Raw genomic sequence first — 72,089 nt, forward strand, 5'->3', positions numbered from 1 at the left:
TCCAGAATTGTGAGTTCATGGCCAATGGGTCAGGGGTTCTGGTGTAAGGATGGTGCTTTATTTATTTAATAATATAGTGAAAATGCATTTCTTTGAAAATCTATGCGTCTTGGTATATTCGAGGCAAACAGAGTAAAAGTTTTAATATGCAAGGGTATTTTTACCACAATTTTGAGCACCTGGACCATTTAGTCAAGTGTTCTGGTCCTGGCCAGGGCTCTATTAACTTGTATTCTGCTGAGCAAAGTTATTCCACTTTGCCATTCACCTTTGATAATTAATCACTGTAAATAATGTATTTGAAAGGTTAATCATCTTCGCTAGCCAAGGGTTTTTGGTCCACTCCGCTCCCCATAAACCCTTGGGAGATTTCATTAAGAAAATACGGTGGCGCTATCTAGCGACTAAGTAGAGTTGCGCCCCTTGCAACTTCATTTTCTTATCCAATGAAATAATGGGTTACATACACGCTACGGCAAAACAACGAAAGTGGAAACATGTTGACTGACGAATCACGGAAAAGAGTTTACGACACTTTTAAAGTAAAATTACGAGAAAACCAAGAGAAAGCAATTAATGCTGTGTTATTAAATCGCGATGTGTTTGTTGGGACCCGCACCGGGAGTGGAAAATCGCTGGTATATGAAAGCATTCCTGTCATAAAACCAGGTATTGTCGTCATTGTAGCACCTCTCTTGTCAATAATGAGGGAACAAGTTGAGAAATTGAACAACTTTGGACTTGCTGCCACTTACATTAGGAAGAACGTTGAGGAAAATGAAAGAATAGAGGCGGGGCAGTACGATTTCGTATTTGGTAGCCCCGAAAGACTGGTTGGTGAGAGGCGGTGGAGTTATGTTCAAGTCGGAGGAGTATAGGAGGCGGCTACAGTTGTTAGTCGTGGATGAGGCCCATACAGTATGTATAATGTGTAGTTTAGTGTACAAATGATATCAATGCATGTATAATGAAGGAACTGTAACTAGTATATCATGTATATAAAGGCAAGTACAGTCTTAGTAGCATGTACCTCAGTCCTCATGTAGCCATTTTTCAGAATCAAACAGTTGGGACACTAACTCTATTTAGCTCAATAGCTTCATTGTTATGATTAAAAGGTCAGTTGCTTTAATAATAGTTTTCAAACATGCATGCATGCATCAACATGCTTATCTAACAGTACTGGTTGATTTTAGCATATACATTAGCAATTTAAACTAAAATTAGTTCACAAAAGTATTAAGTGTTTGCCTTCCTAATTACATACATCTTGTATCACATTGATTAAGGTCCTGTGTAATCGAAAGGCCCAGCTATACTTTTTATTATGATGTTGATGATCTCACCTTGGATTATCGTAAATTTCTTGTGACAGAGCAAACAAGTATTTACAAATTAATAGCATATAATACATTTGAAATTATCAAACACCATATACATGTATTATAAGAATCTTGCATGTTATTGAGTTTATATATATACTTCTTAATTCTAATTAGCATAATAATTTTTTCAGGGGAGAGGGAAGGACAGATGAAGATCCTTCCAGGAAGTGGTTTTCAAAGATTCAGGAGCTGCGATCTTTGTGCCCAAATGTTCGTGTCCTTGCTCTTATTGCAACTGCTGGACCAACTCAGAGGAGGAAAATTTTTAAATGTCTATGCTTTCGACCAGGTTATGAACTTGTTCTTGATTCGCCTGATAGGAGAAACATTAAGATTACTGTGAAACCCATTAAAAATAATGATACTATAGACAAAGTTTTTGATTGGCTTATTAAAGACTTGAGACACCACAGAGAACAGTTACCAAGACTTTTGTAATAGTATAAGTGACGTTACAAAGATTTATTTTGCATTCATTAAAAACTGCAGACAAAATAGATCAAACTTTGAAATGTTTCATAGCAAAATTGATGAAGAAATCAAAAACAAAATTAGAGAAGATATGGCTACTGAAGGTCACATTAGAATACTTATTTGTACTAATGCAGCCGGAATGGGTGTCAACTTCCACCAAGTACATAATGTTGTGCACTATGGGATACCCAGGGAGTTGGAGACTTTCGTGCAACAAATGGGTAGAGGTGGGAGGGATGGAAAACCTTCACATGAACTTGTATTGTTTAAGGCACATAAAGGTTACTTAAAACATGTTGAACCAGAACTTGTTCGAATTGTCAAAGATAACAGTGTACGTCGAAGAAATATATTATGCAATGCTTTTCAGACGAAACATTGTGAACTAACACCTTTACATGCATGTTGTGATGTGTGTGAGAAAAAGTGTAAATGCCAACTGGATACCTGCCCAGAATCGCATGTTGCCATGAAAGATGATGACGAAGGAGAATCTTCCGAAGGTGAGATGGAGCGAAATGTTTCAGTTGAAGAAAGACGTCTTCTGACACAAAAGTTGGAATCCTTGCAGTTTACATTGTCTGACAGATCAAGCGGTGGGCTTCTTAATTCAGAATTAGTCCATGGATTTACAAAAGATCTAGTGAAAAATATTGTTTCTAAATGTCATGTTTTGTTTACTGCAGAAGACAAAAATTCCCTATTTGGTCTTTCTGTATAGCTCAGGAGATTTGTAAATTATAATACTTGATGTATTTGGAGACGAAACAATGTACAATTTCGTAGACAGTGATAGTTCCACATCACAAGATTGACTGTTGGAAAAAAAAATACTAGTATTGCAGAACAGTGCAGTATAAAGTCATGTATGAACATCTTTTCATTTTTCAGTTGCATTACATTTCATAAACTGTTTTTCCACATTGTGACTCCTTTTATTATTATTACTTTTTTTTTTGCTTTGTCAATAAAGTTGTGCCTCAAATTAAAGTTTTCAAACTAAACAAAATATTCTAGGTATTGAAAAAGTGTTTTAGATATTTAAAGTTTTGCACATTTATATTGGATGTTTGAAAACAATTAAAGAAAATGGAGAGCTAACAATAATAGAAAGTTTAAAATGAAGGTGGAAAACAGACCGAATGAAGAATGGAGTGATAAACAGGCCTATTGGGCCCCAGGATCATAAAACAGACTTAGACATAAGTCAAATTTCTAATCGCCCGTAAAATGTTTATTGATTAATAATTATTGAATTTAATAAGAAAAAAAATTGCAAATTACAATAATTTTGTGAATCAGTATTGAAACATATTTTAATTTTGAGTTTCTTGACTTCCACAACATTTAAGTATAATAAAAAAAATTGGACTTGTGGTTAAGATGTTTCATGATCCCTGGGGGCAGATTTGTAGAAACCAAAATATCTTCAGATCAACTTTATAATATTTATTGGTAACAAAGAGAGAGAGCGAAAAAAAAACAAGAGGCCCAAGGGCTTTAACTGTCACCTGAGTATGATACAACAATTTAAAGGATGCATAGAGTATAAAATGAACTGAAAGGTGAAGCTTTGTTGCCCAAAAGCAAGAAAAAAAGGGTGATCATGATCAACAAAATAATTGGTCTTAATATTCATTAACAGTTCATAAATTAGGTTCTAGTCTGTTCCCCATTTATCACTATCACCATACAGTATATTAACAAATTGTCAGTGCTTCTGTACTATTTTAATCCTTTGTTGAAATCTCTTACATTGGCCTCTCTTGGTCTTTGATGAATATTTAATAAGACAAGTTATTTTTGTCTCATTTTTATTTATCTACTACTTACAAGTCTATCTGATCATTACAAATATGAAAGTATTTTTTGTATTATACAATAAAAGTTTTTGCATAATTCTCTTATTCTATTTACCTTTCAAGTACATTATTTACAGTATTAAATTATCAAAAGTAAAAGGCAAAGGGAAATTACTCCTCTCAGTAGAATACAAACTAATAGAGCCCTGGCCAGGACCAGAACACTTGACCAAATGGTCCAGATGTTAAAAAATCTGGTAAAAATTCCCTTCTTTATAAAAACTTTTACTCTGTTTGCCTCAGATATGCCCAGGTGCGGAGAAGATTTTTAAATAAATAATGCATTTTTACTACAGATTCACTATATTATCAATAGAGCCCCCAACCCCAACCCCACCCCTGAAACACCAGAGCTTCTGACCCTGGGACCATATGTTTGCTCATCATAACTAATCACTTTGTTTATCTGTTTAACACTAAGGAGCAAACAGGATTATTTAATAGAATTAATGCATTTTCACTAAATTATCAAGAGCCCGACCCTCACACCAGCACATCTGACCCAGGGGTCATGAAATTCACTACTCTGGAAGAAGCACACTTGCTCATCATAACTATACACTTAGCTTCTTTGCTTTTTTAACCAGAAGAAGAAAAGAATATTTTCAAAGAAATTTTGCTTTTTCACTTTATAATCAATAAAAGCCCCCCCCCCCCCCCCCCTCACCAGAGCCCTTGAACCTGGGGTCATAAAATTCACAATTTTGGAAGAGGCATCCTTGCGTATCATAACAATGTATTTTTAAATTAGTCTGTCTAAACCCAGGGGCAGAGAAGAAGATTTTCAAAGAAATAATTCACCTTCACTATAGGATCTATATAGCCCCGCTCTAACACCAGAACTCCTGTCCCCGGGGCCATGAATTTCAAAATTTTGGAAGAGACATCCTTGCTTATCATAACAATGTACTTAGTTTGTTTAAATAATACCCAGGTGCAGAGAAAAAGATTTTTAAAGAATTAATACATTTTCACTTTATAATCAATAGAGCCCCGCCCTTACACCAGAACCCCTGATCCAGGAGCCACGAATTTCACAATTTTGAATGAGGCATCCTTGATTATCATAACTATGTATTTAATGCATTTCAATAATACCCAGGAGTAGAGAAGAAGATTTTCAAAGAATTAATGCATTTTCACTATATAATCAATAGAGCCCCACCCTAACACCAGAACCCGTGACCCAGGGGCCATGAAATTCACAATTTTGAAAGAGGCACTCTTGCTCATCATAACTATGTACTTAGTTACTGAATTTAATACCCAGGAGCAGAGAAGAAGATTTTCAAAAAATTAATGCATTTTCACTATATAATCAGTAGAGTCCCGCCCTAACACCAGAACCCCTGACACAGGGGCCATGAAATTCACAATTTTGGAAGAGGCACTCTTGCTCATCCTAACTATGTGCTTAGTTAGTTTACGTAATACCCAGGAGCAGAGAGGAGAAGATTTTCAATGAATTAATGCATTTTTCACTATATAATCAATAGAGCCCCGCCCTAACACCAGAACCCCTGCCCCTGGGGCCATGAATTTCACAATTTTGGAAGAGGCACTCTTACTCATCATAACTATATACTTAGTTGGTTTATTTAATACCCAGGAGCAGAGAAGAAGATTTTCAAAGAATTAATGCATTTTCACTATATAATCAATAGAGCCCCGCCCTAACACCAGAACCCCTGCCCCTGAGCTATGAATTTCACAATTTTGGAAGAGGCACTCTTACTCATCATAACTATATACTTAGTTTATTTGATACCCAGGAGCACAGAAGATTTCCAAAGAACTAATGTATTTTAACTATATAATCAACAGAGCCCCGCCTTAACACCAGAACCCCTGCCCCTGGGGCCATGAATTTCACAATTTTCGAAGAGTCACTCTTACTCATCATAACTATATCCTTAGTTAGTTTATTTTAATACCCAGGAGCAGAGAAGAAGATTTTCAAAGAAATAATGCACTTTCACTATATGATCTATATAGCCCCGCCCTAGCACCAGAACCCCTGACCCTGGGGCCATGAATTTCACAATTTTGGTAGAGGACTCAATGCTTATTACAATGATGCCAACAGTTTGACTGCTTGATGTCCAGGAGTAAAGAAGAAGATTTTTAAAGATTGCATTAATTTTGGTGGTTTTAGCCCCACCGCTCAGGCCCCAGGGGGGCAGGGACCATGAAATTCACAATTTTTGTTCCCCTTCACCCATAGATGCTATATGCCAAATTTAGTTGAAATTGGTTGAGCGGTTTCATAGAAGAAGCTTAAAATGTTCAAATGTTAACGCACATCGCACGACGACGGACAAAAACGGATAGCAATAGGTCACCTGAGTGACTCAGGTGACCTAAAAAATCATTGATGACCTTATGCAATGATAGACATTAAAATTTATTCACTTTGACCTTGTGACACCAAATCTCCCAATTGTTTTTATTCTTTGACCAGTTTTAAGGTTTGACCTTTGATAAGAGAGACAACTTTCATTGGGATGATAACTATTTTTTCCTATATAAACTTTAAAAGGCCATTTCAGTCTTTTGCAGTGTTAGGTTTGTTAAAGTTGTGTGTTTTTAATGAAAGATAAGATATCTTTTGGAAAATCATTAGCTCAAAGCTTAAATTATATGAACTATTAAAGTTAATCATATGACCAACTTCCTCAATTAAAAAAAATGTTCATAATATTTTAAATAAAGGTTTAGACTTCAAATACATGGTAATAGCTTTCAAACAAGCATATACATATATTCACTCCCTCTAATGTAGAAATGACACTGTAATAGATATCGAACAGCTTCTTTAAAATGCTAGCAATAAAATAACAGTAACAATGCTCAGGTCAACAAATAATCTTGATTACATTTCTAACTGAGCACTTCGTAAGACAGTCTCTCTCTATTTTCTGTAATCCAGACATGCAAATCTACAACTTTAATGCGAGAGAAAAAGTCAATAAAACATGGGAAATTAACAAATTCTCTACCAGGAATGTAGTCGAACATTTTGGCATTGTTCAGTTCAGTCACCATTTCCAAAATGTCTGAGATTTTATTTGCTTCAAGTCTTCTTGATCCTGATTTTTTTCTTATTGCACTGTATTTGCAAATTCTCCTTCATTTCTTCTTGAATTTGAGTTGTGAGTGCAGCTTTCTGAACACTGGCATATGCTGCATTGGCTCCTTGAGAGTAATTTTTTTTCTTCACAGTTTGGACCATAATTTCTAGTAAATTATCATTTGAAATGTTCTTTCCCATACCCCCTTGCAAATTTGCAGAGCAATTTCACTGATACTTATAGGCCATTTTTGGTGATAAGATACAATTGATGTAGGCCAAATACCTACACAGCCATAACTGATACTTGTGTTTTCCAACACGGGAGAGAAGCATCTGAAATTTCGCATTGGTTGTAACTCTGTTCCCATCTCCCATTTTATATGCGTCATTTGTGTCTCGAAGAAGCAATGCACATTTCATAAATGATGCTCTGTATATCGCAATGTGGTCCCTTCCAGAAGTAGGTGGTTGATCTTCATAATCAAAAGAGAATTCATGGACATTTTTCAAATGTCTCTTTATTCCACCACTTGTTTTGTACTGCTTCTCACAATTTGGGCACACATACTTCATCTCATCATTATCAAAGAGGTCCTTCGTTTGATTTGCTTCTGCATCAAGTGCGCATGTTTTCTCTCTGATGTCATTGATATCTATTGTGTTTAAAAAGAAAGAAGAGGAAAATTCTAAACAAGAAATCAAGTTAGATGATGTTTTGTTGAAATGTTGAATCATAACATTAAAGTGCCAAACACACTACAGCAAATGCAGCAGTGCTCTTTAAAAAGCAACCATTGTATTTCTTTTCTCCAAATCTTAAACTCAATTTTATTTTACCCAATTATTTTTTAGGAAAAAATATCATTTTGTTGTATGCAACTGCAGAAAGACCAGCAAACAATTAAGTAAATGAAAGATATTCAATTATTTGTACCATCAGCAATCTTCACATATTTGTCAAGAACATCCTTTGCTATTCCATGGATAAATGTGTACTTCTCCTGATCAGAAAGAAGACGGAACAATGGCTGTTGGCCTACAGGTTCATCTTGCAGATCCTTGATCCCCGTCAAATGCATGTAAGCACCCACAATAAAGGAATCCAAGCAGTCATCCATCCAAGCATAATGAGATCTACAATACAAGTACATGTAGGCAAACATTAATTTAATTCTCCACATCAAGAAGAGAGTACTAAAAGAAATGTTTAAATTATTTTACAACCTGTACTTTTGGATAACTTCTTCAGGACCATGGACATCAACTCTCCCCACTGTTTTTCTCAGGTGACTCAATGTACCTGGCTCTCCTGCAGATGACACTTGGTAGAACTGTTGATAAATGAACTGTAAAATACAAAATAATAATAATTAATTTTTAAAATATGCTAATAAAATATCCACTGTCATTTAATTCAGCAATTGTGTGACAAATATATTGTAAATGCTGAAGGAAAAAATTTGAATAAAACTTGAAAAGACCAGAATTTTACTTCAACAAAGTTTAAAACAATGCATTATTTCTGCATTACCAATAATTTTTCAACATATTTTTCGGAAAAATGTTTGACTTTGAATGATTGAAGTAGTATAATGTATATGTAGTAAATGTATTAGTAATGTCTACAAATCAAGAATGAGTTAATGGTAATTAGTAATAAACAAAAATCATTGAACTGTTATAAGCACTATCTCTTTACATGGCTGAAAGAAATGTAAGGCAAATAAAAATAAACTCATATATCCTCTTAAGCTAAAAGGATAAGAGCTGTATCTCAGCTGAATGAATAAAGAAGTCATGCCTTTTATAAATTCATTAACTGCAACTAAACCAACACACTGATACCAGTAGCAGATTCATCATCCTATGTAACCCTTCAGGTCGGTGAATGACACACTGAAGTTTACTGAATTCTGTCATACCATTGTGAAGTGCTAATTGAGCAGCATATGCTCTCTCATTGGTTAATACATCGCCTCCAAATACCCTCTTCTTTAGGTTTGAAGGGGGTATTATTTATCTAAATCTGACCTTGCAATACATTTTTCATGAATATATTGTAGTATATCAATCATTTCTTCTGACTTATTCTCGCTTTTGTCTAAGAGGTCAATAATGGCATAATCAGATTTTCTGCAACTAGCGTTAAGGTGGGGATGATTTATGTATTGTGGAATGCATGATTTATACCTATTAAGATTGTCCACATACTTGACAAGGACCTGCATTAAATGGTTTTCAAGGAAAGCAGACTCTTGCAAGTTTGGAATAAACAAACTGTTTTCCACTTGACTGATGTCAGCAATAGGATGTGTGTCATCCAGTGTAGGATCTACATCTCTTTTTTTCTAATGCCACAAGCAGAAACCAGTGCCAGCTTTGTCGTCTTCGATCAACACTCATTTGAGATGGACTATGTGTTATATTAATATTGTCACCTATAATGTCACTTGACTTACTGAGTCTCTGTGTAATTTGCTCATCATCCTCTGCCGGCTCTGTAAGCAATCTTTTGATATGCTGCTGTTGTCTGCTGAGTAGGTGATGTTTTCTTTTTGCTGAAGAAGATGCAGACACACACATGCCCATCTTTGTCAAAGTATCTATAGTCTTTAAAAAAAGAAAAAACTTTAAAGCAAAATCTGGGCAAAAGAGATTAAATTTTGATTCTATGTCAATTATTAATTTATTAATTTCAGGTACTCAAACTTCAGAAAGTTGACATAAGTATATTTAAAATAGATCGCGTATTCAGTATTAAATTGAAGTTATTGATTTAAGTCTACATGAGCAAATAAAATTTAGTGTGACATTGTACAGGACTGATAATTCAAACTAAATAGAACCTTGTTAAAGGAGTTTATATCAGATAAAAACTGTTGTGAGTAGGGTTAATAAATGTTAACCACTAGATTTTTTTCCTTACATCATCAGTAGCTCCACCATGGTCAAGAATCTGGCCTATGACATGTTGGAAAGCAGACATATGTGTGTTGCTGGATTTCAGCAGTACACATGAAGCTACAATGGCTCCCATGGCATTTTTATTTGTTAATGTTGTCATGCAATGGTGAAATAAAGGTGCCCACAACTTTATTTCCCCATGCACTTTGTCAAAACTAAATGTAGCGAGACTTTTGTATCTATTTGTCTAAGCAAAGAATAGTTAATACTTGATGTCAGTTTCCCAATTTCTTCCTTTAGTTCTTTCATAATTTGGTTGTTGATTACTTCTTTTAGAGGTGAATTGTAGATAGCCCGAGCTGTTCTCTTTGGTGCATTGTGGATGGTTAAACCTCTGACAATTTCACTTAATTGACAATCTTTTACCAATTTTGTTCTTACTTTCTCTGTTTTCTTTGTTTTGTACACAACCTGTAAAATCATGATAGATTATATTGAGAAAAAGAACTGGATATTTTATTTGCTAGCATTATTAGCTGATACATGGAACTTTAAAATGTAGTTCTATATATATATGTATATACATACATACACACATCAATGATACACTTTAATAATCATAATGTATTCAATTTTAAATTCATTATAAGTTTATATGAAAAATGATGTTTTAATTTGTTTACATTTTAAAAAAATCAATAATAAAACAGATTTTTTTTTCTTTATATGGCCAAAATAAAGGAAAAAAAATAATTGATTCATCTCTTTGTGCAACATGTAATGACAAAAAGTTATGAAGATCTATGTCCATATCTAATTTGTGTTATATAATACCATAACGTTTACTTTAAGTTTACTAGGTGTGAAGGACTTTATGGTGATTGGATTTTGAGTGTCAATGGAAGTAGCTTTCTCTGTAGGTAAGTGAAGTCTGTGCACATCTTTCTGATCTGTTGTTTTTTGTTGTTTACCTGGTGGATTTACTTGTGGATTGTTGATTTGCATAGCCAGGCACTCCTCTGTTTGATCATTTTTTCGGGGGGTTGTAAACAAAGATTTTTTTTGTCTTTCTGGGTGTTGACGAATGCACTATGGTTCTTTTATCTTGTGCCTTTGGAGTTCTAATTATATTCATTTGTAAAGACTGTGTTTCTCCCTAAGAATTCCCAAGACCTCATTTTTTTCCCTTCTTAGAGAGTCCATTTTATGTATCAAATCCATGTCAATTTTTTACAGTTTATTAAGCTTCGTAAAGCAAAATCCACAGACGTATTTGGAAAGACCATCGTTGGGGGAGGCACTATAATCGAGGACTTGTGTCAATTGGGTAAAAACACCGAGTTTCTCCAAAAATCACGCGTCTGTGCTTCTTTGGAAGTTCGCAACAGCATACTTCCATGGGTGCAGCCATATTTGTATACAAGAGCTTGATACAAACGCTGCGATTAGATCAGTTTATCGTAGCTGTAGCCAATCATAGAACAGATTGGACCGAAAACCCTTGGCTAGCGAAGATGAAGATTAATAGAAGATAAATATAAGAAAATTATGCAAGAATATTTATTGTATAATACAAAAAGTACTTTCATAGTTTTAATGATCAGATAGACTTGGAAATAATAGATGAATAAAAATGAGACAAAAATAACTTATCTTTTTTAATGTTCTTCAAATGACAAGAGTGGCCAATGTGAGAAGTAATAATATTGGGTTAAAAAATAGACATTTTGTCTGCATGGTAATAGCGATAAATGGGGACAGATAGATACTAGACCAATTATTTTGCTGATGCTAATCATACTATAATTCTTGCTTTTGGGCAACAAAGCTTCGTTTACCAGTTGATGGATTCTCTAAATTGTTGTATTGTACTCAGGTGACCGTTAAGGCCCTTGGGCCTCTTGTTAAATTATATATAGTTTAATTCTAGTTGTAATATGTCGTTTGAATCAATAGAAAATTTACTTCATAACAAATTAACTGCGTTGCCCATTTACAACTACTTTCGTCAATAAAATACCGATCCATCTAACGTTAAATTTTGTACATTACAATTTAAAGTCATTTTTAAAGGATAATTGTGTTCTATTTTTTACTCTAATTATTGAGATCATTTCACAAGTAATGAATTAAATAGCCACCCAATTTATATAGACTAGCCAGGGTTGGAACACTTTTCTTAAGCTATTCGAAAAATGAACGGAATTAAGTCAAACGGTAATACTAAGTTACGAAACACCCGTCTATGATAGAGGTGGATCCAGCAAATTTTTGAGAAATCCAAAGCAATTTGAAACTGATTATTTCAGACTTAATGTAATTAATAACTTCGTGAACATGTAGCATCTTAAGTATATATACCTGTATGGGCTGAAATGATGTTGACGTAAGAAAAAAAAATTAAATCAAAATAAGAATTTTATTTAATGCCGCATCTCCAGACTCCAAACTGTAATGTTGTTATATGTATAATTGGAGTATCATTTCACGATGATATGACCGGTTTTACCCTTTGGTTCACTCAGCAAAGGGAAGTAATCCTTTCAAAGAGGTTTTCAAAATGGCAACTTGTGGAAACATAGAAGAAGATAAATTAGATTTCTCTTGCAAATGATATGGATCTTATCATGCTATATGAAAATGAACCTGCGCTGCGGGACGTCTCGTCTAATATATATATATATATACATTTATATAATAGTGTTATTATTTGGATGTACTATGCCGAAATAGTAGTCAGGGTTTGACACATGGTGCACGAGCCGGAGGCGAGTGCACTATGTGTCAAACCCTGACTACTATTTCGGCATAGTACATCCAAATAATAACACTATTATAATTATTATGCTGACTGTTGTTTGTATACGACAATTTAATTAAATTCTCAATCCCAAACCTGTTTGCAGACGTTAAATCTAAATGAAAATTTTCTTGAACATTCTTTAATCAAGCGTTATATCAAAAAGCGTTTTATTGACTCCGAAGAACCAGTTCATGTTACGTTGCAATTTTGGTTACTGATAAATTCGATTATTTGTTAGAGAATTTATCTTTAAGATCCTTATCAATAATATCAGTCTTTTAGAAATTATATTCATTTATTTCTTGTTTTGTGACAAATGTATAAAAACTACGTTTATATACTTGAAAATACATTCCGTAAAGTAGCGGTGTTTGTGGCGTAATCGGTAACGCGTTGGACTGACGTTCTCCAGATCGTGAGTTCGATCCCCAGCGTGGGTGCTAATTACATTTTCTCTAGAAAAGACAGCCGTGCACTATTTCGGCATAGTATGCTTACGCTATATAAATCCTTAGAACACTATGCGAAAATAGTTGGGTATTGATTATATAGAGACAAACTGACAGGAAGCATAATAAATATATATATATTTAAACTACGCTTGGTAATGTGCTGATTTTCACTAATGTCTAAAATTTATCACTTGTCAATTCAAGTCATCCTTTTGAATTGAAAGTAATTACATAGCTGTTTTAACTTCCCCTATCCAAGCGAATATAACGTTGAGCATATCAAATGCAACCGAAAGAAACGTTAAGGTATTCAATATAATTTTTCTCACATACCCAGTTCATTCATCCTAATTAACCAAAGCCATGTCCATGCTCTTTCTTTTATTAAGCTTCTTTTCAATGCCAAAGTAGCTACAATACACTTAAGTATTGCTTTCTTTTTTTCTTGCAGTCATCTTTTACATGCAGAAGTAATCACTGACCGTGCGAAAATTACGTCAGCATCAAACGTCATAATGGGGCATGACGTAATGTAAATTTAGATAAATGATTGATAATACTCTTTACTTATACATGTAAATATTTATTTATCAAAAATGTTTCAAAACTAAATAAACGCAAAACAAGCACCTGCTTCTCTCGTCAAAATCATTTGTAAATCGAATTTAAAATCGTTTCGTGTGACCACGCCACCAATCGACTTACCTGAGCAAGTCGAATGAAAAACTGCATCGTGTGACCGCACCTTTAAACCCAACACCTGCAAGACCGCAGCCACCAGGATCCCCTTCTCCACGAACAAGGATCGCAACCCACGTCCAACAGGTTGTTTCATTTAGTCGCCTCATACGACATGCAAGGGGGTGACAGGAACCTGTTCTTGTCACCCAGGGTCCCAACGGGGTGCTATTTTGAAGACCAATCATCACCCAAGCGACCCTACTGTCTTACTCTTTATTTATCTTGTCAATTTTTTTTAAGATTAAGATTTTAAGGGATGGGGGTGCTTTACATATATTTAAAAGGAATGCTTATAATATCTTCCTAAGAGGTACAAATAAGGCTAAGAATCATCAAATTACATTTATGAAAATCTTCTCATGCTGAGTATACTTAGATTTGTCCACATCATTACCTTTCGAATTTCATTGAATGTAAAATTTATTTTGCGCATTCAACTTCTACAAAGAAGACAAGAATAAAAATGATGTGGGTAAGGCTGAAAATACAGATATTTCTTGTTTTGAATACTTCATTATTTATTTCTGTAATACACAAGGACAGGATGGTTAGCAATGAAAGCTTTCTTTCAATATACTTCGTCATATCAATAAAATTGCTATTTATTTTATTTCGTATAAATCTTGCAATGTTTCCTAACAGACAGAAAAAAATATTATTGAATAAAAAATGGTAGCTCAAAAATACTTTATGGGTTCCAGAATAAATAAAATTCCTTTATATTTCTTAATTTGCCTCCCAGGAAAACCATTATTACTTCTTTGTCTAGTTTTCATCTAACAAAACCATTATTACTTCCCCCATTGCCGCTGTATGGTTCATAACTCCTACACAGTGATATTTTTTTTTCTCGTCAGAAAACCTTTAACAAACATTGTTTTATCCAAGTAATATTGTACACATACTGTTTTGGGAAAGGGAGAAAAGGGGTCTATAGTATGTGAACGATGGTTATCTTTTTGTTTTTGGGTCTCTCTCACTTGTTCCTTTCATATTTTTTTTTTTGTCAAAGGTCACATTGCCTCAAACTGTGAAGTTGTTTCCTGGCCTATGGTCCATATTTTCTGTAGCATAAGAAACCTCTTCTCTCTTCACCAACCCCCCCCCCCCCCGGAAAATAACAAGTACATAAATTATAGCTGATATTCACTTATTAACAATTAATGTTCCGCTCCCTCTCCCCTTTTTTCTGTTTTGTGTTTACTGTCTGAATAGAACCATTGTCTTTATTATGTAGTTTACTCTACTTCAGATTACGATCTCTAATGAGAGTTTTTTTTTCAATGATTACGTAGTAATACACGTTTAAAATCTGCATTTTAAAGGTTATTACTGTTGCCAATCGGATGATAATAAAATCATGTTGATTTTTTTAACACGTGTAATTAACTGATAGGAAGTTGCTATCAGTCATTTATAAAAAGGTTGTACATCATCCACGAGAAAATGTTTCCTTAAAAACTGGTGTTTTTCTTATGAATGCAGTAAAACGCACGTCGCCGAAAATCAAAAATTTCACAAACATTCATTTTTCTCTTCTCTCCGAGAGTAGGCTGTTAGATTATGCGGTTTCGATATTTTGTAAGTACAATAAAATAATACCTAGAATAAACTTTATTTGATAATTAGTAAAGTAAATACTGGGTGTTACTAAGTATATATATAAACACAACGTGGGTGCTAGCCACGGACCGACTCACCGTCTTGAGATGTCCATCTCTACGTCCTGTCGCCTCAAAATCGTGGCGGCCAAAGAGGCCCGTGCGACTGTCCCGCCATTTGACGTGGCATCATCAGTAAGTCGTACCACGGGACAGAAGCACAGATACTACACTCCCCCGTTTTCTTCGATAGGCGGGAGTCTACAGTGCGCAGGAGGGTCGGGACAATCTCCAACGATGTTAACTCCCATCTGGGCTATCTGTCTGAGAATAAGAAGAACCGGTCCTAGCCCCCAACAAAACCACACCAAGGATACATCCTGGGAAGGAGTCCGGGATTTCTCCAAGTAGTATCTTACCAATCCCCACGTCCGGTATAGTTTGTTCAGGACTCAGTAACACTGAGATTGTCGAATCAGTGTTACATGAAATCGACAAGTTTTAAAAATATTCGAAATCCAGAAAGTTCTGTGAAAACTACATGGGGAAATTCTTCAGGAATTCTCACAGGATCAACATTCATGGAAACATCATCATAAACAATGTCTCAAAGCCTGTTTCATTCATTATCAATTCAAGAAAATTATCTTTTCAAGAAAAAGAGCTTGGGCCATTTACAACGACTCAGAATATCTGATTAATTTAAAATCTCAAATTGTCTCTGTTGATGTTCATAACTTTTAACATTTATGTAAGATTTAAAAGTTTACTTAGATTTTATTGAAATAGAGATGTTATACAATTTATGAACAATTTGTTGATATAAAAAGTCTTAAAATGATCTAAAATTTGCTCAAATAAATTCTACAGAAAAGGTCATATATAAGGACTGATTTAAGTATGAATATTCTCTATATATCATACATGCAGAAGGGTAATGCACTGCTTGAGAGATCTTTAACAGCAGTCTCTCTGCTTTTGTGTGCATTGTAGGTATCTATCTACACCTGCTACATGTGCACCAAGACGGCACTCCTAGTACGGTGGCTGTGGCGGTGGATCTGGTCTGGGAAGGAATTGGTCCATGATGTCTTATACAAAACTTGCAGATCTTGGAGCAATCTGTACTAGCATTTCCCGGCACTACTCAAGATTCAGTTGTGGACATGTCTCTAATAAACATAAAAAGAAAAAAAAATCAGCAAGAGTTTTTGACTGATAATTAGTGAAATAAAATACTTCTAGGTTATCACTTTATATTTTCACAATGTCTATAACAGATAAATTAAAAAAATACTTCGCCACCTCCACTCTGTCGCATACTAACTGCACGGCCTCGAAATCAGTTTGTCCCCCTCTCCTTCTCTGTGTTGCTCGTCCATATCCTCTACCCCGCTGCCCACGCCTTCTTCCTCTCGGTCTTCATCTACCACGCCGTAAAAGGGAGTCTCCCTCATTGAAAATTATTACTATAATAATAATTTTTGTTAAATGTCCCATAATTATCATTATTATTAGAGGTACTTTTAATCTTTTTCGCGAACATATATGAAATTTCCATTAACGGCCCCTTCGTTTTTTCGCGCGTTTACACATCAAACACGTGCGCGCGTGCAATGTGTTAAATGACCGATATACTTAATTTAGTTGTAATATTTTATATCAATTTAAGATATATTAAAGAGTAGACAAGATGATATGGTCACCATGCACATGCATGCGTGCGTGCAATGTGTAAAATGACCAATTTAACTGTAATTATATTTTTTTATGAAAAGCTTTCAAACTAAGAATATAGAGACATACTAAGAGTGTAAACAAGGTGATATGGTCATCATGCACAAACATGCACGTGCGCAATGCTAAGATGACTAATATACTTGATAAAGCCGTAACTTAATTTTTTGAAGAAATGATTTGATACTCGGAATTAAGATGCATTAATAGTATAGACGAGATGACGTGGTCACCCTACACATGCATGCGCGTGAAATGCGTAAAACGACCAATATATTTGATTGCCTTATTTAATAAAGCTTACAAGATAAAGACCCCCAAAGGGAGTTGGGGGGGGGGGGGCGTTTGGGGAACATCTGAACGGTCTCCGTTACAATTATAACTAGTTATTATTTTTATGCCCCTGGATCGAAAGATCCCGGGGTATATTGTTTTTGTCTTGTCTGTCTGTTTGTTTGTCTGTCTGTCTGTTGTCAACTTTAACCTAGCCCTTAACTATTGCGCTGTCAAGGGTAAGGCTTTAATATTTGACATGTGTATTCCTTGTGACAAGACCTTTCTTTGGGTACCACCATATATGACCTTTTGACCTTGACCTTGGAGTTTGACCCAGTTTTGCAAAATTTTACCAAACTTTAACCTTGGCCATAACTTTTGAACGAATATAGCTAGGGTTTTCATACTTCACATGTGTGTATGAAAGCCCTAGCAGCAACCATTGAATAGATGTAGAAAAGGTTAAAGTTTTTCAAAAGTAAGTCAAACATCAAGGTTAAATGATAAAAAATAATGGTGCCTAAGGAAATAATTTCTCACAAGAAATATAAAGGTGAAATATGACAACTGAAGCACCAATTCAAAAGTTATGACCAAGGTTGAAGTTTTTCAAAAGTAGGTCAAACTCCAAAGTCAAGGTCAATGGATTACAATTGTTTAAATCAAAAGGAAGGTGTGTCACAAGGAAAAAACATGTTAAATATGAAAGCCCTAGCAACAACTTTTGACAAGTTGTGTCCAAGGTTAAAGTTTTTCAAAAGTAGGTCAAACGTCAAGGTCATAGGGTCAAAGTTGTTGGTTTCCAAAGAAAAGTCTTGTCACAAGGATTATATATGTGAAGTATGAAAGCCCTAGCATCAAAGATTCAAAAGTTAAGGCCAAGGTTAAAGTTTTCCAAAAGTAGGTCAAACTCCAAGGTCAAAGGGTCAAAGTTGTTGGTATCCAAAGGAAGGTTTTGTCAAAAGAATTACATATGTAAAGTATGAAAGCTTTAGCATCAGCGATTCTAAAGTTATGGCCAAGGTTAAAGTTTTTCAAAAGTAGGTCAAACTCCAAGGTCAAAGGGTCAAAGTTGTTGGTATCCAAAGAAAGGTCTTGTCACAAGGATTACATATGCTAAGTATGAAAGCATTAGCACTAACCGTTCAAAAGTTATGACCAATGTTAAAGTTTTTCAAAAGTAGGTCAAAGTCCAAGGTCAAAAGGTCAAAGTTGTTGGTATCCAAAGGAAGGTCTTGTCACAAGGATTACACATGTGAAGTATGGAAGCCCTAGCATTGATTGTTCAAAAGTTATGGCCAAGATTAAAGTTGGGAAAAATTTTGCAAAACTGGATCAAACTCCAAGGTCAAAAGGTCAAATATGGTGGTACCCAAAGAAAGGTCTTGTCACAAGGAATACACATGTGAAATATGAAAGCCATAGCTCCAACCAATCAAAAGTTATGGGCAATGTTAAAGTTTTTGCGGACAAACAGACAGACGGACGGACAGGGCAAAAACTATATACCCCCGAATCTTCGATACGGGGGCCTAAAAATCAAATCCCTAATAAGAAATGCTCAAATGCCTACCCGTAATTTTAACTTTTACAAACCCCCTTTGCAAATTGTCAAACAAGGGTTCTTACCACAACTCGCACACACGTAGCAAAACAAAAGATTCACATATTATGAACCTATATCCCAGGGGTCATCCAACTATAGAAATTCTATCATTGGATACAATTAACCCCACGAACTCGAGACTAAGTCTTTTCCAACCTCAAAGACAGGGAAACTACCCAGTGTCGAATTCGGGGGTCGGGAGTTGACAATTTCAAGGGGCAGTTCCCAACACTCACCATTAAATATGGCTCAACCTCTTCCTCTAAACCCCAAACCTAATATTGAAAATGATACAGAAGTAAAGTCTGAGAAAGGTATCCCTTGTTGCAATACATTTACCCCCACAGAAATTTTGGTGGGAGATACACAAAAGGGGGAAAGATTGAATTTATCCTATTGGGAACATTGGAAATAAACAAATATACTAGAAGATACAAGTGCTAGTATGACCATTGTCAGTACCCAATTCTTTGAAAATTTATAAACTATGGAAAAGCCCCAAATTACCCCAGTTTCATTCAAACTTAAATCTGCAAGTGGTGATGCAATCCCAGTCAAGGGAGAATGTCCCATCAAAATATTTATTAAAAATTTTCCTGTTACCTATAAAGTACTTGTGGCTAATATACAAAATCCATGCATATTGGGATTAGATTTCATGTGACCTAAATGTGAAAAAAAAATGAAACTAAAGGAGAGGGTATAGACATTTAGTAAATCTTTACCCAATCTCCTTAATAGATAATACCTTAGATGCCTTGGCGGGATCCAAATGGTTTTTCATCATTGACCTTAAAACTGGTTATTGGCAAGTTAAGATGTTCACTGAAGACAAACCCAAAACAGCATTTTCCATACCTGGTGGTGGCTATTGGTAAGTTTTAAACATGCCCTTTGGTTTGTGTAATGTAGTTGCTACTTTTGAAAGACTGATTAAAAAAGTCCTCTCCAACTTATCCTGGAATATATGCATGGTTTATTTAGACGATATAATCATACTTTCCAAAACCTTTGATGAAAATATTACAAATTTGAAACAAGTTTTCAGTATACTAAGAACAGCAAATCTCAAAATAAAAGCCCCAAATGTGCTGTCTACTTTTGCAAGTTTCATTCCTGGGACATGTTGTGAATGAAAATGGGATTTCCACAGGCCCATCAAAAATTGAGTCTGTTCAAAATTGGCCAACTCCATCATCATTTAAGATAGTAGAAGTTTTCTTAAGTTATGTTCTTATTATCGGAAATTTGTTTAGAGATTTGCTGATATTGCCAGGTCCCTCCATAAAGTGAAGGAAACAAAACAAGAGTTCCGTTGTGATGAAAACCGTCATGAAACTTTTGATAAACTGAAAAGAGCCCTAATAAGTTTCCCAATCCTGTCGTATCCTACCAACGAAAGATTATAAATCCTCGATACTGACACCTCTAATAGTGGGTTTGACGCAGTACTCTCCCAAGAACAAAATGGTGTAGCAAAGATAATCTGCTATTACAGTAAGACATTCAGTGCTTCTCAGAAACGATACTGTGCTAACCGCAGAGAACTTTCAGCTAAAGTTGAATCCAACAAACATTTTCATAATTATTTACTGATGATACTTACAGTGCAGGGAACTAATTTTGTTACAGCATCAATGCTGATTTGAATGCTTCCTTTGCTTGCTGATTTAATGCTAGTTATCTTTATCCTGATGCTACCTTTGTTGGTTCAAAACTAGGTCAATGCTAGAAATGCTACCGGAAGTAGGATTATCCTTCTAATGCTTGCGGAAGTGGATAATTTAATTTCAGCATTGCTATTTTAAGCCATAAAAAATAATTTTGTTTGTAATTTTTATTTTTATTTCGTATTAAATAGCTTTCTTTTATCTGCTTACATTTATACCGAAAGAAATTTAGCGATTTTTAACGAATTTCGCTTTGTCAAATTCCAATCGTAAAATTGAAAACAAAAATGGCGACAGAGAAAGTTGGAAGTAAATCTTGCGAAGTTATCATAACAGAGTTGTTTGACAAAGGCTAGTTGCCCACTGCAATCCAGATAATTCTTATGAGGTATCGATTGCACCAAACGATGCGATGGTTTATCCCATTTCTGAAGCGATTTCGGAAGAAGAGCCCAATGTGTTCAACGTGTGACTGTGAACAAGGAAACAATGAACATGATGAAGTTTATGACAAAACAGATGAAAATCTATCTTATATCTTGGGAATATTTCAGCAAAAATATCATGCTTTAATTGTAAAAGCCGTTTCCCAAGGAACCATCAGATCATCAGTACACTACCATGACTCCGAGGGTATGTAAATAATGTTTTTTTTTTATTATCAGATTATATAAGGATGATGTGAAACAGATTTACAAATAAATAAACACTCAAAATTCTCAGCGATTCCGGCATTTAAACCCATGTGATTTTAAAGGTCAATTTTTACAACTGAGAAAAAATTAAATGTATGATTTTTAGTGATTCAGATGCAGTCTTCTGTAGTTAATTCACAAGGTATCAAGTCAATACATTACCTGACCGACTGATAACCAAGTCCACTCAAACCTAGTATGTCAACTCGTGACCAAATCTATAGACTGGTATTGCCTGTCTCTTTCGTACGTTCATGTATATAGGCTCCGTAAGTCTCGTTTACTTTCACTTTCGTTTTGCGGCTTCCGGGCAGTTCTACACAAGATGCCATACTGTTTTGCCTTCGGTTGTACGCACATTACTGGGGGCAAACAGCACTGCAGTTTGTATAGGTTTCCCACCGACCCCAAGAAAAGAAAGAAGTGGATTGAACGATGCCGGTAGGTGCATATTTATACCTTTGAAGCGTATAATTTTAACGAACAGTTGCGATATAATACGCAGATTAGCATCTTCCTACACAGCCGTGTCTTTACCTGTTTACGTCCATCGTATTTAGTAGTATTAAAAATAAATAAACTAGATTTCATTGAGATGGTGGCCATCTCAAAGGGCCCCGCTTTCAGCAACGAACATGAAAAGGTAAAGTAGCTGAAAAGGGTTTATTTTGAAGAGGAACACTTGTGTTCTATTAAGGGATGTGTTGTTTGAGTCTAAAGGGCTTCTATGTCATCCTTGTTATAATGAAAAATGGCATGAAAATCACGAGTGCTCCAATGTACCCTCTATCAAAATGCGGCACAAAAATCACAAATGTTGCATATCCTCTATGAGAACTGTTGCATATATATCAAAATATGGAAGGAAAATCACAAATGTTCTGTACCCTAAGTCAATTGGTAAAGTTTGAGGCTGACTGGACTTAAGAGAAAGAAACCATGCACCGAACAAAGATTTTAAACAGAGAGGCTATTTTTGACCTTGACCCTTGACCTAGAAACTTCGTTCAAAATCACTGCACATCCATTGTCCAGTGGCACTCTGTGAGTGAAGTATGAGTCACATTGGACCAAGAAAGAGAAGATATGCTCCGGACAAGGATTTTTCATATAATTCTGCTATGACCTTGACCTTAGACCTAGAAACATGATTCTAGGTCACTGCACACCCTTTACCCAAAGACACTCTGTGGGTGAAGTATGAGCCAGATTGGGCCAAGGAGAGAGAAGATATGCTCCGGACAAGAGATCTCGGACGGACAGATAGACGGACGGACGGACAGACTGATCACTATAGGGCGCCCGCAGAGCGGGGTCCTAACTAGAAATATAAGGCATATGGCCTACTTGCTACTGAATAAAAAGAATTCACAGAGATATATATGAGAAAGAGAGAGAGAGAAATACAGAATAATTAGATTTTCAGACCTTTGAACTGTTAAAGAAAATGTAAACAAACCTGATCCAAGTTATTCCAGTTATTTATAGCCAAAGCCTGTTAAAACTGTTACTTACAGATATTTTATAAATATCAATTATATATCTTAAATATAAATAACAGGGGGGGGAAGATAAAAGAAAAATCACCATAGATTTATTTATCTTCAGGTGAGCAGACAGAGAATATACAGAGAATGATAGACTCTGTAGTTGTCATTTTGTGGAAGGAAAGAAAGAAAATGGGCCAACAATTTTTTCTTTCAACAAGACCTTTAACTTTCCTGAAGTACCTACTCCAAAGAGGTAATATTTTATATATTTATTTTATGTTTTGAAGCATCATTGAGAAATCAGCATTTTGTTGAATTATTTGAGTACATGTATACTGGTGTCTCATAATATCGCGGTACATATTTCTTTTGCATAAAAAAGTTTTTCCAAATTCTTACATTAACTTTTCACCAAATACTATTCATAAACCTATTAATGGCCCAACTTTTTAGTGGCTAATTATTTTCTAAGCTTTCTTCGTTTACTTTGTATTCTATTTTTACAACAGGAAGTCTTATTTACCTCCAAAAGTGGAGAGTCTCATTGTATCGCGGTATTGAAAACATGAAGGTTTGGCACGGTCACAAAAAACAATTTTTATTTTTTTTAATTTATGATGTAAATCTACATGAAATCTTAAGTATAATACAAACTTAAGGTTTTCAAAATATGAACTTTATTATGGATTTTACTTGGCTATATATTACATGGTCTAAATAAAATAAAAACGGGAATGGAAATCTGTAAAATTTCGTTTTATTTGAATAAATATTTTTCCAATGGGTGTTCCATACTTTTTAATCATCACAAAAGTCAACATTCAGACGACAGACAGATAGTCCATCAACAAAAAGGATATGAGCTATGTATCCTAATTTTTGGGAAATACCGCGATACAATGGAACCCGCGATATAATGAGAATTAAGGAATTACTCATATTTAAATGCCCCATAGAATAGTGACAGAATACATCAGACAATTATACTGATAAATGTGATAAAAATTCTATGAAATATGTGCTAAAAATGTAGTTTGGGAGATGTACTCAAAACAAGTCATAGACAGATATTCCCCTGTATTTATTGCATGGGGAATACAATGTAATATTAAATAAAATCTTAAAGAACAGTAATACATTATTAAGCTCAAAAGTCCAATCAAACAATACAAACTTATATTGTGAGCAGAACAAACAAGACTTTTTGAGAACATTGGACCTTATCATAATTTCTATCATCAAGAAGTGTTAAATTATGGGATACAGTACATGTACATGTATTTATTGTAGATATTGATAGGGCAACAAAATTTTAAAACTCACTAAATTGTTTTTCTTATATGCAAGGTCCCAAATATATGTAGATAAAGTTTCTTTCATTTGTTACAATTTATACATGAATACAATTTTTATAGATTAAAAAATCCAAAGACGATAAAGGTAATGATGGAAACTCGACACTGCCAATGACGGCAAGCCATGACCATTACATTGCTGAAAGTCATCTTTACAAACCTCTAGAAACTGACCATTCCAATTTTGTAAAACCAGTAACAACATATGATGCATTTATTCCCATCCAAAGAAAGACCAATCCAGGTAGGAAAAACAATGTCATTCATTAGAGAGGTTGAGATTTCATACGTGTATGTGTACGTCTACTAGGGGAATTCCCTAAATTTCTTGCGTATTATGTCATCGGTTTTGGTGTTGATAAGTTTTCTACACGTTCTTACAACTTGTAAAAAGGCCTCTACACATAGTGTAAACTTGTAGTTTTTTCCCAATAAAAACTAGTCAATTTATGTGTGAAACTGTTATTGTTGTTAATTATTTAGGATGTTAAATTTCATGAACACTTATTTTAACCATGTTTGTTCACTAAATAAAGTCAAACTAATGTCACAAAACTACTAAATAGTTGAAACAGAAGCACAGATTACAGTCTACACATTCATGTTACACATCATTAAATCTTAACAGACAAATTCCAAAAAAACGTGTACGTGTATGTCAAATTTTGTGCACATGTACACGTTCGCGTGCAAGTTTAAAATCACAATCTCTCTATTGTATTGATATTCTATACCTTGTCGTGTTTTATGCTCATAAAAAGAATGGTACAAAAAGGAACAATCAGAATTTGTCTCAAGTAAGGCTCGTACCCCAGTGAAGGATTTTCCTAGAAACATGAAAGAAACAGTACCTAGGGTCTACCAGATGGACCAGACCTAAATTAGAACCTGGGCCCCCTGAATCATTAGTAAGGACTGTCACTGAAGCTCAGTCTGTGGAGCACTTGCTCTGTGATCAGAGGGTCGTGGGTTCGGACATCAACCGCAACTGACCTAAATCAATAAAAAAAAAAGGTAGCAACTGTTCATTCACCAAGCGCTTGGCACTTTGAAGTGAGAGTTGTGGGTCTTTTGGATGAGACCTTAAAAACCGAGGCCCCGTGTCACGGCAGGCATTGGCACGATAGAGATCCCTCACTGCTCAATGGCCCTGAGTGCTGAGTAAAGGTCAAAATTTGAAGCTCTTCACTGATATATGGTGATATCTTTGTATGAATGAAAAATTCTCAAAATGAATGTAACACAATAATCAATCAATCACTAGTCATATGCTGTACCAAGAACAATTTGGACAGTGGCATTCGATCTGTCTGACTGCCACATTCCTGTTTTCTTAAAGTTCTTGAAGACTTAGACATCTACCCATTTGTAGCCATACAATGTTCTGGAAGATCTAGGTTTGTTGTCTTAAGGAAGATATTAGGTGGGCAGATTACTTAGTTGGCAGAGCATCTGACTAGTTATTTAAAAGAGGTCCCAGGTTAAAAATTCTGGTCTGTTCACATGTTCCCTTCACTGAACTGTTATTCACTTTTTTTCATTTGCAGTTGAAAAACTTGAGCAGGAAATTAAAGAACTGGAGGAAGAAATTAAAAAGCTAAAAACATAGACATCCAAAACGACAATTGGAGATATCCTTAACGACAATGAAAATGTAATTTTTCTTAAATCAATATTATTATTTACTACTATTATTTAATTGCGATACTTCAGTTCAGAATCAACATGAGATTACTACTGTGTACAACTGAGACAGCATTCTACAAGGTGAATAATTGGTTCATGACAAGAAATATCCGCGAATGAAAGGTTGTGAAACTCATGGATATTTCTCGCTCACGGAAAAAAGTTGATTCACAGTGTAATAAGATGTTTTTAGGTGACCTGAGTCTTAAGTGAAATTTGTTTATCACCAATTGACATAGTCCTTGAGTACTCTTTGCAATTTTAGTTCACCTTTGGCCAAAGGTTCAGGCAAGCTTATGTGATCAATACTTATCTTTCATCAGAGTTGTTGCTATAATTGTAAATTTTCATAATTCTTTCTTCTTCTCCAGAACAAATGGGTTAATTTCAACCAAACTTGGCATAAAGTATCCTTCGAAAAAGGGTTACCGTATGTGCCTTATTTTCTGACTGGACAGAGTATTTAATTTTTTTCAGCAATATAAAAATGAAAGTGAAAACCAAGTCATTTTATTTCATGAGTTCATGGGTCTTTAGTTTTACTTTTTTTCATAAACAATGGGCTAGATCATTTGTTTTTTGGTTCTTTAACATCCCTTAGAGAATTTTTTAATTACAAATGTCCTTGGTCTGTATGCTAACGATAATGATATTTGTTCTTTGCGAGATTTTTTATGGTATTGCAGGGGCTGACAAATATAAATTTTAGGCACTTGTCCAAGGGCAAGTGCATGGTCAAAATTCACTTGCCCTACATGAATTTTTGCTTGCACCACCATAAACTAACACTGTATTTATATATATTTAAAAAAAATATGAAGACAATTACCGAGTAGATCATGCAAGCCCCTAAGCCCAGCTTTAAATCTGTGACATCCATATTGAATTTTTTTTTCAGTCACGTGCCCACGGGCAAGTGGTTGGTAAAATTTCACTTGCGCATCCCTAAAATCCACTAGCCCCGGGCGTCGGGCAATGGGATTTGTCGGCCCCTGAATTGAAGAACTTTTTTTTTTCAGATGTTGCTTTACACATCACTTCCAGCAGATGTATTCAACATAATTGTACAGGTTCTCAGACGAATGGCGTCATTTAATTACTATGCTGGATGGGAGGTCACCTGTTTCAGCCTTGAGGACCAGCTGCTCATATGTTTAATGAAACTTAGATTAAACTTTAGAGATTTAGACCTTGTCGTTAGATTTGGGACAAGCCGTTCTACAGTATCAAATATTGTGAACACGTTTATTTCTGTCCTTCATGAAATCTTCTTCGATGGTGTATTAAAGGCAGTAGGCATCCCTTCTCAACTAAAATGCAAAGGATCTATGCCGAAATCGTTTGAAGAATTTACATCAGCAAGGATTGCCATGGATGCCACTGAAATTACTCTAGACATTCCATCCAATATGAACAGTCAATCTCTTACTTACAGCAACTATAAAAGCCGTCATACTGTAAAGGCCGTGACATGTGTTGCTCCAAATGGTGCCCTTGTATTCACATCCGATTTATATCCTGGATCCACCTCAGATGCTGCCATAGTTGAGCACTGCAAAGTTCTTGACCAATTACAGCCTGGAGATCTAATTCTTGCGGATAAAGGATTAAATATTTTTGACAGACTTCCTGCAGGAGTATCATTAAACATCCCACCATTTTTGTCTAGTAAATCTCATTTTACCAGAGAAAAGGCAAAACTGTGCTATAAAATTGGACGCAGTAGAATTCATGTCGAGAGAGCCAATGAAAGAATTAAAAACTATGAAATCCTCAGCCATGTTCCATCTCAGTACAGACATATGACAACAAAAATCTTTCAATTATGCTGCTATTTAGTTAATCTTCAGGCTCCTCTCCTTAAAGAGATTGCAGACAAATATGAGGTAGGACAGAAAAATGAGTCAGAGATGTGGTAATATTAATACAGTAAAATACATTATGCAATGAATTGCAATGTTTTGACATTTATATCATTGTTATCCTCAGAATATTTTCATCTTTATTTCTGTATCTTATAAGTTATACAAACAATTGCTATCAATTAATTGATTAAGTTTACGTAAAAATAACATTTACAGTTAAACCTCGTTATCTCGAATTCAAAGGGACTGAGAAAATACTTCGATATATCCGAGGATTTGAGATATCCAGGGTAAAATAATTAAGGAATAAACGGTTGGGACATCAAAATCACTTTGACATATCCATGGTATTCAAAAATGTTGGTGTTCGAGATACCGAATTCAACTGTATTTAAATGTACAGATAAAAAAATCAATATTTTATGCAATTTAAACCATTTTATGTACGTAAATTATCAGATACATGAAAAATAATGACATGCCTTTCTTTTCTTGGTAACTTGAGGATTATCAATACATGTATTTACAAACAAAGAATTTTAAAACAGCTTTTGACCTACTCTTTTGTGTTATTATAATTGCAGAAACTTTCAACATATTTTATAATGTATAAGAAAAATACATAAAGAATATAAATATTGTGATGTACAGCCAATGGTTTACTTCAGTATATTAAAAGTATGCAATTCAATTCAATTTAGACATCACCATATTGGTATACAATCAAAATAAAAAAATTGAATGACAGATAACAGGGGGAAAAAAAAAGAAAAAATAGAACATAATGGCTATAGCATGCAATACAATTTTACACAATTCTTTATGGTCCCTGGATTTGTTTTCTCTGCATAAAGCATTTATCTAAGTAGTTACATATACATTTTGTAGTATTATAATCACATGGGATAACAATTTCTCTAATGAGATCAGTGACTCTGAATAATTTGTCATAAAAAATATCACAATATTGAAATTGAAAATTGTCTTACACAGGACAGTAAAGTACAAAAAGTTTTTCATTTTCAACCAATAATTTACAAGCATAGCAGAACCCTTTTTTTCTTAGGAATTATCGAGTTTGACTTGTATTTGAGAAACTTAACCTTTGCTATATGCTGCCATACATGGACATCTGTGTTTCACATCTTTTACTGTATTACATGTACTGTACATATATGTCATCAATCATTCATTCCGACAAAGATTGCAGGAACTTGGAAAAATAAAAATCTAACATTGTTGAAATGTTTTGAGCCCATGTGTCGTCTTTCAATATCCTGACAATTTTCAAGTCCACTAGAGTCCATATGACAAGGTCACAGAAACAAGTTCCTGATAAATGAAGCTGATAAATGAAGCTGTCCTTGAATCTGATACCAGTAGTCGTGCGTCTTCGTCAGATTTAGACTCCCATCTTCTTCAGCAACTGAAACAGTAATACAGTACCACAAAATTATAATTTGATCACCTTATTTAACATGTTTAATTCAATTGATATTCTTTGAAAAAATGCAACCAATCTATGGTAAAACATTAGTAATCAAAGATTGAAGAGGAAACCTCATACATATATATATCTCATAATATATGTTTATAAACCAGCAAGAGCTCATCAGTATATATGGCAATAAATCTAACAAGTACCTAAGTAGAAATCCTTGATTCTAGTACATGCAGCTGCAACTGTCATATCCTTTGCTGAGAAAGGGCACTTGATTTCTACTATATCAGGTGAAATTCTGATGGTACACATTCAAGCTGTTTTTGCTCAAAACCATCAGGTGAAGCCCCTAAAATTCCTGTCTCATGAAGCCATATACCTAGAAAATCATATAATCTTCAATTTAAGAACTATTTTTAACTGCCTTTCAAAAAAAATTAAAATAATGTTAAATATTATCTGATTATGGTGGGAAAAATGTAATTTAGGCAAGTTTATTTTCTGAGAGTTAAGCTGATTTTTCTTGTTATTTTGGCATAATTTTGCCCTCTATACATGCACTGTATACATATATGTTAACAACTGCATAAAAACATAAACATGCAAGTCAACTAATCTTGCATATAATTTGTTTGTTTGTATGTTGTTACGTCCCTCTCAAGAATTATTCACTCATGGAGACGCCACAACTTGCCGGTGGAGAGCTGCAAATTTTGTCCTATACTCGGCACTTAGGGCCATTGAGCAGTGAGGGATCTTTTTCGTGCCAGCACCTACTGTGACACGGGACCTCTGTTTATACGGTCTCATCCAAAGGATGTCCCACAGTGGGATTCGAACTGGCGACTTAAGGATCGACTCCTTGCTTCGTGACTCTAGAGCAGACGCTCTAACCAATAAAATCCAATTGGTTTAGATGGATTTAACATTTTTGTAATTTTACAGAAAGATAGACAGGCAGACATATTGATACCATAATGAAACATTCAGTATAATAGTGCACATTTTTATGGTAACTGTTGAAACTGACCCCCTCTCTGAAAACATTGTCAGACTTCAACTTTCAAAAACAAGCACTATTTATATATTGTAAATATTATTTTGCATGTTACTTCAAGTTGACAGAGCAGTAATATCCTTCATATAGGGGGTAGTGATATGCCACCAGGTGGAATGAAAATAAAACTAACTTGTAAAAAGCATTTGCTTTGGAATCAGCGAAATACAAAACCTGTAATATCTTAATATGAAGATACCTGTTGGCAGTACTGAGACATCTCCTTCTTTGCAATACTCTGCCATTGCAACACTCTCATGTGTTACACCCCACTGGATGGGGTCCCTCTTCTCCAAGTTGTAAGCACTTAGTAGCCTTTTCTTCAGAGAAGTCGTCAACCTGAGGGACAAAGCCATAAAGTATAGTTTATTTGATTTTACATGTATGTATTTTTCTTCTTTATTTTCTTTCTTTTAAGTAAATATATTGTAATTGTGAGCTATTAATCCTGAATCTATTACTCCTAAACTACTTTACAATGACACAATACAAAAAAGTTTTCTGATGTGGTTAATGGGATCATGCAACTGTAAATAACTGATTTTTCTAAAATTCATCAAAATATTGCAATTTGCCCTGCTTTCCTCCTCTGTAAATGTGCCGTACATCTTAGTGAAATGTTCTTTTAGATATAAATGTATGTACCTATTGCGTTTTGCAGCTGAAATGATTTTTCGACAATTAGAGGCGGTAAACCTAAGTTTCCGTATTGCTCCCCAAACAGCATTTTCCCTCTGTCCAGTTGTAAGGAAGGCTGTCTGTATCACTTTTTCGGGGGATACATAAGTTGGTGCCTCAGCCATGTTAGTGGCTCCTCTGCTTGAAGATATTCCTGACACATGAGAAGGTCCTCAACCAATGGTACTGGCAGTGCCTCAACTTCAGGTCCCTTGCTTAGAATCCAGTGCAAAGCTTTTTTAAAAAAGGCTACATTCTAAGATGTATTTTATAATGTACAGATAAGAAATTATGGACCACCGGTCAATAGACTGCAATCTATTGGATCGGCAGCTTATAAATCTATTTGTTTGATTTTTCTGAGACAAATTTTCTCATTTTAATTGATAGAAGATTAAAAGATCACTGCATTGTGTTTATTTTACTATCATTCTTAAAATCTAATTTACAATGATTTGAATGCATAATGGTAGGGAAATCTTCTGTAATACATGTATATACAATTGTGAACACTAAATACTAAAAATGGAATTAGGTAATAAAACAACTATTTAATGCCTGAGCAGTCAATAGACAAGAAAATTTTCCCTTTCAGAAAATATTCTGGTGTATTGACTGCCCAGACATTAAATAATTGTATAATATTGCTCATGTAAAATAATGACTTGAAAAACTGAAAAATTCTAATGATGAACTTCTGTAAAATCACTAATTTTCATCGGGGTAGATTTTCATTGGGTTCATGGCATAAAGAATTCCACGAATTTTTGTCCACCATGAAACATACAGACCCTGAAGCGTGTTACCACCCCACACACACGCTGCACGAACGGTACACGCTCGCTACACGGTTTGCACGAAACGCTACACGGTTTACACGAAACGCTTTGCACGAAAGGCTGCATGGTTTACACGAAAGCCTGCACGAAACGCTTTGTACACGTTTCTCACACGCTTTGTACACGATTCTTGCACGTTTTGGCCTCGATCTGGATTTTCTATTCGGAATCTCTCGGACTTTATTTAAAGTATTACGGATTAATCAAAGATTAATTAATAATTGCAATCATTAAATTCAGATTAAGTGACATTTTTTGTAAGATTAGAACTCGCTACACCAGTGCTATATTAACAGATAAAAATACACAATGTTAAGTTGTTATTAATTAATAGTTGTAAATGAGTATGAGACGCGCCTGGTGAAATGCCTATCATCGTCTTTGTACAAAACTTTTTTTCACTAGACTCTAAATTACGCACTGAAAAAAAAAAATTATATTTGTAATTCATAATCCTTTACAGCATTCAATATTTTTACAATTATAGTTTGATATTAACTAGTCGTTTTATTACTGAAAAATAAACCCAGTTATTGATTTGAAGAAAAAATATATTGATTAAATTGTGTATGATTTCTGTAAACGGATTGATTTTCTTCCCTTTTTTTTTTTTTAAATTTTTAATTGACTTATTTTTTTTTTTTGATTTAGTAAATAAATACTTTCATTTGATTAAACTAGGTTCTGTTTATAATTTGCAAAGGTAATGTGTACACTAAATTAAATATGAACATTGTGCAGGAGGGGAGGGGATAGATTACCGAGATCTTACTTCTGTACATGGCTATAAATATAACTGACACTTGTTTCAGAAAGTATACCATTGGGAAAAAATTATTATAGGAACAAATGCCCGTTCTAAGAAAAAAAGGATATCCATATCTCCAGCGGGACCAGATACATGTACATGTAATTCATTAAATACACTTTAATAAGAATGGTAAATATATCGCTTCATTACAAAATCAAACTTTGACGTTTCATTAAAATTTAATATGGTAGAGAAGCCGGGAGAATAGATATTGTAATGCTTTAGTTCTCCATTTTGAGGCATTGTGTTTATCAAATAAAAACAATATACCCACCACTTTGTAAAATCCTTGATTTTAAATCCAGTCTAGACAAAAAAACAATGTAATCAATAGTCGCGGCTCCTAACAATAAATTCAAATATACATGAATACATGTCCAGTGTCCTAATAACTAAAAATGATGCTCTAAATACTAATAAAACCATTAAATTTCACGAATTAAAAATCAATCGTTATTGTCGGGTGTCATCTTAGCCATGATTGACAAGAAATAATGCATGTAGCAGAATAAGTTTTCAGTTCCCGACACGCGGGGCCCGTGATCGCTGTTGTAAATGACCTTGATCACAGTCGTAAGAAGAGTGTCGGAAGTGTAAAGAAGATTCCAATACATTTTGAAGGGGTGCATCAGGCGCACCCCGAAAAAAACCCAATAATTTTCTTTAAAAAGAAAATTATCTGTAAAAACTTGTTGACAAAAAAACTTCAAAGTTTATGTTTACATTTGAAAACTAAAAATGATGCTCTAAATACTAATAAAACCATTAAATTTCACGAATTAAAAATCAATCGTTATTGTCGGGTGTCATCTTAGCCATGATTGACAAGAAATAATGCATGTAGCAGAATAAGTTTTCAGTTCCCGACACGCGGGGCCCGTGATCGCTGTTGTAAATGACCTTGATCACAGTCGTAAGAAGAGTGTCGGAAGTGTAAAGAAGATTCCAATACATTTTGAAGGGGTGCATCAGGCGCACCCCGAAAAAAACCCAATAATTTTCTTTAAAAAGAAAATTATCTGTAAAAACTTGTTGACAAAAAAACTTCAAAGTTTATGTTTACATTTGAACACCCCCCCCCCCTCCCCCCTCCCAGAAATATTTAACCTTGTACATGTATTTGCCGATGGATGTGAATTATGATTCATTTATAAGACAATTATTAATCAACCAATTTTATGCATAAAAAGACTATAAATGACTCATCGTTTAAAAATTATTTGTATCACAATCTTGTAATATACGAGAATTATGTTCGTTTATAAAGAAAAAAAAATTATTGTGCTCCCCGGCCTAGAATTCCCATACTTCACATTTATAGCAACGCACTAAACTTTTTTTTTTCACGTATGCCTTATTTATTTATTATTTTGCATTAATCATCCATATCTTTTTATAATCTCTATATACCACAATTGTAAAATAGTGAAGAGATTCAAATAAATGAACGAAAAGAACAGGACCGAATTTTTGATGAATTTTCTTTCACACGATGTTCAGTATTGCTCCCTTTAAAAATGTATTGAATCAAGAACCTTAAAATTGATGTGCGTATAATTGATTACTTTGAACATATTTTCTTTCCTTCTTTATTTAAATAAAAAAAGAAAGAAAATCAAATATGTAATACATTACCAAGTAATTTTATTTTGTTGTTTCCGTAGTTTTTTCTCTCTTAAAAAAACACCTATTACGGTATAATATATTCGAATAATATTAGTTACTAACAACAGAGAATGACATGTTGATCCATCAATAGCCATATTTAAAATAAAATGAGTTCCGAATGAATCCTACACGTTTCTCACATGATTCATGCACGAAAGTCGCACGTTTCTTACACGGTTCTTGCACGAAAGTCGCACGTTTCTCACACGCTTCTTGCACGCTCGCTACACGGTTTGCACGAAACGCTCTGGAGCTTACACGAAACGCTGCACGGTTTACACGAAACGCTACACTGTTTGCACGAAACGAAAAGCGCACGAAAGTCACACGCTTTTTCGGGGTAGTAGCACGTTTCAGGGTCTGTATCGAACCAAAAATCGAGATAGTGAATCGAACATTGAATCGAGCAAATATATTGAACATTATCGGTATTTCGGTGAATCGTAAATTTCAGCCCTACAGCACAACATATCATCCTCTAGGTCTATGTTTCAAACACCTACACGGCCTATTCATTCCAGAATCCGCCACTGCAGACATTAAATAATTATTAAATAAAGGTTCTGAACACACAATAAGGAAATTAAAAAAAAAGTTTCGTATAAGATGAAGTACAAAATCGATATTTAATTTGACGAGGACTGCTCGATATCTTAACTTAAGGATTTTGTGATGAAATTAGTGCAAAAAAAAAATTGATATTTTCGGGGGGGGGGGGGATATTTAGCCAGCTCTGCGCTTCACTGTAGCGAGTGTCAAAAGTCGCAGTTTTGAAATAAATCTGCTAATGCTCAAAATACTTTGTACAAAATGCTTTTTTTTTTTTGGTAGATGCATTATTATAATGTATCTTGGGCATTCGTAGTATGACTACCGTTCCTACTACCATAGTGTCTTTTAACAATGTAGTTTTCCTACAGTGCACAACAGGATTTTTTTTTTTTTTTTTTTTTTTTTTTAGCTGTACCGTACACATAAAAATTTTACACAATTTTGCAAAATAAAAATATGTGAATTTTGTGCATATTTCCCCCCATTGTATCTTAAAATCATTTAGTAGAGAATGTCTTTATGGGATATTACTCACAACGGAACTCGACGTTAGGATTCTTAAATAAATAAATGCTCTAAAAGATATATTTTTGTCTTGATAGAAAATGAATACAGCCCTACACAGTCAAGCATAGCCGCTCAGGTAAAATTCTGAAACGACATTGACATCAAAAACAAGATTGTCATTAAAAAGGTATAACTGAAGCCGTCTACTGTTTACCGCACCCTGTGGTAATAACACTGATGTGACCCCATCCCGAATGTACGAATGTTTAAATAATCGTAAATCTTCGAGATCGCTGGGCTGAGGATTGACACCTTCCTTTGTGTACGTTTTAAAATGTTCTAAGGAATTTGCGATCGATCACTGGAGTAGGAAAGCTTGTATCATTTCAGAATAGGTAAGTAAATAAATTTTAGGTTTCTTCTAGTTCAAGGTAAGGGGCATTTGAGAGCAAAATTGGTCAACAATTGTCACACCGTTATTGTCCCAATGATTATATAATATACATGACATAAGCTGCAAACCTGTATTACGCAGTACATATATTTTAAATAATAAGGAGTTCACAAGCATTTAGTCACCAGTATATCAATACGTCTGAAGATTGAATATGAGAGGCGAAATATTGATGCATATGTCATTTGGAATTTGAGGGTTTTTTTTTTTTTTATTTCTGTCCTATTTCTTTTTCTTTTTTTTATTATTATTAGATCATTATATAAAATATGGTGTGTTACTTTTTGCACCAGAATTCATACCACTGCATGTTTATACATCTTCTTTCACAACATTCAACTACTGTTACGATGATAAATGCTAACTGCGTTCGTATATTTTCCCGAAAATATCAAGTTACATCCATTAAATCCCAAAATCATTGGACATGTTTTGAAACCGGTTTTTTCATATTCAAATTAAGTTAAATATACACTATGAATAAGGTATTCATGTTTTTGATTGTATATAAACAGACAACTGTTGACGATATAAAACTGATGACCTTCAAAGATTTACAATACCTTTTGAAAATATAAAATAAATTTAGAAATAGTCTTCTTAATAATTTTTCAACATCAGTGTATTAAGTACATTTATATTTATAAAAGTAAAATTTGAAATACTTATACCATTGCTTCAATGGGTAAATGGGAAATCGGTCATACTGTCAACAGTCCATCACGTGGGTATCCTTGAATTCATCATTAATGTAACCCTCCGATGAAATAGTGTGGCGTAAGACTGTGTTTTAATTGATTACTAACATGCGATGCAATTAAAAACAAGAGGTACTGTGAGTGAGCTCATAAAAGAATGCCCCCCCCCCTTTTGCAATTGTTTTCAAAGTGTCCATTTGCAATTCTGTGTATGTGACCTTGAACTTCCAAAATGACCTTGGTTTTAACAGAAGACACATCCTCTGGTCATAAGTAATCTTTCATGAAATATAGACATCCAATCAATCTCAATTAGAAAATTATAGACCTGACATGAATGTTACACTGTTCATGCTAGTGACCTTCAACTTGCCTGAATGACCTTAGTTCAAGGTCACGACATTTGTGTGAAATATGAACGTCCAATGTTATAGTCTTAAAATGTTACAGAACGGACACGCATTTAATTTGTTTTCGCCAGTGACCTTGAACTTGCCAAAATGACCTTGGGTTGGATCATTTTACATCAATAATCAATATTTTTGTCAAGTTTCAACTTCCAGTTAGCATCCATTTGAAAATTATGAACAGGACATGAAGAATTTATTGACAGTGACCTTGAATTCCATGGAATGACCTTGTAACATGGTCAATGAAACCTCTCAGATCATAACAATTCAATGTTTGTGATAGTATGAGCCTCTAATATTTTTCATTAAAAGTCATGGTTAGCTTATTCTGTGTATCGTTTTTGATTTGGAATAATGGTGTGTATAAATGACCTTGTTTGAAGATCATGACAGTTTCAGGTGATAAGCAATCTTTTTACAGAATAATGTTTCTATACAAGAAACTGTAGACGGAGAAATTATTTTATACTGTTTCTGCCACTGACCTTGAACTTGCCTGAATTTCCTTGGGAAGATCATGATACTTATGTAAAAGACAATTTTTGTATGAAGTATTAGTTACCAATGATTCTCCACTACAAAGTCAGAGCCCGGACAAAATTGCACGGAAAGACGGACAAGTTAAATTCTATATTATCCCCAACATCATACATTGGGGTAGGTGGGTGTCTTAATTAAACTATGTGACAGACATGGCCAATCATGAGAACTAGGCAATATTCTAATGAAAAGTGTTAATATTCCCATGAGTTATACAATTTTATTTCTAAAATTCTCCTGATGCCAGTTTAACATGCGTAGTAAAATTAATTCTTAAACAGGTTGGGAACAATTCCCCTGTAGAGAGATCATCTCGCTAGAGCGCGATTATCCCTCTCTAGCGGGAGAAAATACATCTCGGAAACCCGAGATTTATATTCCAATTCCATCTGTAAACGTGTTAACTACGGTAAAAGGAAAATCCGGAAGCATGTCAACCCATTGCTTAAACTTATTGCTTATTTGCTTATTGCAGATGTACGTATATCTTTCGCCTTATATTTTTAATAACCCCGTATGAAAAGCGGGGGGTATATAGTGATGAGGTTTCCATCAGTTAGTCTGTCTATAAAGCTGTCCGTCCGTCCATTACGATTTGGGGTAACCGTCTCTTATCAGCAACTCCTCTTATACCACTAAATAAAATGTAATGATACTTTTACAGATTCTTTTTTAAATTGCGGCCTCCTAATTAATTTTTTTTATCGGACGGATATTTGGACTTTCCCATAGCAACAAATGGACTTAATCATTATACACATGTGGGAACAGGAGTATCATTTCGTGAGCTCATTGTTACACTCGTCAATGTTTGCAGGAACTTCTATATATTTATTCTTTTGTATATTTTACCCGTGAATGAAAAAACACCCATCAGTGTACATTTCAGTTTCTCGTCCTACATAAATAACTCAATTTAAAGAAAAAACAACATTATATCATACTATTGTATTAATTGCTCTCAGAATATGACTGTACGTTATTTTGGAAAAATCATAAATTTTCGGCGGCGAGAGACGGTAGATGGGGAAGGGGATGACAATTGCAAGGAACAAATACAGTAGGTAGGCTATGTGACTAGATTTCTTTAGATTTATACCGAAGTTCAAAAACAGATGCATGGTAAAAGCTTTCAACATTAACCATTTTCAATTCACAACCCAATTTAATTTAACTAATCTTATGGGTGACCTTCAAGTATGACTCGACTTACAGGAAGCAATTTATAACCTGCAAATCATCGCTTATACGTGATTGCCCCCTTGTTAACTCAATAAAGATATAATTATAATTTTCATTGTAGGAATACGAAGTATCTCACATAGTGTTGGTAAATCTTCTTTCTAAATAAATGTGTACCTTTAAAAGCGTTTATTCCCTTGGGCACTTTTTATTTATTATTTTGGTCAATTTTTTGGAAGCCCCCCCCCCCCTCCTTTTTTGAAAAAAAAAATTCTAAGGACCTAGGTTTTCCTATGCAACCTCTGTATTGGATAGTATCTGATGCACTATTAAACTTTACACTTGTTATGCAGGATCCCAACATTGTTCCAGCGCAAGTGTCCTCAAACGTGGAACTTTTCATTGCCACCGAGAAAACGTAAGAATTTATGTCATTGAAATACGAACACTTAGGGCCTACCTCTTCAAACTAACACAACACGTGGTAAGCAATGACAACTCAACAATTTCGCATTTTTGTTTTCTCTGTTTGTGTTATAAAAAATAATTCATACTAAGCTGTTTTGTTCCGTTTATCAGTTAAGCTTGACTATGTTTCTATGAATATTGATGAGCCAAGACAACCAATGAAAATCTAGATCACCATTTGACAGACGGTTATTATCCATCGAGAATATCACGCCTTACTGCAAGTCCAAGGTTACCATATATATATATATATATATATATATATATATATATATATATATATATATATATATATATATATAAAGCACATTTTACAACAACTCTTAAACTAACATATATATTATATCTATCTATCTATCTATCTATCTATCTATCAACATTTTGTTCTATGTCAATATCGGTTAGACTTAAATTTTTTTAATTGATTTGTTTTCAATTATATTTGATTATTTAATGTGGTATCCAGCTTGTATATATGTCATTGATAGTTGTTTTTTTTAATCATGCATATGACTTTTAAACAAATGTTACAACCCTGTACATGTTGTGCTTCCGTACTTCTTATAGTTCACCAAAGATCAAATATTTAAGCAATGGTCATGGGTTTCTGGAGAAGGTAATTATTACCTTCTGTGAACGAAGGGAAAGCTAAAACCTTAACGAATATAATTTGGATGTCTGTTCATATTTTATATTGCTTCATAAACATATATAACTGTAAATTTCAAAACCTTTGCAAAAAAATGCACGATTTACACTTGCTTTTCGCCTCCTATTCTCACATGCAGCAGTGATTGTCTTAAATTTTTAGCCCAGGTTGTCAGTTTTATGTAGGAAATTCAAGCTTCAATGCAGTCTTCTCCCGGATTTTTAAAAAGCACGAGATTTTTGATTATTTTGTGATCAAAACAACAAAACACCTGTTTATGGTAATGTTTATTCTTCCGCTAGAGAGGGATAATCGCGCTCTAGCGAGATGATCTCTCTACAGGGGAATTGTTCCCAACCTGTTAAATACAACTAGGAATGTTTTGCTTAGGTTGTAAATCAGAGACTTGACACAAAGTACATTGGATTTTTAAAAGTGAATCATAAAATATATCACTATGAGACATGGTTTAACTTTCCTGCTCAGAGACTTGAAGAGCTAATGCGATAGTAAGGTGTCCATCTTCCGTCTAGCTGTCTGTCTGTAATTTTTCAAAACGCTACTTCTCCTACAGATTCGGTCCGAGTTCAATATAACTTGGGACACAAGTAGACTACACTAAGATACATAATTCAGTTTATGAAGGTTTTGCCAAAGGTCAACATGTCCAAAAATTTATTTTTACAATAGCTCCAAAGCTATGTGGTTTATAAAGTTAAAACTTTTACAGTTTATAAATATATTGATTAACAGATAGAAAGTATCACTTGATAACAAATACTTAAAGAAAGTATTTATCGAGAAAAATTCTTTTTAAAAAAAATGCATGTATTTTATAAAAATACACCTAATTAATTCTGTACTTTTAGCGAAAGCCATCATTTTAAGTGATACTCTGTCAATCTGTTAATCTATGATATATTTATAAACTGTAAAAGTTTTGACTTTATACCTCACATAGTTTTGGAGCTATTGTAAAAATAAATTTTTGGACATCTTTACTTTTGGCAAAACCTTAAATGATTGAACAATTTCTATTTCTCTGATTGGCTGAGACCCAACAGTGTAGAAAAATTACCACGTTATATTCACCTGCACCTGACCTTCCAGGTGAATATAAGGATTTAATTTTTTACACTGGTGTAAAAATAGATGAGGAAAAAACCAGATTGATACAAATAGTTCATTTGCTATCGACTTCCACTCAGTAAACATAACATTAAGGAATATATAATTTCGGGTGAGGATTGGTACCAGGGCATCCCACCCCCAACAATTTTTTTTCTGAACGTAAATTTTTACTTTTAAGACTAAAAGTATTCATTGAAAGACTGGTCCCCCACTAATGGACCTTAATCCCCCACCCCTAACCCCATCCCGACCCTAAAACAAAATTTGAAGTTAAAAGAATTCTCATTTCGTGGGGGCTAATCAAAGATTTTTTTCAGCTATCATTTTCCCCAAGTAATGCCCGCCCCTTTCAAAGTCTATTCTATTAAAAGAAAACGGGCATAATTCCTTCTTTTTTCATAGCAACTCAAGTACATTGTACTTCTCAGGTGGCTAATTCATCGTATTGACTGGGAAAAAACAGCAATAATTGTATAGTATCGGTTTTTAATTTTGATAAATGATCTTTCCATGGTTACTTAAAATAGAAATTTCTGTGAAATACTTTCAAAACACTACTCATCCTACAATTTTGGTATGAAATCAATATAACTAAACACACAAACAGAGTACACTAAGATACATAATTCACTGCATCGATTTTGTGATTTCGATGATCGATGTTTCCACTGTATAAATCGGGGTTCCGTGTCGCAATAGGTGCTGGAACTAGAAAGATTCCTCACTGCTCAATGGCCCTGAGTGCCGAGTATAGGTCAAAACTGGCAGCTCTCCACAAGCAAGTGGTGGCGTCTCCATATGACTGAAAAATTCTCGAGAGGGACTTTAAGCAACAAACAAAAACAAAACGCTACTTCCACAGTTTTTGTCTGATTTTAATATCACTTGGCACACAAGTAAACTTAACTGAGATACATATTCTTTTCATCACTTTTGGGTTTTTTTGTAAACTGTTGTTGCCATGGCCACTAGAATTAGAAATATTTAAATACTTTCAAACCGCTACTCTTCCTACGGTTTTAGTCTGATTTCATTAAAATTAAGACACAGGATTACAAACTCAGATAAATAATTCTGTGTATCGTTTTTGATTTGGAATAATGGTGTTGCCATTGTTACTAAAAATAGCTTTTTTGGTCGAAATACTTCCAAACTGTCCTCCTACAGTTTGCATCCCATTTCAATATAACTTTACACAGAAGTAGACTACACTAAAATACATAATCGATATAAGTTTTTTTTAAAAATTTTTGATGAACGGTCTTGCCGTGGTTTTAAAAATAGAATACTTTGTTTAACTGCCCTCACGAGAATTTACACTCATATCGAGACGCCACCATTTGCCAGTGGAGGGCTGCAAATTTTGACCTATACTCGGCACTCAGGGCCATTGAGCAATGAGGGATCTTTTTCGTGTCAGCACCTACTGCGACACAGGACCTCGGATTACACCACCTCATCCGAAAGATTGGTCTCCATGTCCTAAAATGGATTCGAACCCGCGACTTAAGGATCACTTCTTACACCGCGACTCAAAAGCAAACGCTCTAACCACTGCACCACGCGGGCGACCTTCGTGAAATTCTTTCAAAAAGTTACTCCTCCAACAGTTTTAATCTGATGCAACAAATCTTGCCACAAATCAACTAAACCAAGGATTACTGCTTCATGTGCAAGTGTTACTTTTTCTTCCTTTGTTATAAAAACAAACAAGTAGAGCTACAGCCTCAGTAGAGATTTCTGGTTGTGATTTTCACATCAATAACATGGAGTTTCACAAACTGAAAACATTCCTGATGATTAAAATTTTCGTGCTTACAACCATGCAGCAAAAGTACATTCAAAAAGTGCACTACTTGAATTTGTGTATGCCCCATATCGTAGTCATAATAAGAAATTCAGGCCCGAAGTAGCAGTAGGGGACTTTTTTCACAGAGTTGTCATTGGCTGTAAAGTGTTTTTTTTTTAATTTTCATTCATGTCCCTCCCCCTTCCACGTTTAGTCAGTTCGAACCACAGGCCTTTGGATCGCTTAAATTCGACTTTAAAAAATTGGGGTGGATAAAAAAGATTTTTTTTAACACCATATTTTTTAAAGCGATCTAAGGGCCTTTTGTTCGAACCTTCAAACTAGTTGTACTCAAAAATTTCTTTTGGCAAAAATGATAATTAGGATCTGAGTTTGGGGTTTTTTTAAATTAATTTTTTTTTATCATTTATTTACATAATCAGCACAAATACACCTGTCTTGAACAAGTTAAATAGCATGAACAGTCATGTTTTTCACATTTTGTTTTGTACGAACAAATTTCGAAATCATGAAATTCATTCATGTCCCTCCCCCTTCCACGTTTAGTCAGTTCGAACCACAGGCCTTTGGATCGCTTAAATTCGACTTTAAAAAATTGGGGTGGATAAAAAAGATTTTTTTAACACCATATTTTTTAAAGTGATCTAAGGGCCTTTTGTTCGAACCTTCAAACTAGTTGTACTCAAAAATTTCTTTTGGCAAAAATGATAATTAGGATCTGAGTTTGGGTTTTTTTTTTAATTAATTTTTTTTATCATTTATTTACATAATCAGCACAAATACACCTGTCTTGAACAAGTTAAATAGCATGAACAGTCATGTTTTTCACATTTTGTTTTGTACGAACAAATTTCGAAATCATGAAATTCAACATGTGGATGTAACATGTACAAAAGGTCATGTAGCTGCGGCTCCCTGGTAAAGAAAATTCTGTCAGACAAACTACAGAGCTTTATGCATGTATCCATCCATTGTTAAACCTTCGATTAAGAGTGCCATTTTTATTTATTTATTTATTTTAATTTTTTTTTTTTTTTGCAAGACTTGGATTTTACATGCATCCCCCGCCTAGCGTTGACATCGCTAATAAAACATAGATTTAATTAGGGCCAAGCTCTGCGGGCGCCCTATAGTGATCAGTCCGTCTGTCCATCCTAGTTCTCTCGTCCGGAGCATATCTTCTCTCCTTGGCCCAATCTGGCTCATACTTCACCCACAGAGTGTCTTTGGGTAAAGGGTATGCAGTGACCCTTAACCATGTTTCTAGTTTAAAGGTTAAGGTCATACAGAATTATATGAAAAATCCTTGTCCGGAGCATATCTTCTCTCCTCTTGTGCCACAGGTCAATGGATGAGCAGTGACGTTGAACGAAGTTTCTAAGTCAAGGGTGAAGGTCGAAAATAGCTTCTCTGTTCAAAATCTCTGTTCGGTGCATAATTTCTTTCCCTTAAGTCCAGTCAGCCTCAAACTTGACCAATTGACTTAGGGTACGGAACAGTGATTTTCCTTCCATATTTTGATAGAGGATATGCAACAATTTTCATAGAGGATATGCAACATTCGTGATTTTTGTGCCTTTTTTTGATTAGAGGGTATGGGTCACTAGTTATTTTCATATCATTTTTTTTTATTATAACAAGGATGACATAGAAGCCCTTTAGACTCAAACAACACATCCCTTAATAGTATACAAATGTTCCTCTTCAAAATAAACCCTTTTCAGCTACCTTACTTTTCATGTTCGTTGCTGAAAGCGGGGCCCTTTGAGATGGTCAGCAGGGTGACCATAAAGGCCCATGGGCCTATTAGCTCACCTGAACCGAAGGCTCAAGTGAGCTTTTCTGATCGAAATTTGTCCGTTGTCTGTCGTCGTCGTTGTAAAATTTTCACATTTTCATCTTCTTCTCAAGAACCATTGGGCCAATCTCAACCAAACTTGCCACAAAGTATCCTTGGGTAAAGGGGATTCAATTTTTTTTTTTTCAAATGAAGGGCCACACCTTCTTCCAAGGGGAGATAATTATGAATTTGTGAAAAATTAATGGCACCATTTTAAAAATTTTCTCAACAACCACTGTGCTTGAAAATATGAAACTTATATGGAAGCATCCTCAGGTAGTGTAGATTCAAGTTTGTTCAAATCATGACCCCCGGGGTAGGGTGGGGCCACAATGAGCGATCAGAGTTTTACATAGGAATACATAGGGAAAATCTTTAAAAATCATCTTTTCAAGAACAGCAAAGCCATGATTGGTCTTATTTATATGGAAGCATCATCAGATAGTGTAGATTCAAATTTGTTCAAATCATGATCCCCGGAGGTAGGATGGGGGCACAATGGGCGATCGAAGTTTTACATAAGAATACTAAGGAAAAATCTTTAAAAATCTTCTTCTCAAGAACCGCTGTGCTTGAAAAATAGAAACTTATATGGAAGCATCCTCAGGTAGTGTAGATTCAAGTTTGTTCAAATCATGACCCCCGGGGGTAGGGTGGGGCCACAATGGGCGATATAAGTTTTACATAGGAATATACAGGGGAAATCTTTAAAAATCTTCTTGTCAAGAACAACAAAGCTATGATTGGTCATATTTATATGGAAGCATCATCAGATAGTGTTGATTCAAGTTTGTTCAAATCATGACCCCCGGGGGCAGGGTGGGGTCACAATGGGCGATCAAAGTTTTACATAGAAATACATTGGAAAAAATTTAAAAATCTTCTTCTCAAGAACAGCAAAGCCATGATTAGTCATATTTAAATAGAAGCATCCTGAGGTAATGTAGATTTAAGAGGGGCCATAACAGGGGGTCATAGTTATACAAAGGATATATCAATAACAATTTTCTTTAGAACTGCAAACCCATTATTTCTCATATTAATTCAAAAGCATCCCTATGAGATATAGATTCAAGTTAGTTGAAATCAACCCCCCCCCCTCCCCAACCACTTTTATATTTAAACTTTAATTTTCAAGACTGAACTGATTTTTGCTTTTCCCTAGCCAGAGTGCTCAGGTGAGCGATGTGGCCCCTGGTCCTCTTGTTGAATACAGGCAGGATCTCTGCACCATGCAAGTATAGTCGCATGCATATGTGTAATACATTCAGACTTTTTATATCTCTGGCATGAAATGACCGGGGCATATTGTACCTCTTTCCGTCTGTTTTAGATTTTAAAAATTTCTTATCATACAGTGTTTTTATGAACTTTTTTAATGTTTCTGTCGTCAAACACCATTCATGTAGCTAAAATGCATTTATGTTGTGGTATTGAGAGCTCATTTAAGAAAACGAAAACAGCAATATATTTTATTTTTGTCTCAGTTCGTTTCTAAAGCATTTTCGCATTCTTGGACATTCAAGTATTTAAAAATTGCTTATTGGGGGGGGGGGGGGGGGCATTCGTATCACACCGACATCTACTTTTTTACAATGTCCAATATTAAAGTTTAGTTTATAATCAAAGCAAATTTGAATTTCTTTTTAGGTAAAGGACAGTCATCGACATGCTATTTGTTATTCTGCTTTTAATCTCTACCCTTACGTCAGTGAGGGCAACCTACGCCGAAGATTTCCATTGGGCAAAAGCTGTTCGAGAAAATGAAGGAGCTGACTTGGAGTGCTATGAGCCCAATTTAAATCTGAACGTAATGAATAATACAGGCAGTGTAGAATGGAAGAAACCTAATGGAGTAATAATAAGGGCAAACGACAACGATTTTCTTTTAGAAGATAAGGGAGGGTACAAGCACATGAGGCTAACCATTCACAAAGTCAACTCAACAAACAATGGTATTTATAAATGTGTGCTTACAGGGACAGGTACGAAATTGATCCGTGGTATCAATGTTCGTGGTCCAGTATATACCAAATTTCTCGATCAATACGAATATAATATAATTGTGGCAGTAGTCGCAACAGTAGTATTTCTTGTGCCACTCCTTGGCAGTTGTGGCGTGTACAAATTCCGATACATTGAAGACAAAGAAGAAAAACAAGACATGTTTCACATGAGACATGGTGAAAGCGATAATGGACAGGCAATGGTGGAGAAAAAGACAATAGCTGCAAAAGTAGAAGCAAACGAAGGTGGAGGAGCATACGAAAATGTTAATGGTTACGACACTGCAGATGACATTGATACGAAACTGTAAAATAAAAAGAAACATTTTCAACATAATCAAGGTATATTTCTTGTATATTGTATAGATTCACATATATTACAATTCCACTAGTGTTTATGAATATGCAACAAGAGATATTGTCAGAACATTATCTAAAGCTCTAGCCCTTCTCATCATGTATTGTATATGTGTGATTTGATTTAATTACTGTTTGTTTAGATATAATTGACTCTGCATAATGTTTGGCATTTAATTTCGTGAGTTTTTAGTTTGTATTTGAAACACTTTGAGCGGTTAAGTTCAGAATAAATTCTTTATGTACTGTTTATTGTTGTTCATTGTCAGCTTTACCGGTCGAGAACAGGAAGACGTGCCCCAAAGCTATTCGTACATCGATCTCTCTGCCTTGGACCAATTTGAAATGCTACTCCTAGAATACGTTATATTTCCATTAGTGAACTCTTCAAAATTAGAGGCGCGTTTGGTCGTCTGACAGTGACAGCATGGCGTTGCGGATAATACAAAACATGCCAATCTCAATCCAATTTTTAATGTTAAATGTATTTGTCATTCCAATTAAAGAATAGAAGAACTAAAAGACATATGTAAGAGAGCGAGAACCCTAAATTTATCATCCATTAATTAAAAAATACGACATTTCCGAGGCACGTGTATTGTATTTAGATGTACCATACGATAAATAGATACATACGATCAACAATAGATATAAATTGATATCGTTGTCATTCCTACTCTTTATGCCTATAAAGTCCACAACAATAAAATATTTCATTTGCATTTTCTTAGGATTTGTTCATCGACATTCAACATATTGTTTACATGTTTACGTTACGTTTGTCCCTGAAATCCCGAGAGATTTGTACATTTTCCGACTTTTTCACAAAAGAGCGCACTAAGAAGTATAACTCTTCCATACTGGAAATAGAACGTATTTTGTTATGATCTAAATGAAGTTTAGTAAACAAGTGGAGCAAGAATATTTGCGAAATGGTGATTTTTAAGGAGACTATATAAAGCCCTGTAAAATAACCCGATTTTTTAAAGTAACCTGTCTCAGTTTAACAAGTCGCCCGAAATTTTTCAATTATCAGTGTAGGGTCATCTCCAGATCGACTGACTAAGAAACTTTTTTAAACTCCAGGAAGCAATTATTATATATGCATTCCGGAAAATAGAATTTTTAAAATTCAGCATTGGTGTTGAAATTTTCTTTAAAAAAAATTCTCACCTACATGTACATACCGACCCAATTTCTTCCCCATAGATTTTTAACCAACTCTAGTAGTTCCACCTTTAGATTTGTGATCCTTGTTGTTCAATATACATATTTCATATTTTATAATACTCCTGTAGTGGTCCTGGAGATGCTGGGTACGAATTACCTCTGGAACATGTTACTCTCTGTTCGCGCACGTGTTGTACCGTGTGCAGAAGCTCGCTCTCTTCCTTGCAGACTGCTGGCAAGTGCGTACTTGTTTCTTTTAGTGTTATACATTGTGATTAGATCGTCGACCTAGCATAGTATATAAAGAGCAGAATTTATTGTTAGTGTTTTTTCTGTTGGTCATCACAACATTATATATAATATAGGAGAGAAATACTATACCCCCTTAACTAAATTTTCTATCTCTACTTTTTATGTGCTTGTTGAACCTTGGTGACAGCATAAAGAACACATAACGATAATTTAGAATGACACTTGCTTTTAAAATTATTGGTTGAATTTTATTACACTGCGTTATATCTAAAAACAAGCAAACAAAACGATGATTTACATCTCTGGAGCACAAACCTATCTAGGTAAGTAGTACAAACCTATCTAGACTAGCTAAATAGTACAAACATCTCTAAGTCAACTAACCAACTATGAATGAATTTTTATGCCCCTGGATCGAAAGATCCCGGGGGTATATTGTTTTTGTTCTGCCTGATTGTCTGTCTGTCTATTGTCAACTTTAACCTTGCGCATAACTTTTGATTGGACTATCATATTTCACATGTGTATTTCTTGTGACAAGACCTTTCTTTGGGTACCATCATATTTGACATCGGAGTTTGACCCACTTTTGCAAAATTTTATGAGACTTTAACCTTGGCCATAACTTCTGAACAGTTGATGCTTGGGGTTTCAAACTTCACATGTGTAATTCTTGTGACAAGACCTACCATTGGATATCAACAACTTTGACCTTTTGACCTTGACCTTAGAGTTTGACCTACTTTTGAAAAACTTTAACCTTGACCATAACTTTTGAACAGTTGGTGCTTGGGGTTTCAAACTTCACCTGTGTATTCCTTGTGACAAGACCTTCCTCTGGATATCAGCATCTTTGACCTTGATCTAGGAGTTTGAGCTACTGTTGAAAAACTTTAACCTTGGCCTTAACTTTTGAACAGTTGGAGCTCTGGCTTTCTTACTTCACATATGTGATCCTTGTGACAAGAACTTCCCCTTGGATACCAACCACTTTGACCTTTTGACCTTGACCTAGGAGTTTGTCCTACTTTGAAAAACATTAACCTTGGCCATAACTTTTGAATGGTTGGTCCTAGGTCTTTCATACTTCACATATGTACATGTAATCCTTGTGACAAGACCATCCTTTGGATACCAACAACTTTGACCTTGAACATGAGGTTTAACTAACTTTTAAGAAAACTTTAACCTTCGCCATAACTTTTGAACAGTTGCAGCAAAGGCTTTCAAATTTCACAGGTATATTTCTCGAGACAAGACCTTTCTTTGGGTACCAACATTTTTTATCTTTTGGCCTGGATTTTGACTTGCATTTGAGAAACTTTAACCTTCGCCATAAGCTGCCATACGGGGGCATCAGTGTTTCATAAACACATCTTCTTAATAAGCATAAAATAATCACTGGTACCGAAGACTAAATCATTGGATGCCACATGCCAGTTATATATGTACACTGAAGCAAGTCCTGTGGTCATTCACACTTTCTAGAACTGTAATAGCAATAATTGAAATCTAAAGCCTCTATCTTATCTTTGTATTATGACACAATACAAGATGTCCCTAGGAGGTCATCCCCACCTCCTGAAACTACAAATGATATCTAGAAAATGGTTGAAAACTTCCCCCCTTAATCCTTAATCTCACAGCGCTATATCCTTGTTCCTTGTTTCATTACGCATTAAATGGAATAAAAGTCATAACCTCCTTGAGGTCATCCCTAATCCTTGAAGTGGGATGATCACAATATGATCTGTGTCAAAAATACATCAATTCTCAGACATTTCATTCATGATCCTCTCCAATCAGCCCACCCTCTTAGAATTAGAAATGAAAATCATTCAAAGTCCTGCCTGTAAACTTTGTGTACATTTTTGTATATATATTCACATTTTTTTAAATTTCAAAACACAGTTTTGGTTTGTAGAAATGAACCCAAGGGGTGGAAATTGGAGAAGGGGAAGGAGTGATTTCTAAATGGTCTTAGATTTCCATGATTGCGCGCCCGTTTTTAGCAGACCTATTTTTGTATTCATATAAAGCAGAATTTATTCAAAATCTAATACATGAGAAAAAGAAGTCTCTGGCTGTGGCCTTCAACTCGACATTTACCGGTAGATATATCGACGACATATTATCAATTAACAATAGTAATTTCCATTCATATGTCGACACGATATATCCCAGTGAGCTTGAAATAAAAGATACCACAGAGTCTGATCCCACCTCTGATGTTTTTGGAGATCTGTGTTTGCTCTGCTTCCTTTTGGTATTGTTTTAATGAACTTCGAGTTAAATACTGTTCGTTATCTCCATATTTCTTCTTATGTAGAAAACTATTAAACTTTTTGAAAATATTAACCCAACTTCCCATTTGTCATTATTTTACAGTTCACTCCTTCTAAAACATACATCTTTATTAGTCAAAATGTCATGGATGTTTTGGACATATCCCTAGCCCTCTCTTGAATCAGAAATAATGATCTAAATATTCGAATGGCTAAGAGTTAAACAGGTCTCTTGATTAAGCTCTATAGTTGAATGAGGCTTACCTATACCGGTATAGCTTAATTTCGCTCTTCAATACATTAATATTGATAAAAATTGCTAAGTTTTCAAATTTTTGCATGGGATTATGTACCCGGGGTTATCATCTCTGCCTGCTCTTTTTCTTTGGCATCTACTTCGGTGAAAAAAATCAAAATAGAATTACAAAACAAGTTTATTAAATTGATTTTATATATATATATATATTTATCATTCGTCACAGAATTACATTGGGAGCGCCTTATCTTAGTGTAGTCAACTTGTGCACCATGTCTTACTGAAATCGTATTAAAAACTGTAGATGGAATAGCGTTTTGAGAGAACAATTTTGTTTTTATACACTATGTAATAAAGCTTTCACATAAGTTTTAAATTTTCCTGCCCTGTGATTCTTGGGGTTAAGATCCCTTGAAAATTTTTCATTATCTACTGGGGCCCATCTTACCCCAGGGGGTCATTATTTGGACAAATAAACTTACAATACGTAATGATTTGTTTGTTGTTTAACGTCCCTTGAAAATTTTTCACTTATTTGGAGACGCCACCACTTACCGGTGGAGAGCTGCAAATTTTGACCTTTACTCAGCACTCAATGCCATTGAACAGTGAGGGATCTTCTTTCGTGCCAGAATATACTGCGACACGGGACCTTGGTTTGAATGGTCTCATCCGAAGGACCGGTCTCCACGTCCCACAATGGGATTCGAACCCGCGACATAAGGTTCAACTCCTTACTCCGCGACTCCAAAGCAAACCCCCCCTCCAAAAAAAGTTTAAAAGGAAAAATTCCATTGAGAACACACTACTTGTCAATGAGCAATAGGACTTCAATGTGAAATGTAACAAATCATGGGAAAAGACTCCTGGCTGTATCTTTTGTAATTAGAAACAGATCAAAGACAAGATGGTCAGTGAACGTATTTTATACATTTCTGAGAGGGATATCGTTCGAGCTGCGGTATCCTGGTATGAATTGCAGTGTTTCAAATCCTAAAAAGTCAATCAATTTAATAAACTTGTTTTGTAATTCTATTTTGATTTTTTTGACCGAAGTAGATGCCAAAGAAAAAGAGCAGGCGGAGATGATAACCTCGGGTACATAATCCCATGCAAAAATTTGAAAACTTAGCAATTTTTATCAATATTAAGGTATTGAAGAGCGAAATTAAGCTATACCGGTATAGGTAAGCCTCATTCAACTATAGAGCTTAATCAAGAGACCTGTTTAACTCTTAACCATTCGAATATTTAGATCATTATTTCTGATTCAAGAGAGGGCTAGGGATATGACCAAAACATCCATGACCTTTTGACTAATAAAGATGTATGTTTTAGAAGGAGTGAACTGTAAAATAATGACAAATGGGAAGTTGGGTTAATATTTTCAAAAAGTTTAATAGTTTTCTACATAAGAAGAAATATGGAGATAACGAACAGTATTTAACTCGAAGTTCATTAAAACAATACCAAAAGGAAGCAGAGCAAACACAGATCTTCAAAAACATCAGAGGTGGGATCAGGTGCCATGGACGAGTAAGCGTCCCCTGCCGACCGGTCACACCCGCCGTGTGCTCCTTGTCATGATCGGTAAATAAAGGAAAAAATCGTCGACAAATCAGTGTCTAAATAATGGCCTAACAATTAGTATGAACAACGTCAGTCAGCATATGACTTAATGACAGATTGTTATTTTCTGACATGGTCATTATATCGACCATAGAGCTTACGAAGAATTTAAACAAGACTGTTTATATTCTTGTTTCATCAACTTGTTTTTTTAATAATTTACCTCGTTTTAGAAATGGTTCATACGTAGAACATGCTCTTGCGTATCGAATCAATTGAGAAATATGCATCACGTATGCAGGCGATAAGGGTATATTGCTGCATAAGTAAGGGAAGTTGACGATTGAAAATTTAAAGTCATCAAGTTTATCATAAAGTTTTGTTGTTAGATTACTAATAACGTCTTTTTACTAGTAAAATATTCAAATATGAAGCAGATGTGTCAGACTCTGTGGTATCTTTTATTTCAAGCTCACTGGGATATATCGTGTCGACATATGAATGGAAATTACTATTGTTAATTGATAATATGTCGTCGATATATCTACCGGTAAATGTCGAGTTGAAGGCCACAGCCAGAGACTTCTTTTTCTCATGTATTAGATTTTGAATAAATTCTGCTTTATATGAATACAAAAATAGGTCTGCAAAAAACGGGCGCGCAATCATGGAAATCTAAGACCATTTAGAAATCACTCCTTCCCCTTCTCCAATTTCCACCCCTTGGGTTCATTTCTACAAACCAAAACTGTGTTTTGAAATTTAAAAAAATGTGAATATATATACAAAAATGTACACAAAGTTTACAGGCAGGACTTTGAATGATTTTCATTTCTAATTCTAAGAGGGTGGGCTGATTGGAGAGGATCATGAATGAAATGTCTGAGAATTGATGTATTTTTGACACAGATCATATTGTGATCATCCCACTTCAAGGATTAGGGATGACCTCAAGGAGGTTATGACTTTTATTCCATTTAATGCGTAATGAAACAAGGAACAAGGATATAGCGCTGTGAGATTAAGGATTAAGGGGGGAAGTTTTCAACCATTTTCTAGATATCATTTGTAGTTTCAGGAGGTGGGGATGACCTCCTAGGGACATCTTGTATTGTGTCATAATACAGAGATAAGATAGAGGCTTTAGATTTCAATTATTGCTATTACAGTTCTAGAAAGTGTGAATGACCACAGGACTTGCTTCAGTGTACATATATAACTGGCATGTGGCATCCAATGATTTAGTCTTTGTAGAGAGCAGCCCTCGGTACCAGTGATTATTTTATGCTTATTAAGAAGATGTGTTTGTGAAACACTGATGCCCCCGTATGGCAGCTTATGGCGAAGGTTAAAGTTTCTCAAATGCAAGTCAAAATCCAGGCCAAAAGATAAAAAATGTTGGTACCCAAAGAAAGGTCTTGTCTCGAGAAATATACCTGTGAAATTTGAAAGCCTTTGCTGCAACTGTTCAAAAGTTATGGCGAAGGTTAAAGTTTTCTTAACAGTTAGTAAAACGTCAAGTTCAAGGTCAAAGTTGTTGGTATCCAAAGGATGGTCTTGTCACAAGGATTACATGTACATATGTGAAGTATGAAAGACCTAGGACCAACCATTCAAAAGTTATGGCCAAGGTTAATGTTTTTCAAAGTAGGACAAATTCCTAGGTCAAGGTCAAAAGGTCAAAGTGGTTGGTATCCAAGGGAAGTTCTTGTCACAAGGATTACATATGTGAAGTAAGAAAGCCAGAGCTCCAACTGTTCAAAAGTTAAGGCCAAGGTTAAAGTTTTTCAACAGTAGCTCAAACTCCTAGATCAAGGTCAAAGATGCTGATATCCAGAGGAAGGTCTTGTCACAAGGAATACACAGGTGAAGTTTGAAACCCCAAGCACCAACTGTTCAAAAGTTATGGTCAAGGTTAAAGTTTTTCAAAAGTAGGTCAAACTCTAAGGTCAAGGTCAAAAGGTCAAAGTTGTTGATATCCAATGGAGGTCTTGTCACAAGAATTACACATGTGAAGTTTGAAACCCCAAGCATCAACTGTTCAGAAGTTATGGCCAAGGTTAAAGTCTCATAAAATTTTGCAAAAGTGGGTCAAACTCCGAGGTCAAATATGATGGTACCCAAAGAAAGGTCTTGTCACAAGAAATACACATGTGAAATATGATAGTCCAATCAAAAGTTATGCGCAAGGTTAAAGTTGACAATAGACAGACAGACAATCAGGCAGAACAAAAACAATATACCCCCGGGATCTTTCGATCCAGGGGCATAAAAATTCATTCATAGTTGGTTAGTTGACTTAGAGATGTTTGTACTATTTAGCTAGTCTAGATAGGTTTGTACTACTTACCTAGATAGGTTTGTGCTCCAGAGATGTAAATCATCGTTTTGTTTGCTTGTTTTTAGATATAACGCAGTGTAATAAAATTCAACCAATATTTCTAAAAGCAAGTGTCATTCTAAATTATCGTTATGTGTTCTTTATGCTGTCACCAAGGTTCAACAAGCACATAAAAAGTAGAGATAGAAAATTTAGTTAAGGGGGTATAGTATTTCTCTCCTATATTATATATAATGTTGTGATGACCAACAGAAAAAACACTAACAATAAATTCTGCTCTTTATATACTATGCTAGGTCGACGATCTAATCACAATGTATAACACTAAAAGAAACAAGTACGCACTTGCCAGCAGTCTGCAAGGAAGAGAGCGAGCTTCTGCACACGGTACAACACGTGCGCGAACAGAGAGTAACATGTTCCAGAGGTAATTCGTACCCAGCATCTCCAGGACCACTACAGGAGTATTATAAAATATAAAATATGTATATTGAACAACAAGGATCACAAATCTAAAGGTGGAACTACTAGAGTTGGTTAAAAATCTATGGGGAAGAAATTGGGTCGGTATGTACATGTAGGTGAGAATTTTTTTTAAAGAAAATTTCAACACCAATGCTGAATTTTGAAAATTCTATTTTCCGGAATGCATATAAAATAATTGCTTCCTGGAGTTTAAAAAAAGTTTCTTAGTCAGTCGATCTGGAGATGACCCTACACTTATAATTGAAAAATTTCGGGCGACTTGTTAAACTGAGACAAGTTACTTTAAAAAATCGGGTTATTTTACAAGGCTTTATATAGTCTCCTTAAAAATCACCATTTCGCAAATGTTCTTGCTCCACTTGTTTACTAAACTTCATTTAGATCATAACAAAATTCTAGGAGTAGCATTTCAAATTGGTCCAAGGCAGAGAGATCGATGTACGAATAGCTTTGGGGCACATCTTCCTGTTCTCGACCGGTAAAGCTGACAATGAACAACAATAAACAATACAATTTATTCTGAACTTAACCGCTCAAAAGTGTTTCAAATACAAACTAAAAACTCACGAAATTAAATGCCAAACATTATGCAGAGTCAATTATGTCTAAACAAACAGTAATTAAATCAAATCACACATATACAATACATGATGAGAAGGGCTAGAGCTTTAGATAATGTTCTGACAATATCTCTTGTTGCATATTCATAAACACTAGTGGAATTGTAATATATGTGAATCTATACAATATACAAGAAATATACCTTGATTATGTTGAAAATGTTTCTTTTTATTTTACAGTTTCGTATACATGTTATCTGCAGTGTCGTAACCATTAACATTTTCGTATGCTCCTCCACCTTCGTTTGCTTCTACTTTTGCAGCTATTGTCTTTTTCTCCACCATTGCCTGTCCATTATCGCTTTCACCATGTCTCATGTGAAACATGTCTTGTTTTTCGTCTTTGTCTTCAATGTATCGGAATTTGTACACGCCACAACTGCCAAGGAGTGGCACAAGAAATACTACTGTTGCAACTACTGCCACAATTATATTATATTCGTATTGATCGAGAAAACTGGACCACGAACATTAATACCACGGACCAATTTCGTACCTGTCCCTGTAAGCACACATTTATAAATACCACTGTTTGTTGAGTTGACTTTGTGAATGGTTAGCCTCATGTGCATGTACCCTCCCATATCTTCTAAAAGAAAATCGTTGTCGTTTGCCCTTATTATTACTCCATTAGGTTTCTCCCATTGTACACTGCCTGTATTATTCTTTACGTTTATATTTAATTTAGGCTCATAGCACTCCAAGGCAGCTCCTTCATTTTCTCGAACAGCTTTTGCCCAATGGAAATCTTCGGCGTAGGTTGCCCTAACTGACGTAAGGGTAGAGATTAAAAGCAGACTAACAAATAGCATGTCGATGACTGTCCTTTACCTAAAAAGAAATTCAAATTTGCTTTGATTATAAATTAAACATTAATATTAGGCATTGTAAAAAAAAAAGTAGATGTCAGTGTAATAAGAATCCCCCCCTTTCCCCAATAAGCAATTTTTTAAATGCTTGAATGTCCAAGAATGCGAAAATGCTTTAGAGACGAACCGAGAAAAAAATAAAATAGATTGCTATTTTCGTTTTCTTAAATGAGCTCTTAGTACCACAACATAAATGCATTTTAGCTACATGAATGGTGATTGACGACAGAAACATTAAAAAATTTCATAAAAACACTGTATGATAAGAAATTTTCAAAATCTAAAACAGACGGAAAGAGGTACAATATGCCCCGGTCACTTTATTGCCGGAGATATGAAAAGTCTGAATGTACATGTAGTACACATATGCATGCGACTATACTTGCATGGTGCAGAGATCCTGCCTGTATTCCCCAAATCACACGCTTGGACTGTCTGCTATTCATGCCCAAAGGCGTCTGAAACTTAGCCAGGTGTTTACACATTTTATACACTGTGTATGGCTTTTAATCGGCCAGACAATGCAGTTGTTACGTGAATCTTGTTTTTCCTCAAATGTACACAAAAAGAAATGAACAAAACACAAATTTCGATATTTTCAACCATAATTTATTTAAAAATATAATTTTATATATTTTGTAAAACTTATTTATAAGATGAAAATTAATCAGGAAAAAAAATCAACGAATAATTGCTCACATTGTTTATATGACGGTAAAATGTCAGATAAGTTTATTTCATAGAAAAAGATTGTCCCTACCTGAATTAATTATAAGGTTTTATTTTGAAGCGGTAAAAACGGCATTGATCTTTCCCCGTAATTATTTGCAGATTCCGTTCATTTTTTTTGCAGAGGTTGCACATACTGAAATGAAATTTGGTATACAGATTTATCATAAGAATATCTAGGTCAAGTTTTGTTTTGGGTACGATCGAGTATTTTTTGACAGAGTTATGCCCTTGGAATTAGAAAAAATCCAATTATTTGCTTTCCATTCACTATCTCTGCAAAGGTTGAACAAATTAATTACTGATATATCATGAGAAACGTGTTATTGCCAAAGATGTGATGTAGAAGACTATTTCTGGATGATCTCAGATAGTACCGGTAGATGATCCCTATTGATTTTAAGTTAGGTCAATTTCATGTCCATGTACACTGCCCATAATGTATACTGCCCATAATAAAGGCTTGTGAACCCTATAGTGTGTGTCCAATTAATGGGGGGATACGTGTTTCACAAACATCTCGTTTAACTTTGGCGCTTAGGAATTTAACTGTGGCGGGGCCGCTAGGTTAAACGGCCCATGGAGAACCCTGATATCAACAGTCTCGTTTAAAGTAATTATTTCGTAAGTTCTAAGGTCAATACAATGACTTTGTCAGCAAAAACAATCTATCATTGAGTCATATGCTGACAAATGTTTTTCATACTAATTTTTAGGCCATTATTTACACACTGAATTGTCGACTGATTTATTTCCCGATTATGACAAGGAACACACGGCAAGGGATGCTCACTCCTCCGCGGCACCTGATCCCACCTCTGATGTTTTTGGAGGTCCGTGTTTGCTTTGCTCCCGATTTGTATTGTATTAATGGACTTTTGAGCTTGAATGCTATTCGTTATCTCCATATTTTATTATAAAATTTACTTCATTATCAGCAGTCTGAAGTACATAACACATTTACAGCATGTAGTGAAATGAGAAAATAAATCAATGAACCAAACAGATTGTTTGTATGTTGTTTTACGTCCCATTCGAGAATTTTTCACTTTTATCAGTGGAGACGTCACCATATATCGGTGAAGGGCTTTAAATTTAAACCTTTACTCGACACTCGGGGCCACTGAGCAGTGAAGGTTCTTGATCGTGCAAAGCCTACCGTGACACGGGGCTTTGGTTTTAAAGGTATCATCCGAAGGACTTCAAAGTGCCGAGCACTTTGCAAGAAACAGTATTTTTTATCGATCTAGAAACCTATTTTTATCGACTTTGGTCAGTCGCGGCCGTGATTCGAACACTTCACGGAGCGAGCACTCTGCCGACTGAGCTACCGTAACGGACATGAACCAATCAGAACAAGATGTGTTTGTGAAACACTATGCCCCCGTATGGTAGCTTATGTCGAAGGTTAAAGTTTCTCAAATGCAAGTCAAAATCCAGGCCAAAAGATAAAAAATGTTGATACCCAAAGAAAGATCTTGTCTCGAGGAAAACACCTGTGAAATTTGAAAGACCTAGATACAACTGTTCAAAAGTTATGGTGAAGGTTAAAGTTTTTTAAATAAAAGTCAAACGTCAAGGTCAAGGTCAAAATGGTTGATATTCAAAGGAAGATCTCGTCACAAGGATTACATATGTGAAGTATGAAAGCCCTATCACCAACCATTCAAAAGTTATGGCCAAGGTTAAAGTTTTTCAAAAGTAGATCAAACTCCTAGGTCAAGGTCAAAGGGTCAAAGTGGTTGGTATCCAAAGGAAGATCTTGTCACAAGGATTACATATGTGAAGTATGAAAGCCCTAGCATCAACCATTCAAAAGTAATGGCTAAGGTTAAAGTTTTTCAAAAGTAGGTCAAACTCCTAGGTCAAGGTCAAAAGGTCAAAGTCGTTGGTATTCGAAGGAAGGTCTTGTCACAAGGAATACACATGTGAAGTTTGAAACCCTAAGCACCCACTGTTCAGAAGTTATGGCCAAGGTTAAAGTTTTTCAAAAGTAGGTCAAAGTCCAAGATCAAGGTCAAAAGGTCAAAGTGGTTGGTATCCAAAAGAAGGCCTTGTCACAAAGAATTCACATGTGAAGTTTGAAACCCCAAGCTCCAACTGTTCAGAAGTTATGGCCAAGGTTAAAGTCTCATAAAATTTTGCAAAAGTGGGTCAAACTCCAAGGTCAAGGTCAAAAGGTCAAATATGATGGTACCCAAAGAAAGGTCTTGTCACAAGGAATACACATGTGAAATATGAAAGTCATAGCTCCAACCAATCAAAAGTTATGGGCAAGGTTAAAGTTGACAACAGACAGACAGACAAACAGACAGACAGGACAAAAACAATATACCCCCGGGATCTTTCGATCCGGGGGCATAAAAAGACATGCTGATTTATGTCTCCCCTTCCAGGGGAGACATATTGTTTTTGTCGATTTTCTTATTCTTCTTCTTCTTGATCCAAATTTTGTCCAGGCCGTAACTTTAATACCCTTTGACATTAAGACTTCGAACTTGGAACATAAATAAATGACATTAAGAAGGAGTGCAGGCCACCAACATTTTTGACCTTGACCTATTTATAAGGTCAAGGTCAATCTTTTACATCAAAATAGAGTTCAGCCCATAACTTGAGATCCCTTTGATATTAGGACTTCAAACTTGTAACATAGGAGGAAGACCTTGAGACAAAATACACTGCATTGAAATTTTGACCTTGACGCCTTTCTGCCTTCAAGGTCAAATAGGGAAAAAACACGATCTGACCATAACTTGAGAACCTTTTAACATTAAGACTTCAAACTTGGAACATGCAGAGGTGGTATAAAGGAGGGATGCATGCCACCAAAATTTTTGACCTTGATTCAATTATTATAAGGTCAAGGTCAATCTTTTACATCAAAATAGAGTCCAGGCCTTAGCTTGAGTATCCTTTGATATTAGGACTTCAAACTTGTAACATAGAAAGAAAACATTGTTACAAGATGCAACGCTTCAAAATTTTGACCTTGACCCCTTTCTTCAAGGTCAAATAGAGAAAACATGACTAGACCATAACTTGAGAACCCTGACATTAAGACTTCAAACAAGAACATGGAGAGGTGGTGTAGAGGAAGGGTGAATGGCAACTTTTTTTTCACCTTGACCTATTAATAAAGTCAAGGTCAATCATTAACATGAAAATATAGTCTAGGTCATAACTTGAGAACTTTTTGACATATAGGATTTCAAACTTGGAACAAGGAAAGACAACATCGAGACTAAATGCACTGCATCAAAATATTTGACCTTGACCACTTTCTTCAAGGTCAAATTAAGAAAAACACAACCAGACCATTACTTGAGATCCGTTTGACATGAAGACTTGAAATTTTGTACACAGAATTTGAGTTGAGATGCACTGCATTATTATTTTTCACCCTGATCATATATTTGCACTCGTTAATGTTGGTAAAGAAGGGGAGACATCTGTTTTTTTTTTGTAAAAAAAAAAAAAAAAAAAAAAAAAAAATACCCACTAGTAACAGTGTAGTTTTGTCCAATTCTTCATGTTTTACTCACTGACTACGCGAAAGAAAAAAAATCAAAAACTCAAAAATTTGCACCTGAGCATGAAAAAAAAAAAAATCAAGGACTTTGTAGAAAATTTGTCTAAATTATGAGGAGCCCGGAGAAAATGAACATATCAAATACGCAGCTAGACGAAAACACCTCTTAGAAATATTAGAACACAAACGCAGATGTACATATTGAATCATGATGATATTTCACCCCACCCCACCTTCACTCTCTTGATGAAAATGCTTAATACAATAAAGTTATGGATTCTATTAGGGCTTTTTAAATTCAGCAAATGTCTTATTCTTTTATAATTCCAATTTTAATTTTATTTATTGATTTCCTGTGTTTTGATTGGACGAGAACAAATTCAAGAAAAAGTTTACACATCGATAAATTCTCAATCACAACTACTTTCTTGACCTAGCTTTTATTGTAAGAACAAATGAAAACAAATCGTTAGGCCTACTTCTGTGTTTTAGCTAAACAATTACAGAAACTTGAAATTAATTTTAAATAAAAACAAAACTGACTACATACAGGACTGACAGACGGGAATATTATGTTTATGTCACTGTCAGATCACGAGTGCAAATTTTAACTCTCTGAAGTCATATTCTCGACGTTCCTAATAGGCCTACAAAACAAATCAGCTCAGTTCCCGGTAGTGCTGTGATAGGATAGAGAAACGTACCTTAGACTCTTGCATTATTAGCATCAAATTCATTTTTCTACATCCTACATTCTGTCCCGTCTTTGAACAAACCAGAGCAAATCAAGGTTGTCGTCGGTCTGCTACTTTCGTTTTAGAGCGTCTGTCGTTATATTGTCAACATGGTCTATATATGCATGGTCAAGGATGAATTCTTTTGAAGTCTACTTGTATTTACGATATTTGTTGACTTAAACAATATTGTAAGAGTTTTTATAAGCATATTTTATTAAATGTTTTGACAATTAAAGTTGAACTTTATCGACGTTCATCTCGATTGCGATTCATTTGCACATCGCGGCATAAAGTATTCCTACGCTGTACAGAATAACAGATTGTATGGAGGCTTCAAAGAGAAATAGTTTTACAATTTCGTAATTGGAATTACAAGAATTAAACGTTCTTTTTCAGAAGGCATGAGTTTACACATCGATGAATTCTGAAAAAAGAACGTTTAATCCTATAGTACAATTTGTCATAAAAGAATACTTGAAATGAACATGGCCAAAAGTGCGTTGCTATACCCATTAACATCAAATCAAAATGTTCTCAGCAGAAAACAATATGAACCCAGGTACAGTACCAGAGGAACTTCGAGATTTAACTATCATAGAACAGGAACTTACTAGAATAGCTCCATGTATTAATGTCAATATATTAAATCATGGGGTATTGCATCATCTGGTCATTGCGTCACATTTCCTCAAGAAATTAATTAACCAGCCAGAATTTTTCCTAGGTTACCACGTGAAATTCAAATTATATAAGTTAAAAAAACAAAGGGAAAATGATACAATTAAGGATTTCAGAGTCCGTAGCTGAAAAATTGAAAGTCTTTTAGATGGGTAAAAAAAAAAAATCCAGCCTATTCTGATATAATAATAGTACAAACACATTACAAGCAATCCCTGAAGATGGATAACTAACAGATATGATGACATTACAAATCAAAGAAAATACTGTGCATTTTAAATACAGGTCTCTGTAAAAATCAGGCAAAGGGTGAATCATGAGGGTTCTCAGAATTGGATGATTTTCCATATATAGATTTCTTTCGCACTTTGAACTATGAATGTAAACTTAAAATCAAATTGGATTATGGTTACTATGGAAACCTGGCTAAAGAAATTTCCCTAGCAACCAGCCAATTTTCCATATTTATGGACCAAAAAATCACTTATATTTCAGGCTTGAAATTGAATGCGAATATTACAAGAATTCTTTTAATGGATGTTATCGTAAAGATGAACGTTAACATTTAAAGTGTTTTAACAGTGCAAAACATAGAAATTAGATTTTAAGACATCTCCGTCATAGGCAGTGTAAGATACGCATGTTTTGCATTTTTTGCTGATTTTTGTAAATTTCAGCACTATTCAAGCCCATATTTTCTAAACTTCTGACACAAATACATAAGTTTCGTATATTTTACACAAAGGCAGAGGAACGTCAATTATGGAATTTAAATTTAAAAAGGTGTGTTTTTTGATATTTCCCATCCGTTGCCTAGCAACAAAAATGGGTGTTTTGATGAAGAAGAAAGAGTAATTGTAAATTGTGGGATATATAAATCGAATAAAATGTTGCCGTTGAGTACCAAAAAAAAAAAAAAAATTTTGCAATAAGAAAATTTATCTGAGACTTCTTTACAAACCAAGGAACGTTGTGCAAATACTTATCGCCATAGCAACAGAAAATTGCCCATAGCAACAAAGAAATAAAGTTTCTTTTTGGCACTGATGCATTCCTGTAAAGATTAATAGAGATTATTTTTTGTTTCACTCTAAATTTCAAAACATTTCTTTAATTAGCACATTTAACAATATGAAATTGATCTTGATTAAAGTATATGTTGTATTTGATTAATCCATGGTAACGATTCTGAGCTTATAACGCCAACATATCTCATGAAGAATTACAAGCATTTCTTTGCAAGCAATTTAAGACCCAAAGTTAATGTAAGAAAAAAGAATATTTTCATAATGACAACTTTTTGTGGTTGCTGATCTTAAATGATTATTGTAAAGTATTTTCTTATTTAAACATACGAAGTAACACCATTACTATGGGAAAAGGTACAAAGACTGAAGAGTTCACTGTAACGATTGGTAAACCGGTCTCACTAACAATCATGAACACGCAGTACTTACAGTTAAGGTTACAAATGGAAATACCGGCGAATATTTTTAATAGAAATTACATTCTTTACAACGATGGGCGATTCTTTTTAGGACTGAACTATTATCGGACAAATGTAATGCGGTTGAAAACTACATGTTGAGGATGATTAGATTTCTTATCTAGACTTGTGACGTAATGTGACAGTCACGTCGTTGTAGCAAATTTACCTGCAGTATTGAGGTCATCTATAAATTCCAATATTGCAAGGGCATAACCACGTTAAAAATCTAAGTTTAATTAATTATTATTTTCATCACTCTTTGTAGTTTGTGAAAAGTGCTGCGAACCTATATAGATTCTACTATATAATTGCTAAAATTACGTTTGTTAGACCTTATGTTGAATATTTTGCTGGTCAAGTACATTAAATATAGATATAATTAATTCGTTTGCAAGATTTCATCAGGTTCGCAGCACTTTTCAAATATCTTGATACCTCTTGAATTTATGTGTAAAAGCTTGTCATAATTCATTGAGGGTATGCCCTTGCAATATATCGATTTATTATGACCCTTCTATTACCCTTCAATGAATCTGCATACAAAATTACGGCAGTATCGCTTATCTAGTAAATGCAATGGAAGTATATGAATAAAATCATAAAATTGACATCGCATCCAAGTTAACGGCCTCTTATATATCTGCAAATATATTTTATTTAATTACAAAATACATTTTTTCATTGTATAAAATATAACTTATCCGCCTCTCACTGCATACGTTTGCGATATGACGTCACATTGACAATTGCATTGCGATCAGTGAATTCTTTATATATTGCTGTGTGGGATTTAACCAACAACAAAAATACATGCAATAGTAAGTATTGATGTAGTTTAAAGCTATCCAACAGTTTAAAATAGCAAATCATTTCATTTTGTGGTAATTTGAAGAACATATATTTTTGTGTGATGTCATATTAAGCATTTCCCGTAAAAATTAGGCCCCGCCTCCTTATTGCAGCCTTAACTGTGCTGCGCACTTAATGGCTTAAAAAAGGATCATGCATATATACAAAAAAATACAAATACAATACAAGTTTACATATTATGACACTTTAGTATTATTCTAATTTTTCTTCAAAAATATTTTGCCTTCAGTCAGTGTGGATTTTTTTTTAAAGCGTTGAACTTCCAGATACATGTAGACCCAATGCAATATGTGACGATAATTTACATGGATCTAGCATATTAGATCCATTACTTAGTATATTCACAAACCCAAATGCATAATGATTATATTATTTAAAAAAAATCTTTGAAAACAATTAAAAAACAAATTCGTGTTCTCTGTTTGTAATAAAAAAAAAATCGTAAAATCGTCCTACAACGGTTCAAGAGCGATTTTTTTGTAAGAGTTATTTCCCTCTGAGAACTCTTCTGTATAACTGATGTAAACAATATGGCAGACGTACCAGACGTCAGTTGTTCCATCGCCTGTGTATCCAATGCTATAAAAACACCCTGCACAGTATCTTCAAGATTTCCTCACGAATTTGGAGTAAGGAAGTTAAGTGAGTGTAAAAGGCCTATTTACAACCATTTAAGACAGTGCTCAGTAAGTAATTCCGACATAGCAAGCGAAGGGCAACTGATAGCCGTACGATGTGGTTTGTTTGAAGTTGATCTCAGCTTATACACTGTGTGCCCCTTCCATAGAGACAATCTCGGAATAGCATGGCACGAAAAATCTACGTGCCAGTATCCTCTTCATGAAGGGAGGGCCAAGCCATACCGCAGATTTACGCTCCAATTGAGCAAGCTGGTTTTCAGTCATTTTGCCTTATTGGTACCAGTTGGCTCAGGTATGTGTACAGTTTTAATTTATTGTGCAGTTTTATAACTTCCTTGAAACAGTGGGCCAAAAATAAATTCACTGTACTCTTGTAATATACCAAAGAAGTGTGAATTCAGGGGCAAAAGGGGGGGAGGTATAAGGACACAAATGAAATAAATCAAACATCAGTGATATGGTGTCAAAAAGGAATGTTAAACGACTTTTTTGCAAAAAAGATAATGAAGAATTAAAATGTTCCTAACATCATATATGAAAGTACATGTATACAAACTGTACAGGAAATTCATTGCAATGATCATTTGTTAATTGTAGGCATTTGCCGTAAGTGTATTGACCTTGTCCACAACCTGCCTGATATTTTTAAGGAAAATCTGAAACAGACAGACTTGAAGGTATATGTACTACAATGAAATCAAAAAGAAATTCTTTAGAACATACATGGCATGTTTCTGCTAGGAATAAGGGAAACTGTCCCAACCATGTATGTAAGGAAACAATGCAAATGTTGATTTCTATTGAATGTTTCTTTACTAAAATATTTTAAATATTTTAATATTTACATATCTAATAACATAGCAACAGTAAAATACTGTAATTTACTTACTGAATAAAAGTGATATTTTGCAACAGTGTGAAATATCATGGTGATATTTTGTCACTGTGTTAATTAAAGAATATATATCAACAGTGTGACAAAACTAGAAATTTTCCTTCCCTTCATGAAGAGTGTTGGAAAAAAAATACTCAATGGCTTATTTTAAGATAGAGTCAATGAAACATCCTGAAAGAGGCTTGAGGACTCCCAAAGTTTCTCCAAATGTGTTGAAACCATGTTTACAAGGTTTTCAATCTCCCATCCCTAAGCTATGACATCTCAACTTTGATGTCACAGTATATGATGTTGTTTTGCTAAAAGATGGAGGCAAAGGGAAAAGAAAATGCAATAAACAGAAAATTCAATATTTTGTAGTTGTACATGGAATTTTTTTCACTCGTGAGACAGGATTTTTTTATTGTGTTAACCAGTGCGAAGCATGAATGAAAATTTTTAAAAAAACCTGTTCCAGTAGTGAAATAAATTCCATATATATATATATATATATATATATATATATATATATATATATATATATATATACCTTGGAGTTTGACCTACTTGTATTTAAATAGTAGGTCAAACTAAGGTCAAAGCATTGAGGTAAAAAAATCTTGGTATATTGAATGGGTCTGCCTTACTGGGGCATCGGCGTTTCACAAACTTGAATTTCAATCTCACATCCCTAAGCTATGACATCTCAACTTTGATCTCTTTGGTATATATATAGCCGTCACCAATTGAAAGTCATGTGCACACTTAGCATATAGGATATCAGGGTTGTCCTTAAGTCCCTGAGGCCAGGGAATTTCCCTGCCTTTAATGATATAAACCGCCGGTTATTCTGGTACATATGTATTTCCCCTCAACCCTCTATTAGGAGAGGAAACCTAAAACCCCTTTCTACTTTTTAAATGTTCCCGGTGAATACCAAAAAACAGTTCTTACGGACAACCCTAGGATATTCTAACAGTAACTTGTATTCATATCTTCATGTATGATTAATTTATTTTTAGGCTGAAAATGTGGATGAAAAGAATTTCTCATCTGATGTTACACAGGTACATGTAATTTTGGTACATGCATTAAAATATTTTTAAAACACAAATTGAATGACTGATAACTTAGGAGTACTGAGTTACTTTAGCTTTATATTCTACATGTTCAACATGTTCCATGAAACTAACTCCTTTCACTCCAAACATTATTTTACAGAGGTGTGCTGAACATAACCTGCAAGCATTTCAGGACGAAGTTGATGGGATATACACTGAAAATTCAGATCAGGTACATAATTTTTAGCTCACATGGGCCAAAAACTCAAGTGATTTAGTGTCAACTGCCTATCATCTTTGTTGTAAACTTTTCATATTTTCATCTTCTGAAGAACCACTGAGCCAAATTCGATTGCTATCTGTAAGAAATTATGAAACTTATGTGAAAGCTTCTGGATATGGAGAAAATTCAAGTTTTTTATGCCCGGCCATGAATATGGCCGGGGCATATAGTGTTTGTTATGTCCGTCTTCCGTCCTTCTGTCTGTCCTTCCGTCACACTTTGCGTTTAGCTCTGTTCAAATCTCACTTTCATAGAAACTATCCAAGTTATTTTTATCAAACTTCATATGCTGATAGATATTGATGAGAGCTATGCAACTGCATCAACATTTTTTGACCTTGACCTTTCCTTTGACCTTGACCTCACTTTTCGTAAATTACTGTTTAGCTCAGTTTTAAAGATACCATTCAAGATAGTGTAATCAAACTTCATATGTTGATACATACTGATGTAAGCTATTCAACTGCATCAACATTTTTTGACCTTGACCTTTCTTTTGACCCTGACCTCACTTTTCTTTAATTACTGTTTAGCTCAGTTTTGATTAAACCATTCAAGATATTTTAAACAAACTTCATATGGTGATACATACTGATGAGAACTATTCAACTTCATCTATATTTTTTACCTTGACCTTTCCTTTGACCTTGACCTCACTTTTCTTTTAGAAGTGTCAAACTTCATATGCCGATACATACTGATGAGAGCTATTCAACTGCATCAATATTTTATCCTTGACCTTTCCTTTGTCCTTGACCCCACTTTTCTGAAATTAGTGTTTAGCTCTGTTTTAAAGAAACCATTCATAATATTTTTATCAAACTTCATATGCTAATACATACTGATGTAACTTTTTCAACTGCATCAACAATTTTTGACCTTGACCCCACTTTTCTTAAATTAGTGTTTAGCTCTGTTTTAAAGAAACCATTCATAATATTTTTATCAAACTTCATATGCTAATACATACTGATGTAACTTTTTTAACTGCATCAATATTTTTGACCTTGACCTTTCCTCTGACCTTGACCTCACTTTTCTCAATTTGTTAAAATGTTGCATTACTAATATACCCTCGGCGGGGCATTCATGTCCTATGGACATATTTCTAGTTTTTTCAAATCATGCAAGTCTTCCATGTGAATATGTATATATTTTTTTCTTTTTTGAAAATCTTCTTATTGCTAGTGCTCTATCCAATGACTATATAATTTGGAAAATGTATTTCATACTTTATTTAATTTCATACTCACCTGTAAATGTTGTTTCAAGAAAGATTTAGGATAAAAAGAAATTTCTCAATATTTTACATGCATTACGCAGCGTATGATATTTCATAGTGAAGATTTCATCATCACCTTGGTTCCGGTTCTCAATTGTGATTTGTTTTGATTTTCAGTTTTCATCACAGGAGAGCCCTCACCTGTCACAGATTTCAAACTGGAGTGAGGAAAATACCACCGGACTAGAGGCATTTAACAGTTTAGTCCAAACTTTATGAAAGGGAAAATTCAGCCCTTTGAAATATCAACTGCAGAAACCTCTTCAAGACATTACATCCCAAAACAGAAATTACTTACAGAAAAAAAAACATCGCAAATGGTCCATAGTATACTTGAAATGGTTGCTCCTGGACAGTCACAAGAGCTGTTAAATCTTATTGTCGAGCCTGACAGAACCACCAAATGCAATGAAGAATCTGAATATCTGTTGGAACTATTGACTAAAATTTACAATGAATCCACTTCTAATGTTGTGAAGGACCATACTCTCTCTTTAATGGCTGGACTGTCAACAAAAGAAAATCTGAAGAACAGAATCCCAGGACTAACAAAGTACCATATTGACAAAGTACGGGCAGTTTCACCAGACCAGATCTTTCAGAGGGTAAATGAACCACCAAAGAAAAGACAAAAAAATGGACCAATCCAAACTGGAACACTGTCTGTCATTTTTCTTCAACTCCTCTTTCCATCAGCTTATGTCCTATAGCACAAGGGAATTGGAACTTGACTCAGGTGAAACAATTGTGATTCCAGATGTCCTACGTACTGCTTGTCACTCTTCAATTATTGACATGTATGAAAAACATTGCGAGGATACTGATTTCTCACCACTATCAAGGGCTTCATTATTTCAAATACTGCATGCTTGCTCTGCTTCTAAGCGTCGCAATCTCTATGGCTTGGATAATATTACAGCAGATGGCCTAGCTGCTTTCAAGTCCTTGAGTAACATCATTAAGAATCTTGAAAACAAAGGCATTATCAACAAGGATACGAAAGCTACATTGACAAAACTTCTGTCAGAAAGCCAGAATTATCTTAAAAGAACCTTCAAGTTCCATGTCTTATTGAATTCTTCTTGTGCTGACCATTGTATCATGTGGCCTTGCAGTGACAGTAAAGATGCCAAATTTCAGTCAGTTTGTAACCATGATCATGTAGACAGCTGTCAACAGTGTGAAAATCTATCAATGGTCTCAGATCAGGTGTGCTCCTTAGATCTAGATGATGATGAGGCAATAGATGTCACAGAAGCAAGAAACAACATCCAAGCATGGAAAGCTCACATTGTTAGAACAATAAACCAAGATCGTGGGAGAGTGGACCTCCTAGATAGCATGCAGACATGTCATGTTCTGTTAGTAATGGACTGGGCCATGAAATTTCTTCCACTTTTGCACCGAGAGAGGCAATCAGACTGGTTTGGCCAAAAAGGGATCTCCTGGCATGTTACAGTTTGCATCACAAAAGATGATAAAGGATCTTTAAAGGTAAAATTTAAACAAAAAGCAGAAAAGAATTTATTAATCATGCATTCAGATTTCTTAACAATGAGCTTATACTTCTGAGAAAAATCCGTCTGACCCGTGGATAGCATTTGTAGAATCAAAAAAAAAAATTTGTTCATATATATTGTTTTCTCATTTTTTTCAGCATAGCACTTGGGTGCACATTTTTGAAAGTGGCAAACAAGACTGGTTCGCTGTAGCGTCCATCTTGGAACATACCCTCTCATCTGTGGTTCAGCAATATCCTTGCGTTAAAGAGGCTTTCCTCAGATCTGACAACGCTGGATGTTATCATAATGGATTTCTTTGGAGTTCGATTCCTAGTATATCTGAGAGAACAGGTAAATATAAATTTTGGTGTGTCTTTTATATACAAGGTATCAGGATTTGAGCATGCAAAATAGAGAATAGTAATATCCTTTTCCATATCACACCTTCCTGTCCTCTGCCTGATATTGGTGTCCCAGGCTAATGGAGAGTTTGATGTGGAAAAGGATATGTTTTATTTCCATTGCATACTTAGTAATAACATCAAAAACTGTAAATAATTTAAGTACAGTATAATTTATATGTTAACCGTTTTTAATAACATTTCTTGCAATTTTTTTTTTAAATTAAAAATAAAAACATAAATAAAAGTAAATAAAATTCCTACTTTTGTTTTTCAGTCCAGTAAATTCCTATTTTTTAACTCATCACTATTTTAGCACAGTGAAAGATTAAACTTACATTTGTAATTTAATGCAACATTTAATTTAAATGTTTATTACAACAGAAAGAAAGTATGTGTATTTCAGATAAACATACATACATAGGAAAAGAGAGAGAGAGTTTATTTTGAGGTCACAGTTTTATAGCTGTTTCAACATCCTTGCAATATGGTGATGTAATGTTTTCTTTGTCATATTTGCAGGAATACAGATTAAGAGCTACAACTTTAGTGAGGCGCAATCAGGAAAATCCTATTGCGATGCCAAAATTGCTCATCTTAGGAAGAAGATGAGAATGCATGTTGCAGATGGAAATGACATCAAGTTCCCAGTCGACATGAAGATGGCCTTAGATAGTGGAGGAGGAGTTACAGGATGCCAAGTAGCAGTTGTGGCCGTGGATTACAGTCATCAGCAGATAATCAGTCACAAATGGAAGGATGTACGCTTCATTACAGATCTGGAAGTAGAGTCTTGTAAGATGACCACGCACCATGCATATGACATTGGAAATGGAAATGTTATTGAGGCATCCTCAATGGTCTCCTCACAGCAAAATTCTACAGGTCTAAAGATCCTATCTGAGTTCAGGAAACCAGAGAAGCAAGAAGGACACATACAAAATCCAACTATTATTAAGGAGCCCCTCCAGTGTTTCCCTTGCTCAGAAGAGGGTTATGTTCAAAGTTTTTATACCTTTGAGGAATACGAGGAACACATGTACTTTGAAAAGCACACTTATGAATTTCATCAAAATTCAGATTTATCTACATTTGACAGGGTTAAGCTGAGGTGGGCAGAAAAATGTAATTTAGTCTCACAGAGTGAAGAGCAGATCTCCATGCCAATAGCAATGTGTGACTCTGACAAAAGCCAACAAGGTACTGCTACAAAAGGATGGGCACTTCAAAAGGAAAAGAAACAAGTGCGATTTAAGCAGCATGTGCGAGATTTCCTCAAAGAGGTATTCAAGACAGGAGAAGAGAGTGGGAAGAAGGCTAATCCTTTAGAAGTTGCATTGCATATGAAACAATAACTGGTGAGCGTATCTTTTCAGCCCAGGATTGTTT

The 72,089-nt window shown here is 34.8% G+C and overlaps 5 protein-coding genes and 3 pseudogenes across 7 annotated transcripts; 5 read left to right on the top strand and 3 right to left on the bottom strand.

Moving 5' to 3' along the window:
* The first annotated feature begins 497 nt into the window (after positions 1 to 497).
* LOC133192861 (ATP-dependent DNA helicase RecQ-like) lies at positions 498 to 1,823 on the top strand. Its single transcript, XM_061328866.1, has 2 exons — positions 498 to 847; positions 1,517 to 1,823. The coding sequence occupies exons 1-2, from the start codon at positions 498 to 500 to the stop codon at positions 1,821 to 1,823; spliced, it is 657 nt and encodes a 218-aa protein (XP_061184850.1).
* A 4,778-nt stretch (positions 1,824 to 6,601) lies between these two features.
* LOC133192573 (uncharacterized) lies at positions 6,602 to 7,912 on the bottom strand (annotated as a pseudogene).
* A 99-nt stretch (positions 7,913 to 8,011) lies between these two features.
* Positions 8,012 to 11,109, bottom strand: LOC133192862 (uncharacterized; annotated as a pseudogene).
* Positions 11,110 to 26,854: 15,745 nt separating this feature from the next.
* On the top strand, positions 26,855 to 27,774 carry LOC133192574 (uncharacterized). Its single transcript, XM_061328566.1, has one exon. It carries the CDS (start codon positions 26,893 to 26,895, stop codon positions 27,727 to 27,729), a length of 837 nt encoding a protein of 278 aa, XP_061184550.1. The 5' UTR covers positions 26,855 to 26,892; the 3' UTR covers positions 27,730 to 27,774.
* Positions 27,775 to 28,864: 1,090 nt separating this feature from the next.
* On the bottom strand, positions 28,865 to 32,472 carry LOC133192863 (uncharacterized; annotated as a pseudogene).
* A 2,925-nt stretch (positions 32,473 to 35,397) lies between these two features.
* LOC133192582 (uncharacterized) lies at positions 35,398 to 47,023 on the top strand. 3 transcript variants are annotated; one of them, XM_061328573.1, is made up of 3 exons: positions 35,398 to 35,623; positions 38,866 to 38,930; positions 46,061 to 47,023. In XM_061328573.1, exon 3 carries the CDS (start codon positions 46,080 to 46,082, stop codon positions 46,725 to 46,727), a length of 648 nt encoding a protein of 215 aa, XP_061184557.1. In that variant the 5' UTR covers positions 35,398 to 35,623; positions 38,866 to 38,930; positions 46,061 to 46,079; the 3' UTR covers positions 46,728 to 47,023. The 3 variants fall into 3 exon arrangements, with proteins under 3 accessions (XP_061184557.1, XP_061184556.1, XP_061184558.1); XM_061328572.1 differs by lacking the exon at positions 38,866 to 38,930 and having other exon boundaries at positions 35,399 to 35,623; XM_061328574.1 differs by lacking the exons at positions 35,398 to 35,623; positions 38,866 to 38,930 and adding an exon at positions 39,116 to 39,211.
* An 18,163-nt stretch (positions 47,024 to 65,186) lies between these two features.
* LOC133192864 (uncharacterized) lies at positions 65,187 to 69,016 on the top strand. The gene is made up of 5 exons (XM_061328867.1): positions 65,187 to 65,589; positions 65,895 to 65,974; positions 67,194 to 67,238; positions 67,393 to 67,464; positions 68,915 to 69,016. Exons 1-5 carry the CDS (start codon positions 65,187 to 65,189, stop codon positions 69,014 to 69,016), a joined length of 702 nt encoding a protein of 233 aa, XP_061184851.1.
* A 119-nt stretch (positions 69,017 to 69,135) lies between these two features.
* Positions 69,136 to 72,055, top strand: LOC133192865 (uncharacterized). Its single transcript, XM_061328868.1, has 4 exons — positions 69,136 to 69,402; positions 69,494 to 70,291; positions 70,455 to 70,650; positions 71,223 to 72,055. Exons 1-4 carry the CDS (start codon positions 69,136 to 69,138, stop codon positions 72,053 to 72,055), a joined length of 2,094 nt encoding a protein of 697 aa, XP_061184852.1.
* Positions 72,056 to 72,089: the final 34 nt, after the last annotated feature.

This window comes from Saccostrea echinata, unplaced genomic scaffold, assembly GCF_033153115.1.
Source record: "Saccostrea echinata isolate AGI-Se365-2 ecotype Australia unplaced genomic scaffold, CSIRO_AGI_Sech_v1 ptg000025l, whole genome shotgun sequence".
Taxonomy (NCBI): Eukaryota; Metazoa; Mollusca; class Bivalvia; order Ostreida; family Ostreidae; genus Saccostrea; species Saccostrea echinata.

Excerpts from the sequence above, each read along its gene's own strand:
- LOC133192861 (XM_061328866.1), top strand. The coding sequence starts at position 498 with ATGTTGACTGACGAATCACGGAAAAGAGTTTACGACACTTTTAAAGTA. Across the intron at positions 848-1,516 it reads AGACTGGTTGGTGAGAGGCG|GGGAGAGGGAAGGACAGATG; the intron begins GTGGAGTTATGT and ends TAATTTTTTCAG.
- LOC133192574 (XM_061328566.1), top strand. The coding sequence starts at position 26,893 with ATGGCGTCATTTAATTACTATGCTGGATGGGAGGTCACCTGTTTCAGC.
- LOC133192864 (XM_061328867.1), top strand. The coding sequence starts at position 65,187 with ATGGCAGACGTACCAGACGTCAGTTGTTCCATCGCCTGTGTATCCAAT. Across the intron at positions 65,590-65,894 it reads ATTGGTACCAGTTGGCTCAG|GCATTTGCCGTAAGTGTATT; the intron begins GTATGTGTACAG and ends TGTTAATTGTAG. Across the intron at positions 67,465-68,914 it reads ACACTGAAAATTCAGATCAG|TTTTCATCACAGGAGAGCCC; the intron begins GTACATAATTTT and ends TTTGATTTTCAG.
- LOC133192582 (XM_061328573.1), top strand. The coding sequence starts at position 46,080 with ATGCTATTTGTTATTCTGCTTTTAATCTCTACCCTTACGTCAGTGAGG.
- LOC133192865 (XM_061328868.1), top strand. The coding sequence starts at position 69,136 with ATGGTTGCTCCTGGACAGTCACAAGAGCTGTTAAATCTTATTGTCGAG. Across the intron at positions 69,403-69,493 it reads CAGACCAGATCTTTCAGAGG|CTTATGTCCTATAGCACAAG; the intron begins GTAAATGAACCA and ends TCTTTCCATCAG. Across the intron at positions 70,292-70,454 it reads ATGATAAAGGATCTTTAAAG|CATAGCACTTGGGTGCACAT; the intron begins GTAAAATTTAAA and ends CATTTTTTTCAG.